The following is a 69,644-nucleotide window of genomic DNA, read 5'->3' on the forward strand; positions in this document are numbered from 1 at the left end:
CAGGAGGGCCACATGGCCGGGTGGGGGTGGGGGCTGTTTAGAGGAGATCATTAGCTTGTCAGTTGGGGTGCCCATTAAAATGTAATATCTCCTGTGTGGCCTCTATTCCAGGATGGATACTTTGTTCTGAAATACCTTGAAGAATCAGAGAGAAAAAAAAAAAAAAAAGTCTCATTGGCCTGGTGCTCATTACTTGGGATTTTAATTCAACTGTCAGTGAAACCACTTTTTTTGTCTGTTTGTTTGCTTCACTTTCCAGAGGTGTTCTAAGCCATTTTGTTCAACCAAGAGGGGCTGGGAGGTGGGGCTCTTGAGCACTTATATTTTACAAAATGTTATAAAAGCAAGAAAACCAAGATATGATAAGAAGCTTACATTATTGGCCACCCATGAGAAAAATGATCACTGTATGTTAGCAGGTGCAGCAAACAGGACACCAGTAAGTCCCAGCGTTTTAAAAAGCCACAAGGGAAGACGGCGTGATAGGACAGTGGCTGTTCTGTCTGTTACGTGGTGGGCTCGTGGTTTTTTTTTTTTTTTTTTTTTCCTGAAGCTTTCAAATGTGTAATAATGAACAGCAAGGCTTTCTAATCATAAAAAGTCAAAAAGTACTTTGTAAGGATTATGCATTGCAATGCAGAGTGCATCCTCTACAATTCGCAAACTCTTGCCTTTGAAAGATGGCAGGTACACAAACCTGATGACAATGTCTTCCCCAAACACTTGGGATTCATCGCTGTGGCCTCTCCTGCATTGTTTACATTGCTTAGCACACATTTGAGGCTTAATTGCACAAAAATAATTTCAGTGCCTTTTCCCATATTGGGAAGATTTTTTAAAAATTGGATTTATTTATAAGTCAGAATTACAAAGAGAAAGGGGAGAGAGAGAGAGAGAGAGAGAAAGAGAGGATTTTTCCATCTGCTGGTTCACTCCCCAAATGGCAGCAATGGCAGGGGCTGTGCCAGGCCGAAACCGGAAGCCAGGAGCTCCACGTGGGTGCAGGAGCCTAAGCACTTGAGCCATCTCTCACTGCTTTCCCAGGCTCATTAGCAAGGAGCTGGATTGGAAGTGGAGCAGCGGGGACTCAAAGCCACACCCATATGGGATGCCAGCACTGCAGATGGCAGCTTAATCCGCTGTGTCACACCTCCGGTTCCTGGAAGATGGTATTTTTAACCCTACACAGGACAGTCTGGGTTAGGACAATAAAGATGAATTAGATTGGAACATTGAAGATGGGATTAGCTTTTCTTAAATGGCTTCTCTTGACACCTATGATAAGCCTGAGGGTGGGTTACAGATGCCCCACCCTAAAACACCACAAAGTCCCCGGCAGGTGCTTCTTGGCTTAATCGGCTTAATGGTTCATTTATCTTTGTACTGGTACTTTTCAGTTAGATGCCTATGTGTGTTTTTAAAAAGGACAAAAATAAGTTTTTGGGAAAAAAACATTTTAATTGCTTTCAAATGTTCCAATAAATTCAAACCCATATACTCTTGCTCGAGAAAGTCCCTGCCAGATTCTTGCATCCTGGTTTGCCAAATCTCTCTGGCTTTCTCCTGCTTCCTTAATCTTAGAAACTACAGAAGATATTAAGTGTTGCTAGCTGGTCAGAAAATGTGTTTTCCAAAGACTTCAGCGTTCAAATGTTATTAGGAAAGACTAAAAAAAAATCATTTCTCTGCTCTTAAAAACAGCTAAAATTTCAGAATCAGAAAATAGCAAAAGCCAGCCCAAGCCCTCAAAAAGAAAGCGCATCTATACTTTTATGATTTAAAAAAAAAAAAAACTCTTTGTAAAGTTTTATTTTGTCCTAGAAGCATATATTTTTCCCACTCCTGTCTAAATAACCACTTGTTATCTTCAAATATTGTTCCGACTGAGAACATCCGAGCAAACGGCCAGCCCATGACTAAGGGAAGGCTCCAACTAGGGATGCAGTGATAGGCAGGGAAATATCAACGCGGCCAGGAGGCCTCAACGTCGCTATCTAACAGCCCTGGCAACAGCCGCAGGCCCAGTGAGATGGCAAAGGAGCTGAGCCCGAACCACTACACGGGGCTAGGACGCTTCCCACGCCCTGAGTGCCAGGCAGGCCAGATGAGCGCATTCGCACTGGCTTACGCAGGAGCAGGGCACCAGGGCACACCTGAAGCTCTGATAGCACCGGTTCAAATGTTACTGTTTCTCCTCGGACACCCCGAGCCGCAGAAAAGCCTTCACAACAGGGAATAAAAGGAAGGCAGAAATATCTTTGTAACGTACAGGAGTGGAAGGAGACAAACTTGAGAGTGAATTCAAATATCACTTTTTTTTTTTTTGTCAAAAGCCTAACTCCCCCTACTTGGGAGATATGAATAATATCCTCCCAGTATTAATAAGAATGATTTCATTTCAACCTTGATGTGTTTGACTTTGAAAGAAGACTTAGCTGCTTGGGTTAAGGATCATTTTCCACAACAGATTTTTTTTGTAAACTTTCTTATTTTTAAAGATTTTACTTATATATTTGAAAGGCAGAGTTATGGGGCAGGGTCGGGGAATGTGGGGAGAGAGAGTGAGAGAAAAAGATCTGTTCACTGGTTCACTGGTTCACTACCTAAATGGCTGGAATGCCTGCCAGCACCAGGCCAAGGCTGGGAGCCAGGAGTTTCTTCTGAGTCTCCCATGTGGGTGGCAGAGCCCCAAACTCGTGGGCCGCCTTCTACTGCTTTCCTGGGTGCGTTAGCAGAGAGCTGGATCAAAAGTGGAGCAGCTGGGACTTGAACAGGTGCCCTTATGGGATGCCGGTGCTGCAGATGGCAGCTTAATCCATCACGCCACAGTGTCAGCCCCTGCAAACTTCATTTTTGAGAAGAACAACAATCCATGACATATTATGTCTCCACTAAGATGACATCATCATCACTGTCATAGTGTCTTGGAATTTCAGGAGCGTGAAGGTAAACCGAGTCAGGGATAGACTCAAACTATGGCTTTTTTTTTTTTTAGATTGACTTTATTTAAAAGGCAGAGTTACAGAGGAGAGAGAGAGAGAGAGAATCTTTCACCTACTGCTTCACCCCGAAATGGGTGCAAGAGCCAGTTCAAGCCCCGTCTCCGCTCGCTGCTGAGACTCATCCTGGGAGGCGGAGATGGCTCAAGTATTTGGACCCCTGCCACCCATGTGGGAGACCCACATTGATTCTGGGCTCCTGACTTGGGCCTGGCTCAGCCCTGGCTGATGCACATTTGGGGAGTGAACCACGGGATGAATGCGCTCTCTCTCCATCTCTGAGCCTTTCAAATAAAGTGAAAATAAATAATTTCTTCAAAAAAGAAAAGGGAGAAATGAAACCATGCACAGGAGAACAGATTCAGGATCCCTCAAAGGACGAAAATCTTCCAAAGAGTTAAAACTATTGTCTGTCAGATCTGTCAATTGTCAGTTTAGCATTATTTCATTTCTTCAAAACCTCTGACGTTCCAAGTAAGTAACTGTGACAACAGCGAAATCCAATGTTTACAACGAGAAAACGTTTCCCGAGAATTTGACATTTCAATTGAGGTTGTAATCCTGCTGCCACGGCCTTTTCGAATATGATCAAATCTATCCCATTGGAAAACCGTGTAATTTTGTTTGGAATCTTTCCTCAGGGAAAACTGCCAGGGAATTTAATACAAATCACAGATTTCATTTAAGTGAGTTTTACTAAAAAAGAAACTTCTTGACTACACCCAAGAAAGCTGTTTTCAAGTTGGTCAAGTGTTCATCCAGTCTGCCTCCAACTGTGACCCCTCCTACGTACAGCGTCTCCTTGGAAACAAGGAAATACATACAAAGGGTCATCTTCAACCTGCAGAAGTTGGAGTGCAGCAGTTTAAAGCCGACCAGCCTGAGACAGAGTACAAGAAAGCAAAGCAAAAGGAAACACGCGAAGCAGCACTATCTGCCTCCCCAGAGTTTTGAAAATCCCCTGCATGAACTCTGGGCTGTGCGGAGCCAGCTGAGTAGCTGGCTGGCCGGGAGCCTGCTGCCGGAAGTGGAGCTTTTCTGATGCTGCTAATTAAGGAATGTGGAGCCTTCCTTCTGAGCCGGCCGGCGTGCTGAGCTCTGCCTGGCTGGCTGCTCGCAGGGCCATCGCATGGGACGGCAGAATTAAAAAGCAGAGAATCTCGCCACTTCACGTTTGAGAGGCAAGAGGTGGGGTGTGTGTGTGTGTGTGTGTGTGTGGTGTTTAAATGGCTCCTAATCTTTAAAATGGTTCCTTGCAGCTGGCCTTTTTATCAGCTGATCATGCTCGTATTTACAGCGGAGCCTGCTACCCTCCCCAAAGAGGATTTAGACCATTTATGGGCTCACAGTGGAAGGAACACAGGCTTATGGTAGCGTTCTGGGGATTCACTAGAATTACACAGCAATGCAACAGCTCCGTGGCACTGGGAAGCTCTTCGTTTTTAGAAACTTCTTTTTGGTAAAATGAATGCTCATTTGTTTGAGTTCATAGGTAATCCAGGCATATGATGAGAAATGGAGAAAAACAGGAAGTGGAAAACAGGTCGTGTATGGACCACTATTGAAAACAACCATTTAGAACTTTTTTTCTTAATAAAAGTCTTGAAGTGGATACAAAAATAGAGAATAGAAAAAGTAGTAACTTTTCTAGTCACTTGTGGGGCTTCAGCCCAGACTTTGTCACCGGGAGCCCATTAGGACGTGGAACACCCAGTTCTACAAGGGCAAGAAGTTAACCTCATTTGCTTCACTTCTCCCATTTTTTTCTTTGCTAAAGTATTGTAAATTCCTATATATCCTATTCTTCTCCCATCTGCTTCAGAGAGGTCTGTGAAAATACCCACATCCAATTCCCCTAGTAATCCATAATGCCATTAGCACAGCTGGTGAAATGAGCCGTTGTTTGGTATCCCATAATATTCAGTCCGCATTAGAATGTCCTTGGTAAGAAGAAACAGTTTTAATATTTGCATTGTTCTGGGTGCTTACAGCCTACCTTTATGCTCACTAATAAAAAGATTTATAGTTTGTTAAAAATCCGCTTTCGCCTCTTGGGTTTTTCCATTTGCTACTTTACCCATTTCCCCAAAGTTTCTGATTGCAAAGTGGCTGAGTGGCAGCCTGGTGCCACCTTGGGTGATGACTCATGCCTGTATTTGTGCGTCTCCCCACAAATCAGAGTGTGTGTGTGTGTGTGTGTGTGTGTGTGTCTTGTTCCCCTGAATCTCTCTGTCCCTGAACACTTTGCTTCCCCTGGACTGTTGGATTCCGGGGGCCACTTCTGCCTCCAACATCTGTGAGGCCCCTGCCGGTCTCCTGAGCTGTTTACAAAAGGACTGTACCCATTTCCACTTCCACTTCCCAGGGCGTGAGAGAGCTGCTATTAAAGGTTTAGAGCCAGGGCCTTTCAGGGCTCCAAGAGGCTGACTCGCTTACTGTGTCCCAGGGCCCCGGTCCCCGGAAATAAATAAGTGCATACACTGTCTACAGCTGTGGGAGCGCGCAGACGGCCCGACGGCCCCGGGCCGGGCTGAGCCAGGAGGAGCCGGGTGAACCTGCTGCGAGGCCCGTGTGCGAGCCCGCCGGGAAGCCGGAGGAGGGGGGGCGCCCAAAGCCCAGGGGCACCGGTGCAGAGCCCAGCGCTGCACCCCGGCTTGGCCTCTGGGGGGCAGGGGCTTCCTGGCTCGCCGCCCCCCCCCGGGGGGGGGCTGGGTGGCAGGGCCCGGGCAGCGCCAGCGTCCACTGCGTCCCCTTGGGGACGCGCTGCTTCTGTATTTGCGGACTTTGAGCACAGCTTCTTCAGACACCGCTTCTGTCTGCTCAGGGCGCTTCAGTGTTCTGGGAGGGAGAAATCTTATCGGTTACAAATCGGTGTGAAAAAAAAAAGGCAACATCAGAACATTTCAAACCCTATTGGTCTAGAGACGGTTTGGTGACTGATTTTTTGTTTGTTTCTGAGGCAGGGAGACAGAACAAGGCTGGCTGTTGTGTGGATGGGGCAAGGGGGGGGTGCAGAAGAAAATGCAGGAGATCACAACTTAGCACGGGGGTCCAGAGAAACCCAGACACTGAGGTTTTTATCCCTTTGGGTTTAAGTTTCCGGGACTGTGGTCCTGTGCGCCCTGGTGGCTTCTGGGGGTTTCCATGCCTTCCCCCGGCTCCAAGTGTTGCCTCCATCCAGTGGGACCCAAACATCATCCCTTTAAAATATTTTAAGAGGCCATGCCCACTTGAGCTTCCTGAAAATATGTCAACAAGATGTGCTAACCACAAATTTTTAAAAACACAGCTGTCAGAGGGGCCCAAAGGATTTGTGAAACTGAAGGGCTGGGGTGGACAGGGGAGGTGTCCAGAGAGAGCCAGACCACTGTCCCTCTTGGCCTCAGAGGGGTCACAGGTGCAGGTCCATCTGGGGCTCCTGTGAGGGGCTCAGGTCCCCCCAGCACCGCCCTGCCTAGTCCGCTTTCTTTGACCCCTTTTACATGTGAGACAGTGAGGGAGGCCGAGGGTTCTAATGGCTGCTTTGCCCATCTGGGACAACCTGCACCTTCTGTTGGGAGCTGTGGGATGAAGGGGTGTGGCCGTGGGTCACTTGTGGGACTACTAAACACATCACCGGGAGCCCATCAGGGCGTGCCGCCCCCTCTCCCCTCAGCCTTCCCCCAGGGCCATACCTGCTGGTAGGGAGGGGACGCTTCCGTCACCTTGGCTCTGCCCCCTTCTCAGGCCTCCGGGACCTGCAGTGTGGAGGAGAAGCCCCAGGGACACAGAGCCGCCTGCCACCAGCCTCCAGGATTGCCCAGATCCAGGTAGGGGCTTCCAAGACTTGCTTTGTCTAACGGTGGGCGGTTAGCTGGTGATGCAGCTGTTGGGATTCTAGGGTGGACAAACCAGGCTCCCTTACCTGCCAGAAGGACCTTTGCTTTCCTGTTCCGGCCCATGGCTGGTGAGCACCCTGCCTGGGTTACGAACATGTCTGTGGGTGTCCCACCTTGGTTTGTTGTGTCTTACTTGAGTGCTTGCTGTGTGCCCCATCTTCCTAACGTGTATTAGGAGTGAGGACCGACTTATTCCTCCCAAATACACTTGTTAGTGCACTGTGTTACCTCCATCTGTTGCAAATGGGAAAACAGAGGCAAAGACGGTTCAGGCCGGCTGGCAAAGGAGACAGCTGGGTGACGGAGGCTTGGTTTGAGCCCAGAAAGGAGCTGGTCTCAAGTGCTCAGCCTCTGAACCCCTGCAATTTCGGGGCTCTGAGAGGTGCTTTCTAAGGGGGGAGGCACGGATGCTGACTTGCCTGGGCACCCCAAGGAGGGCGTCTGGAGCTTGGCCTGGAGGAAGTTCTCCATCCGTGACCCCTACGGTTATCGCGTTGCCTTTGAGGCCAAGGGCAACCACTTAGGACAAAGAGAATGGTGAGAGGCAGCTTTGGGATCAGATGGCGCTAAGAGTCCACTCCGTTCTGGTTGTAGAAGCTCAAGAGAGGGCAGCAAGGCAGAAAGTTAGCTTCTGACAGCCTCCGTCTCCTCATCTGTAGCTGGTTCTAAATAAATGAAGAATTTCAGGTTTGTAGGAAAATGGATAGAGGACTTCTTTTTTGCTACAAAATAATTTTTTTAGAGTTCCGGGTTCTTTTTAAAAGATTTATCTATTTATTTATTTGAGAGTTACAGACAGACATACAGAGACACAGAGACAAAGCTCTTTTTTTTTTAAGATTTATTTTATTTATTTGAAAGACAGAGTTACAGAGAGGTAGAGACAGATCTTCCATCTGCTGATTCACTCCCCAGATGGTGGCAATGGCCGGAGCTGTGCCGATCTGAAACCAGGAGCCAGGAGCTTCTTCCAGGTCTCCCATGCGGGTGCAGGGCCCAAGGACTTTGGCCATCTTCTACTGCTTTCTCAGGCCATAGCAGAGAGCTGGATTGGAAGAGGAGCAACTGGGACTAGAACCGGCGCCAATATGGGATGCCGGTGCTTCAGGCCAGGGTGTTAACCCACCACACCACAGCTAGGGTGTTAACCAGCTGCGCCACAGTGCTGGCCCCAGACAAAGCTCTTTAATCTGCTGGTTCACTCCCCACATGGTTGCAAGGGCCAGAGCTGAGCTGATCTGATCTGATCCAAAGCCAGGAGCCAGGAGCTTCTTCCTGGTCTCCCAAGTGGTTGCAGGAGCCCAAGCTCTTGGGCCATCTTCCATTGCTTTCCCAGGCCATAACAGAGAGCTGGATTGGAAAAGGAACAGCTGGGACATGAACCTGCACCCATATGGGATGCTAATGCCACAGTCAGAGCCTTAGCCTATTATGCCACAGCACCAGCCCCTCCCCCCCTTTTAAGAATTATTTTTATTTACTTGAAAAACAGAGTTACAGAGAAAGAGAGAGAGATTGATCTTCCATCTACTGGCTCACTCCCCAAATGGCTGCATTGGCCCCAGGCTGGGCCAGGCCAAAGCCAGAAGCCAGAAGCTTCTTCCCGGTCTCCACGTGGGTGCAGGGGCCTGAGCACTTGGGCCATCCTCTGCTGCTTTCCCAGGTGCATTAGCAGGGAGCTGGATGGGAAGTGGAGCAGCTGGGACTCAGAACTGGGGTCCACGTGGGATGCCGGCTCTGCAGGCGGCAGCCTTACCCATTCAGTCACAACGTGCTGAGTACAAAATAATTTTGAAACCCATGGATATGAGAGTTCTTCAAAAAGTTCACGAAAATGCATGTTGTGAAAACGACACAAGTATTTCAAATGTTTTTGTACCAATATAAACGTCTCCATGAATTCTGTTTTCTGTAAACTTTGGGAAGTGCCCGCGTAGCAGGTTCCAGGGGAGTAGCTAACAGGATGGATAAACAGACCCCAAGCTGGCCCTCCAGCACGTGCGGGGCCCCCGTAAGTCGCCTTCTTTCTCCCCTTGTCGTTCCTCTTCTTACCATGACTACTGTTGCCGCTGTTGTCAAAGCGACCTGGAAGTGTGCGTTCGCCGCGGTACCTGCGTGGTTTCGGGGAAGGACACTGCTTCCGTGACGTGACTGTTGTAGGAGTACTCTTGGTTATATCATGGTTTCATAAGCTGCTCAGTCGCAGAGCCAGGTTGTCATTTTGCTCATTTTACTATTCAGTGTCAGGTTCGTTCAGAATAAAATCCAAAGGCTCAGTGCTCTGGTCTCCCATGTGGTCACAGTGTTCGTCACCTACCAGCTCACCTGCTCCCAGGTTTTCACCTGCCTCCCCAGCCTGCAATGCTCTCACTCCAGAACACCTCGTGGCTCCCCGTTACCCTTTTAGAACTTGGCTGAGGTCTCCATGGTGAAACCTCTGCAAGACCAGGTTTTTTGCTTTTAAGATTTAAGTCAGAGTTAGAGAGAGAGAGATCTTCTGTCCACTGGTTCACTCCCCAGATGGCCACAGCAGCTTGACCCAGTCCTGGCCAAAACTAGGAGCCAGACAGCCCTCTGCTGTGGCCAGGGAGTGCAGTGGAGGATGGCCCAGGTGCTTGGGCCCTGCACCCCATGGGAGACCAGGAAAAAGCACCTGGCTCCTGGCTCCTGCCATCGGATCAGCGCGCTGCGCCGGCCGCAGCGCTCCGGCCGCGGCGGCCATTGGAGGGTGAACCAACGGCAAAGGAAGACCTTTCTCTCTGTCTCTCTCTCTCACTGTCCACTCTGCCTGTCAAAATAAAAAAACAAAAAAAACAAAAAAAAAACAACAAAAAAAAACTAGGAGCCAGAAGCTTCATCTGAGTCTCGTGTGGGTGGCAGGGGCCAACGTACTTGGGCTATTTTCTGCTGCTTTCTCTGGCCTTTAGCAGGGAGCTGGATCGGAAGTGGAGCACTGGAGTGCAAACTGGTGCCCATATGGGATGGCGGCATGGCCATCCCCCACCTGCTGGACCAGGCTATTTAACATCACTCCTAGCACCAACCCCGCCACACTTCCTGGCCCTTCTTTTTCTTTCTTCATAGCACTTATCCTCTAACCCACCATGCGGCCTCCCTAGCCCCTACAGCAGTGCCTGGCACACAGCAGGTGCGTCACACCTATGTGCTGAGTGAGTGAGAGAGGAAGGGAGTGAGTGACTGTGGGACTCCAGGGGCACGTTTAGCTAAGGAGATGGATCACGCCGGAGTACTTCCTGCGAGCTGGGCACCTTTCCAGCAGAGAGAGGAGTCGGCAGTGCTGACAAGCGAGACAAATGCCCACATACAGAGCCAGGCGCGGTCCAGCCCGTGTCCCATAAAGGAGCACTGGACAGCGGAGAGAGGGGTTGAAGGAGGTGGCCGCCAGGTGCTGGGGGTTACAGACTGAGCTTTGCTTGAGTTTGCGCTTTGGGGAGCCAGGGCGGGGCAGAAGCCAGAACAGCCAGGAGAGAGTTAGGTCTAGAATTATGGAAACATGAACAATTTTCCACATTTCTTGTTCCCCAGACCCTTTAACACTGTGAAATGGTAGGTGTTTTTTTTTTTAATTTACTTTCATTGACAAATAATAATTATATACATTGTAGGGTACAGTGTGGTTTAATAGGGGTATACATTGTGGAGGGATTACATCGAGCTAATTAATATATCCGCCATCTGATATATTTTCCTTGTGTGTGGTTAAGAATATTTAAAATCTCGCCTAGCAGTCTTCAAGTCGACAAGGCGCTGTGAGGAAGTGCGCTCGCGCTGTGTGACGGAGCTGCAGGACTTACTGCTGCTAAGGGCTCACCTCTCCCCACGGTGCCCCCAGCCCCTGAGCCCGCCTCAGCTCCTCCCCGCCGGGAGCCCTCTGTTTTCCGATTCCATGGATAAATGAGATCAGAAATATTTCTCTTTCTGTGCCCGGCTTGTTTCATGTAATTATATGTTTATAGGCAACGGATCTTTAATTCTATGGGTTGCATATAAAAATCTGAATGTTTTACATATAAAAAGAGCAAGCATTTAGCATCCAACAAGTGTCCTTGTCCATATTAGAGAATTTATAACTTTTGGTGTGAGCCTCCCCAGCTTTTGTTGATGTATTTACACAGCAATTTCTGGTCTCGCTCTGTGTATATGTACAATAGATAGGGATTCCTTTAGATAATATTTGTGTGTATTTTAAAACAAGAATGTGCTACCTTTTTGTAGCTTGATTTTTTTTTCCTTTTGATGATCTGTTTGCATGAATAAATGCAGCACAGCTTTTTTTACAACTGGTGTTTGTGTCCCAAAATGTGGCTATAGTATGGTTTCTTTTCTTTTTGGTGGACGTGTAGGCTGTTTCTCATTTTTTCATGTTTATAAACAGTGCTACAGTGAACATCCTTGTGTATGCTTCTTTGTGCATATAAGTGATGATTTCTCTAGGGTAGGTACTGTACTTACATGTTTGTTTATGTGTGTTTAAATTTGATTAATGTCTTTCTCTTGTTAAAATAGAAGCTATACGAGGGCAGGAATTCCATTTGTTTTGTGCCTCTTTCTAATTACTACCTAGACACATGCTTACAAGAAAGAATAGTCAATACATATTTATTGAATGAATCAGGCTGAAAGGTTGGCTGGAGTCAGGGTGTGGTTTTGCCTTGTAAGAAGGAACCGGAACAAAGACTGATTTTGGTAAAACAGGAGATTTTCACATAAGAAAGTAAGCAGGGTGATTATTAGTGGGTTGGGGAACAGAATTTTGCGCTCTGGAGAAGACAGAGGAGAATGGGCTATGAGATCATGGCACGGGTTAGGATTCAGGGATAGTGGGTGTGGAGGGAGAGGGTGCCTTTGGGAGATCCTGGAGTGACAGGATCTGTAAGACCCACTGCTGAGCCAGGAGCAAGGGAAGTATCCTGTGGAACGAGACTGCTACAATGTCCAGGACATTTTAACTTTACAAACATTTATTGGCAGCTAGCTCTGGGCACAAAGCGCTCTGCTAATTGCTAGGACATACATCTGTGGCCTCTCTTCTCCACTTTCTAAGGAGATTCCGCAGTGTATGGGAGAAGAGGCCCAGGGACACGGAGACACCAAGAACTGTGGGAGTGACTGGGAGGTGGGAGGAGACTGGCCCCAGGGCAAGCCCAGGGAATTGGAGTAGTTCCAGCTGCCGGGAGGGGAGGTAGGTGAGGGAGGAGGGTTGAGCCTGGCCCCTGAGGACGCACAGCTGAGTGCTGAGTGTTCAGGAAACAGATAGGTGCCAGTGCTGATTTTTAGACCTAAGGAACTTCTGGTTGGTGACAGAGCTGGGGTCAGATGAGAGGCAGGAAAATGAAGCTAGCTGTGTGATCTCAGGCAGCTACTTGGCCATCCTGAGGTCCAGCTTACTCTTTTTCAGGAAGGGGCAATACTAAAGGGATAGAGATTGACGAGATTAGGGGTGGGGGCGCCGGGCAGGTGGATCAGCAGGAGTTTGACTTCTGGGATTGTCCTGTTGGGACAGAGAGAGGAAAATGCCAGCTTGCAGTAAAAGGACTGTGACACCTTCAGGTCCATCATCCGAGGAAGAGAGCCGGTCCTGAAGTTCAATGCTGCTTTCACTTTTTACTTGCATTCCTCTCACTGGCTTGTTCTTGGAAAACAATCCAGAGTTTTAGCAGGGCCTGCGTGAACATGCCAGCCATGTTATCAGGATTTTGTTTTTATTCTGAGACATGCCGTTGGGGGAGGGGCGGTTAGGCAGGGCCGTGACATAATCAGGCCTGACTTTTGACGAGATCAGTGTGTGGCTTGCTCAGAGAAGTGGCCCTGTATATGTCTGCCGGAAGAACAGCACGGAGATAGGACCTTGGACTTGGCAGATGCAGTCAGCAGTTGGAAATGTGTTTTGGGAATGGAGGGGGCAGTTTTGCTGGGCATGACTGTAATTAACAGCAGGAAATTCCCCGAACAGAAAAGAGGTGCCAGCCGTGGGACCTGGGGCACTTACGTCAACATTTGGGGGCCCAAGAGAGGAGAAAGAACCAGCAGGTGAGGATGGGGATAAATCAGGAGGACGCTCCCACGTACCAAGTCCTGCACTTGGCCACCGTTTGCCTCCATTCCTTACTCCCCCTGTTCATGAGACTGGCTGCCTTCCAGGTCTTTCCTCCTCAGGCCTTCTCCTTGTGGGTCCCCTCTGAAAGGGACATGTGCTGGCTCCCAGCATAGAATATGCTACCTGATTCCTGGGGGCCCAATCTAACACAGCAAGTGTCCTCCCCAGTGTCTCAGGCCTGCAAATAAACTGTCTCCCTCCTGGTAGATTTCAGTTACTTTGCTTCCTGTTCCAACTCCCAGGTCTTCAGCAGGACCAGGTACCCAAAACTCTATGAGTTTTGTACAGTGAGTCTCCTTGAATTCTGCAAAGTCCCATAGAGATATAAACATTTTATGATTTATGTAAGTAATACAGTTATACTTAACTTCATCATGTTTAGCACCCTCATTTATAGATAAGGAAAGTGAAACCCAAGAGAGATTGAATAATCTAGGATTAGGCAGCTCTCAAGAGGTAGAATTAGGTTATTTTGAAAATATTTATTTATACTATTTTAATTGTAGATGTCTATATCTGAGGTACAGATATTCAATGTGTAATGACCCAGTGGACTATTAGAGCCCCATACTTTTTATTTATTTATTTATTTATTATTTATTTTAGGAAAGGCAGGAAAGCTGCTTCCCTGGAGAGAATACGGAGGTGGTAGGCCAAGGGAGGCACGGGGCTGAGGGCGCCAGGTCAGGCCCGAGCTCAAGGTCAGGGCGCCAAGTGTGTGCCAAGAGTGTGCCAAGACTCGCAGCTGGAGAGTGAGGCAGGGGCTGTGGTCACCAGGTTGATGAGATAAACTGTGGAGTTTGTTCTGTTTCCCTCCAGGCAATAGGAAGGCATTAAGTAGGGCGGTGACGGTGACGGGATTTGATATCCTCCTTAAAAGGCCTCTTGGGTTATGGGCGGAGAAGACATTAAGGCAAACCTAGAAAGGAAGAAGCTGGGAGAAATCTGGGCACACTTTGCTCTCTGCTCGTCTGGAGGAAGACGGTGGTCACGCCTTGTGGCAGGCTTGCGTTATGATGAAGGTAAGTGGAGGACTAGGCTCTGTTGTTGACATAGGCTAAGAGAGGGACTTCAGGGCTTGCTGAATTGTGTGTGTGGGGGGAGGGAGATGACGAGGGACTATCATAATTTGACTTAGAGTGTTTGGCTTACGTGCGTGGAAGGAAGATGGTTCCATGTATTGAGAGGATGGTGGCACAGGTGAAGACCCCTCCCAAATGCTCAGGACCAGGACTGTTTCCAATCTCAGACCTTTTATTTTGGAATATTGCATCTACAGAATAAGATATTTTGGGGATAGGACCCACAAGTAAACAGGAAATCCATTTATATTCCAAAGGCTTTATACAAATGGCCTTTTATATATATATATATACACATATAAATATATATTACTGTGCCCAGGTTTTTTCACTGTGGTCACGGGAGGTCAGGTGTGGGATTCTCAGCTTGTTATCTCTCATGTTGAAGCTCAAAACTTTTCACATTTTGTGGCATTGTGGGTTTCAGATGATCAACTCCTAACGGGATTTCAGTAAATGGTGGTTTCTTTGCCCGTCCTTCTCTCCTCCCAAAGCTCCCTGTTTGGAATATCTCGGGGGTGCTGAGAGCTTTCCAGAGGTGCTCCTCGTTCCATGCGCCCCTTGGGATTTCTAAGATAGTTTACAGTGACATGTTGGAAACTTGGAGAACCATCTAGAATATTAGAAGACATAAGTGTAAGCTGTGTTTGCGGGGATGGGGGAAGGGCACTGCATCAAAAGTATCATCGGGACTGATCCAGCAAAAATGAAAGATTCCCACTGATTGATCCAATCTAGCCGGGGTTGTACCAGAACCTCTATTTGATAGGAGCCTCCCTCTTGGCCCCACCCTTTTTAGTTTGCTTGTAAAAACCAACAGTCACATCTCTCCAGTATTGTTCCTAGCCAGGTGGTCTGGTGGCTACCTGGAGAGGGAGTTTCCAGCTGTAGACACCGCTTTTACTTCTGAAAGGTAACTTCTGCATATTTGTTTTTAATCGGACATCATTGTGATATTTTATAGAGTCTGGGCACTCAGAGGTGACTCGTGTGGGTTCTTGTGCCTGAATGTAGAGGAGACAAGATTGGTGTTTGTGATCCCTTCTTAATTGAGTGCATTGGGTCTTGTGAACAGGGCTCCCCCTGCGTCCTTCTCGAATGTCCTTTGTACTTTGCAAAGACTGGCAGGTTTGCCTTTCTCCTCTTTTCCTGCTAACTCCTCACTGTAGTTTTTCAGGTTTCCTGCTCCGAACACTGAATTCTTTTACGCCCAGTATCTTTGTTGGCACTCGTTCAGCTCCAGGGGTTTACACAATTTCCAAATTGTTTTTGTCTAGTAGTGATCCGCGGGAAAAATGATGATCATACCGCATTCCGTTCTAATTAAGGCTGAGGCTCAAGCGATGATTCCAATAAATATTAACTACAGCGAATAGGAAAGGTTGTCTTTTGCCGCCGTCCTGGTTGCTAAGATGGGGGAATCTTGGGACAGGCAGGATCCGGATAGAAAACAGGATGGGGACTAAGTGCAGGATCAAACCAGAGCTAATGGCGTGACTTTCAGCACGTCTCAGGGAGGGCTGTGACAGATGAAGTGTGGCTGATAGGCCAGGGGGTGCTTTTCTGCCCTCTCTGGGGGTCCCAAGTGCAGGGGCTCCGGTTCGCCTTGGAGGAGGTTGCTCCTGGGTCCGTTCTTTGTGTCAGTGGCTCCCGACTCCCTGGGGGCAGTCGGGCCCGGTGGGTGCCCGCCGAGCCGGCTTCTGCGTGGGCGGAGCCAGGGGTGATGCAGAACAAGGTTCCCTTGCCAGTGTGCGTGTCCTGGGGTCGTAGCAGGCGTTCTCGGCGTGGACCACGAAACCTAGCGTTCCCGGTGTACTCAGAGTTGCCATTTTTTTTTTCAAACGTGGTTGTGAACGACACCTGCCTTCCAAGTGAACCTGGGGTAGGGGGCGGGTCGCCCCCTCGGTGGCTCAGCGGCCAGGCACCCGCAGGATTTCGCAACGATTTCCCAGTTTGGTTGGCGAGTCTCCAGGATTGCTCCTGGTTCTTTGTGATTCCTTTTGCTCCACCGTTAGGGCTCGCATATAAAAACTGGGCGGGCAGATCAGCCAATACAACTCCTTCGGATTGAAAGGCGAGCACTTCCTGGGCCGTCCCCTCCCCAGGGCGGGTCAGGGCCGTCCCCAGCCGGGGTGATGCTATCTCGCACACAAAATGGTAGCTCTGGGACGGCGCTGCGGGGGCGGCCGGGGTCTCCGGACCCCGCAGCCCCATTGTTCTCGGTTTGTCAAAATATTTGATCATTCCCCCTTTCCCGCCGCCGAGTCTGGACCGCTCCTCTGGGCTCAGTTTTGGGTTTTTCAGGCCTCCGCGGTTTCGGAGTTCAAAGGTTATGCATTAACAAGTGGAGCGAGGCTGGCGGGCGCGGCCCGGCTCCCGGGCTCCAGGTTGCGCGGCCCACGGCCACTCGTGCTCACGGCGTGGGGTGAGCGAAGGCCGTGTTTGCAAGGTGGCTTCCGGGCACCAGCTCCCCGGAGAAAACCAGCCCTGCCGCTAAAGGGATCAATAATATCCCAGGGCTTGAGTGAAACAGAAAATCAGTGCGGCCTAAGAGCCCACTTCTGGCGCTGCTCATTAATTAAGTGTGAGCGAGTAATCGATTCACTTCCTTTTGACAAAAGACTAACCAGGCCATATGTGGGCTGAGTGGGTCTGTGCGAAATGCCGGTGCACCCCCGCCCCGCGAGGCCGGCGCCTCGATTCCCTGTCCCCGCAGAGCTCATCACTTCCGGCTCTTTTTTTTGTCTTTTGCTCTAGGAAATAGATGTTCCCAAAGCCTTTCTGGTTGTTTTAAATTTCTCCAGCAGGGATCGACCGAAGGGCAGTTTAAAAAATACAGCACCAAGACCTTGGCTGTTTTCTCTAGCGGGCGTCCCATGCACATTTGCAGGATCTGCATCCTGACGTGGAGAAGTGTGGGCGCGTCGCGCGGGCTGTGGAACCCTGGACCCGCGTCCCTCGTCCGCCCTCGCTTCTCCGAGGACGGGACGGCCGGGAAGCCCTGGGGGCGCCCAGGGGCCGGGAGAGGCTACTGGGTTGGGTTTTATTTTTTGGTCCCCACTGCAAGCCCGGCTTCATCCAAGTGGATTCTTGGAACCTGGGCCAACTCAGAAATCCGAGTTGTAATAGCAGCGCCAGCCTTCCAGGCGAGGAAACAAAATCAAAACAATTACAGGACACCAATTTGAGGGAAAATCTTAAGGATCTCGTTTCAGCCAGCCTCCTCCACATTTGAAGAAAATCAGACAAAGTGCTTATTTATTTATTATTTATTTTTTCCGTGCACAGCTGTGTGCTGCCCAAGGCGGGGTAAAGGTTTTTTTTGTCTGAGAGCCTGGGCGACCCAGGAGCTCAGGCCGCCGGCCCCTCCCTTCGCGGGGCGCACCTTGCGAGGGAGGGGGAGGCGGCGAGAGGGCCGGGCCCACGCCTGCGCACTGCGCTCGCCGCCCCCTCCCCGGCTACCTGTCAGTGGAACGGCCGCGGCGCGAGCCGGCCACGTTAAGCCGGATGGCGGGAGGCAGGCGGCGGGGGCGGGGGCGGGGGCGAGGCGCGCGCATGCGCGGCGGCCGCCGGGCGCGCGCCCGCGCTCCGGGGCGGAGCCTGCGGCGGTGGGCGGGGCAGGGGCGCGCCGGCGCGCGTCACGTGGGCCTCGGGGGGGCGGGCCCGGGGCGGCCCCGAGCGGCCGGTGGCGGCTGGAGGCGGGGCGTTCCCGAGCGGCGGGGCCGAGGGAGGGCGCAACAGCTGCTCCCTGAACACTTTCTGACCCAACAGTCCCCCTGCGCCGGACGCGCCGCGACCCGGCGGCTCTAGGGACCCCCCTCGCCTGCACTGTCCGCGCGCGGACGAGTAGGGGGCGCCCGCGCCTCTGCCCCCCGTGCGCACCCCCGCCCCGCTCACCTTAGCCCCGCGCCCGAGGTGAGCCCGGCCCCCAACCCTCCGGGCGGGGGTGGCGTGGGGGTGGGGGGGCTCGCTCCTCGGGGGAGGGTCCCCGAGGCGCCCCCCGGGGCATGGCGCGGCCCGCCGCCCGGAGCGGGGCCCCCGTGTGTTTCGGGGGGCCGGGTGCGGGCGCGGAGGCCGGGAGGTGTCCGCACAAAAGGCCGAGCGAAACTCGGCCGCCTCCCCTCCCGCCGGCCTCCCCGCCCCCTCCCCTCGCCCTCCTCATTCAAACCTCGGCGCCCGGCGGTGTCAGTTCACCCCGGCCGCCGCCGAGCGAGGATGGCCGAGGAGCCGGCGCCGCAGGTAAAGGGGCGCGCCCGGCCCGGCCCTCGCGGGCGCCCCCTCCCCGGCCGGCCGGCCCGGCGACCCCCGCCGCCCGCCGCCCGTGCGCCACGTCCAGCGCGGCGCGGGCGGGGGTCGGCGCCTCGGCGGGCGCGGGAGCCCGGGGGGCTGAGGGGCGGGGGCGCTGTCCGCCGAAGTTGGGTGGCCCCGCGCGGGGGCCGCCCGGGCCTGGGGAGGGGGCGGCCGCGGGGGTCCCCCGCGAGGGGCCGGGGCGAGTTGGGAACGGCCAAAACAATGCGTCCTCCCGGGCGTCCCCCGCGAACAATGGCCGGGCGGAGGGCGCGTCCGCGGGGGCCGCGGGAGGGGCCGGGCCTCGCCGCCGACCCCGCGCCCACCCCCCCTTGGCCCGGACGCCCCCCAAACGCGTCCCCGGGAGCCCCGGGGCGCCTGCCCATCCCCGGAGGCGGCTGCGCACGGGGCTGCGATTCCTGGAGGTGTGTGATAAGGTGGATTTTCCCTTTATTTTTACATTTTCTACTCTAATTTTAAAAAAAGATTTAAAAGGCCAAAAGAAAAAAAAAAAAAACCAACAACTTCGGATGCCCCCAGCGGCTCCCACGGGGCGGCTTCCCGGGGCTGGGGGCGGCGGGGCGGGCAGGATGGAAATGTTAGCCGAAAAGTGTTTCTTTCTTTCCTTTCTTCCTTTTTTTTTTTTTTTTTTTTCAAAAAAAAAAAAAAAGGGAAGTTTCTGGTAGGAGGCGCCGAGCGGAGGAGCCGTCCGCGCGCGGGCCCGGGCCCCCGGGGTGCGCGGGCCGGGAGGGCGCTGCTGGGGGTCCCGGGCGGGGGTCGCGGGCCCGAGCCCCCCTCGGAGCGGGTGGGGGTGGGCGAGTTCGGGACCCCCGTGGCCTGGCCACGCCCGGGGCAGTGAGCGGTGCATCGGGGAGGGGAGTGTTTCCGCGCCCCTCCCCCCGCCGCGGCGGGTGGGGGCGGGGTGGCCCTGCAGCCGCGGCCCGGGGGGCTCGGGGCGCGTGCCGGCCGGCTCCCCTCCGGTCCGCGGGGTCTGGGGGCCCCCAGGCCGTCAGGTTCGGAAGCGCGGGTCTTGATGCCGCTCAGGTTGGTTCAATTAACGTCTTCATCGCTTTGGAGGCGGCTGAGTGACTGACACGAGATGACGCCCCCACCCGAGGGGCCGGGGTCCCGGGCCCCGCACCTGGGTCGGGGCGCCCCCGCTCCGCTGAGCGCCCCGCCCCCGCCCCCACCCCCACCCCCGCCCCCACCCCCACCCCCACCCCCACCCCCACCCGAGTGCGTGGCCCGCGGAAGTCCCGAGGACGCGAAGTTTCACGGCGCTCGGGCGCGTGGGTGCGGGGCTGTCGTGGAGTGACGCGCGCGGGGGCTCCGAGGTGTCCGCGCCGCCCGGTGCGTGCGTCTCCTCAGGCGGGCGTCTCCTCGGCCCGGAGGGGGCCGGAGCCGGGGTGCCCGGCCGGCGGTGTGGACGGGGCCGGCGAGATTCGGGGTGAGGAGGAAGTGGGGAGAGGGACGGGCCTCTCCCTGGACGAGGGCGCGGAACTTGGGCGCCCGGCGTGTTCCGAGCCTTTTATCTTCGCGACCCTTTCCCGTTTGACCTTTGCTGGTTTTTAGTAACTCGTGAGGTCGGAGTTTAGCAGTTATCTTGTCTTGGGTTCGCTTGCTTCCCTTTCACTTCTTAACTCAAAAAAAAAAGGAACTAGTGCAAACTTGGCAAAAACTTGTGGAAACCCCTCCCCCCAGTTTTCCCCTTCACCCTGAGGAGTCTTTCGATTTCGTTAATGGCACAGGATTTTTTTTTTTCCTCCTTTTTTCCAGGTACCGGGCGGTGGGGGGAGGCAGTGGCTCCTTCTAGGTGGGGGCGGATTTGCATTCTCTTTGTGCGCCTCCATTTTTGGCCCTGGAACGCCGGGGGAGGAGGAGCGGGAGCCCCCATCCCTTCCCTGGGCTGTTTTAGAGGTCGCCCTGTGAACTGATGAAATAATCAAGGAGCGCAGTGGCTGGCGGTGGCGAGGGCGCTCCTCCCTGGGCAGCATTTCTAACGAAACCGTCTGTCCGTGCCGCAGCGGGGTTGCCGTTCCCCAGCCCTGGAGCGCTCTGAACTCCAGGATGCTGGGTGAGAGCCTCAGGGGTCCCAGAAGACGGGCTGTTTTCCCACTTGGTGAGGCAGCGCTCTCGGCTCACAGCGGGCCCAGGCGCGGTCGTGGTCGGTAAGAACTTCAGAGTAGCTTTAGTGACTCTTGACTGCCTAAGACGTAATGCCTTCAGGAAGCACCTTGTAGCTGGCTTTCTTCTGAAAGTGAGTGAGTGGGCCTTTGTGATGTTTTATGTGAGGCTGTATTTCTGCCCCCCCCCCCATACAGTTCAGAGTGCTCCACCTCGAGTATGCTAATATGGCCTATAATGGAGTTGGTTTTTTTTTTAATGGTTCACTCCTGACTTCCTACTGTTTGAGTTTAATCCCTGTGACTGGGAAAGGTGACGCCACAGCATTGAGGTTATTACACAGTAGGAATGAAAAACAAGAGACAGTTGTATAGACTGACGAGTTCTTCAGTGGCCCAGAGTGTGCGTAAGGAGGCTCTCGTGCATATGGCAGATTCCCGAGGTACTGAGGAGAAAGGGGCCTTGCAAGAGCCACCGCAATGGAATCCCAGTGATAGTACAAGAATCCCAGGGATGCGGGGTGCCGGACTCCGGGGAAGGGTTAACAGCACCGGGTTTAGTAGCCACAGCATGCAAATGAAACTTGGGACAATGGGGAGGCTTGATTTGCACACCTCATCTCCAGATTTGGGGGGAGGGGCGATAGCTGGTTTGAAATGCACGTGGAAGGAAGAATATTGCACAAAGACAGCAGGAAAGGGTGCGAGCAGCCCGAGCGGGTGCAACGTGACGGCCTCATCTGGGGGCAGCGTGGAAACTTTCCCCAAAACGGCCTGCTTCTTGATGGTGGTGACCTGGGTTGTCCCCTGCCCCCGCCCCCCACACCAATAACACGGTCAGATACTTCGGCAGTGGTATGTGGGGCAAAGGCTTTTGAATTGCGACCACGAGGGGAGATAGAAATCTGACTTCAAGGAAGTGGCAGAACCGGGACCTCGCTTTCCTAAAATCCACAGCTCCTGCGAGTGAGCTCAGTTCTGGTACACACACCGCTTCCAGATAAGCTGGGGGAGCCCCTGGGAGCCAGTACGCTGTTGCATTCACGTTGGAATGCTCGTTAAAGAACTTTACATTCGAGAATCTGACTGTTCCAAACATCCCCAGTACTTCCTGCTCCGGGTAGCGACTGAGTTACTGGAAGTTTGGGGCCAGTTTGGTAATTTTATGATAAAGTTGAGAAATAAAATTACCAAACCTGAAAAGACAGCTGAGTAAGTTGTGTGAGAGAATTAGTTTAATTCCACAGCCTTTGTTTCTAAGCTTTCCCCGGGCTGTTGGGACCGACGGCACCCCTGCTTCCTGGCTAAGAACCGCCCTGGAGTCGTGTAATGGTGTGTAATGGGTTCTTAGTGTTGTGTTGCTGTGGGCCTCCTGCTTTTGTACAGACCTTTGGAATGTAAAATGTAGTTGGGTAGACAGGCCCTGTAGACTACAGATCAACTCTGCTCGTGAGTCAGCGCTAGGAGAAATGATTTTTTTACTTGTCCTACCTGTTTCAAAATAACTTAAGGCGATTTGGTTACCTCCGAAGGAGGTTTTTTTTTTTTTTTTTTTTTTTTAAATCAGTGGATTAGAAGTTTTTTCAATTTCCCATATAAATCGTCTGAATAATGATTATATTATTAGCTGAGACTCCCCCCCCCCAATTTTGAAAATAAACATCTGAAAGAGCCAGATCTGCAACCTTAGTTATCTTTTCAGCAAAATATAGGGAGGAGAATATTTAAATTAAAGGCAGATCACATGCCTTGGACAGGCAGTGCCTTCTGAGCTCCTTTTTAACTTAGAGTGGCAGAGTGCTGGGCCTGAGTGGAATGCGTGTTATCTGTATACGGTTATGTGTGTGTGTGTGTGTGTGTATGTATGTATGTATGTATGTATTATGTACCCACATGTGAACACACATGTAGAGTTAAAGCAGTAAGACAGAATAGTTTATTTTTTAAGTTTGCTGAAATTGTATGTGTGTGATAGTTATGTCAAATCTTTTAAAAATATTTAAGGTTATCCTGGTTAAGTAGCAGTAATAGTAGAAACTCAACTACTAGGAGTGCTTCGTCTTGCTTAATTAAACATTTAAACAAATCTTCTTCAGATCAAGATGGAGATTGTGAAAGCCCGGTTGCAGATCACAGTGTCTGCTCATATTGATAATATTGAAACTAAAACTAACGTGCCGTGTCTTAAGTTCCTATTAAGATCCCTTAACAGACGCTCACTGCTGAGGGAGGAATGCTGAGGTATGCTAATGCGATTATATTTTTATAGTATTTTGGCCTCTGATCCTTCGTAGGGCTGAACAGTTAAATACAGTCTCAAGAAAATGAGGTGATTTCCTACAGGGTCCTCCCAGGTTTTGCCTTTGAGCAGCCCTTGTTGTCTGACTGCCTTTGGGCAGTGGCACTGAACATCTGAACACGGACGGACGGGGCGTGTTCTCACCTTTTCCTTTCTCCTTGCTGCCCGCCCGCCCGGTGTAGGGAAATGACCCATTAGCTCATGGGTGTGACTTTGGTGTTGTCTGAAGCAGCGATGAAGGATTTAAAGTTGCAGGTTTTGGCTGCCCCTGTAACCTCTATGTAGAGTTTTCTCCACTTGTTAGATTAAGAAGCGATTAGCATGTGTAAAATACAGAGGGAAAACCAAGTTTTCAGATCAGATCTCGGAGATACTTTTGAGGTTTTGAGGACACAGATGAGTCAATGGAGTGGCGGTGTTAAGTTGAATGCTTTACTAACATTTTAGTATTTATTAGCATTTTAGTAGCTTGAGGAAAAAGTGGGTTTGTAGGAATACTGCACATTACCTGTCTAAATACAAGTTTATGTGTTTTTGGCAGTTTTTGATAACTTTGAATGCCTTTTGCTGCATACTGTAGTAAGAATATTCCATATCAAGACTCTAAGATAGGGGGCTGGCACAAGGGGTTAATTCTCTGCTTGAGATGCCAGAATCCTGTAGCTGCTTGGTTTCAAGTCCTGGCTGCTCCTAGCGGATCCAGCTTCCTGCTAATGGACCTGGGAATGTAGCTGAGGGTGGCCCAAGTGCCCACGTGGTCCCTGGCCCACCCATGTGGGAGACTCAGAGTTCCTGGCTCTTGGCCCCAGCCTGGAACAGTCTTGGCTGTTGTGACCATTTGGGGAGCGCATCAGTGGATGGGAGGGTCTGTGTCTTTGTTTCTCCTGTCTTTGCCTCTCTGCCTTTCAAACAAATAAATAATAAACCTTAAAAAAAAAAAAAAGAATGTAAGATAACCTGTTGAGCTCAAACAAAGGCGTGCGGCATCTTTGCAGGCTGGCAGTGTTCACTGCTCTGTGTGAAGAGCAGGGCCCCAGGTGCTAGCCCTTGTTGGCAGGGGGGCAGCTGCTGCCACCTTGTAAAGTGTGGAGCAGTGTGCATAACGTGCCAGTGGCAGCATCTGCAGGTAGTGCTGGAATTCCCAGTGGCCTTTGTCACAAGGCAGAGCCTGAGTAGTGACCCCTGGAAAGCATCAGACAGGCCTTACAGGCAGTTCTAGCAGGATGATTCTTACTGGATTTCAGATAGCGATGCTGAATTACAGACGAAATATAAGGAATCAGTGTAAATTAAATCTAGCGTTCTTGGAATACGAAGTTACGTTGCATAATGGCTTGCCACAGTGCCTTGGAATGGTGGCTGCAGGTTAAGTGCTGTCACCAAGTGAAGATTTAAAAATGTTTCAACTGTTTAGAATCGTCTTCCGAAGCATCCCTGGACGTGCGGGGCAAGAGCGTTCAGGTTGTTGGAGTGCGGTGTGCTGCTTTCCCTGCCCGTCTCTGCACAGCCTCTGCGCGCTGCCTGGAGACCTGGGGTGCTGGCTTGTCAGTAACTCTCCTGGGGCTCCATCCTGACCAGTTCTGTTATTCCAGTCTTTATTATTACAGCCGCTTAAAGAGTTTTGCTCTGCAAATTGGTTGAAGTGGTGTAGAGCTCATTGAAGCTATTAATCACCGCTTTAGAGTTTAAGGAAGAGCATGTCTGCCTGTGCTGTAGACGTCAGGTCAGGCACTCAGATGCCCGGGCATGGACAGCGCCACTTGTCCTCGGTCATAGAAGACGGGGTGCAAGTCCGAGTGATGCAGAGTTTCCTTGGGCTGGTCAGCTGGCGGTGTGGTTACTAGGATTTTTCTCCATCAGAGGCTTAAAGCTGCAGAGGATGCTAGTTAGGTGGCAGCCACGGAAGCCCTATGGAAGCTGTTGTTGCCACTGTCGTATTTAAAGGTAGAATGGCAGAGAAGGGGAGACAGAGATCTTCATCTGCTGTGTCACTTCCCAGAGGCCTGCCACAGGTGGGGCTGGACTGACGACAGGAGCCAGGAACTCTGGTGGGTCTCACACGAGAGTGTTTGAGCTGTCCTCTGTCGCCTCCCGGGCTCCTGAGCAGGAAGCTGGATGAGAAGTGCAGAGTGGGCAGCAGGTGAACCGGGCACTACATGTGGGGAAGGCGGGGTCCCAAGCAGTGGTTTACCCCCTGTGCCACAAGTGGCAGTTCTGATGACCCTTGGAGTTAAAATCGATAGCAGATCAGTTCTGGTTGGCGTGCCACCTGCCCCAGGTTTGGGCTGTCTTTTCACCAGGTGATCCTGGAGGGCCGATCCTGTTCCGCCACTGGCACAGCGCCAACAAACTCCGCTCCTGTCTGCAGGAGCTTCCTTTCGAGAGCAGCAGGTGGGGGAGAGATACAGAGAGATGAGTGCAGGCGGCCAGGACGACAGCAGTGTGCAGAGGCCGGCAGTCATGGCCAGGCTGTGATAGAGGAGGGAGAGTGGTGCTGCGTGGGTGCTGGGAGGTGGGGGAGGCCGCATGTGAGGTGCGTGTCCACAGCTCAGGACGCAGGGTGCAGCCCTGGAGATGAGAATGTGTCCCCGAGGCTCTCTGGAGGAGAGCGGTCTGCAGTGTTGCTGGCAGGGCCGCCTTTCCCACCTCACCATCCACGCAGACCCCCTGGGCCGGGACACCCTGTGGCCCAATCTGCCGATCTCCCACCTGCTCATCTCCCTAGCCAGCACTGGCTCTGCCTCCCCCCCCCCTTCCTCCTTCCTCCTTCCCTCCCTCCCTTCCTTTTTTAATTAAAAGTATTTGTTTATTTGAAAGGCAGAGATACAGAGTGAGCTTCCATCTACTGGTTCATTCCTGAAAATGGCTACAACAGCTGGGGCTGGGTCAGGAGCCAGGAGCCAGGAGCTTCTTCCGGGTCTCCCACATGGGTGCAGGGGCCCAAGCACTTGGGCCATCTTCTGCTTTCCCAGGCCATTAGCACGGAGCTGGATTGGAAGTGGAGCAGCTGGGCCTGGAACCAGCATGCACGTGGGATGCCCATGTCACAGGCAGCAGCTGGCCCCTGCTCTTTTTCTAAGATGGTTTCTCATTGCTTCCTTGGCTCCCTTTCCTCAGCCAGAGAAGTAGAGAATGATGGTGACTGGCTTAACCTAGGAGTTCGAAAATTTCACAGCTGAAAATTGAAACTAAATCAATCTTAGTTAAGATACAGACTTATTACTAAATTGTGCTATTACCTGAGCCAGGAGGACTCCTGGCAGGGATACCGCAACGTCGTATTTCTAATCCAGAGGATGGATGTAGGATTGGTGTAGTTGTTCTGGAAAACAAACAAGTCTGCAGAAAAGTGGAATTTCCAAAATTTTGGAGCTTCTACAGATAAGTCAGATTTCTAAGAATAATGTTGAAGCCTGATATGGAAACTTTGATTTTGCCAAATAAGGACATAAACAAGAAAACCCTTCACTGTTTGCTGTTATCACTATGTCATTTAAAAAATTATTTGAAAGAGTTGGAGGGAGAGAGAGATCTTCCATCTCCTTGTTCACTCCCCAGATGGCCACAATGGCCAGGGCTGGGCCAGAGCTTCATCTGGTCTCCCACGAGGATGGCAGGTGCTCGGGCCATCGTCTACTGCTTTTCCCAGGTGCATTAGCAGGGAGCTGGGTCTGAAGTGGAGCAGCTGAGACACCCACGTGGGATATCAGCATTGCAGGTGGTGACTTTATATGCTACGCCACGACGCTGGGCCCATTTTAAAAAATTTTTTAAGAAATATTTATTTATTTGAAAGAGAGAAGGAGAGACAGATCTTCCATCCACTGGTTCACTCCCCAAATGGCTGCAGTGGCCGGGGCTGGGCCAGGCTGAAGCCAGGATCCAGGAACTTTGTCCAGGTCTCCCATGTGGGTGCAGGGACCCCAGCACTTGGGCCATCCTTGGCTGCTTCCCCGGGTGCATTAGCAGGGAGCTGGTTCGGAACTGGAGCAGCTGAGGCTCAAACTGGTGCCCATATGGGATGTGGGCACTGCAGGCAGTGGCTTAGCCTGTTACACCACGTGTCTAGCCTCCATCTATCTTTCTCTCTCTCTCTCTCTCTCTCTCTCTCTCTCTCTCTCTCTTTCTTTCTCTCTTTCTCTTTCTTTTTCTCTTTCTTTCTCATTCTCTCTCTCACTCTCTTTCTTCTCTTCTCTTCTCTTCTCTTCTCTTCTCTTCTCTTCTCTTCTCTTCTCTTCCTCCCCTCCCCTCCCCTCCCCTCCCCTCCCCTCCCCTCCCCTCCCCTCCCCTCCTCTCCTCTCCTCTCCTCTCCTGGCAGAGTGGACAGTGAGAGAGACAGACAGAAACGTCTTCCTTTTCCGTTGGTTCACTCCCCAATGGCTGCTGCGGCCGGTGCACTGCGCTGATCCGAAGCCAGGAGCCAGGTGCTTCTCCTGGTCTCCCATGCGGGTACAGGCCCTAAGGACTTGGGCCATCCTCCACTGCCCTCCCGGGCCACAGCAGAGAGCTGGACAGGAAGAGGAGTGACTGGGACAGAATCCGGCGCCCCGACTGGGACTAGAACCCGGGGTGCCAGCGTCACAGACGGAGGATTAGCCTGTTGAGCCATGGTGCCGGCCCTCCATCTTTCTTAAAGGGTATTTTAACACTTGGAAGGACATCATAAGTGGCAGTTCTTAATCAACTTGAGATTAGTCTATGTGGCTTTGTGCAAAATTGATGGACTGGTTTCCATGTCTCATTTTGCTGTTGGCCAGTGAAATCAGAGGTGTCCATTTGATTAGTGTATGCTGTTAGTTCTTCAGTTAAAACACTGCCTGGGATATTGGCACGCAGTAAATACTTGTTGAATGAGTAAATGACTGTAGGGCACCCAAATGATCAGTCTCAGATCCAAATGCCACCTAGTGCCCTGATGAGCAGAGCTGTTGAAAGTGTCTCGCTCTGTTCTCAAACCTTAGAGTTTGAGAGTGTAAGGGCCTGGAGTCCAAGCAGCTGCGTGGAGTCGCCGTAGGAAGATGGGGCTGTGACTTAGCCAGACTAGAACCCAGGTGTCTGGAATGTTCTATGAGCTCACACAAGCTGGTGTTTGTCTTCCATTGTGATTGCAACAAAGAAAAGAGAGAAATTAAGATAAAACATTCACTCCCTAATCTCTGCTCTGTAGTCTCCTTTAGAAAAGCTCAGCTAAAGATCTAGTTTATTCAGAACTGAAGATAACAAGAGAGTATGAGAATTTTTGTTTTATTTTTTTGGAATCTCAAGGAAGGGGAAGAGCGATTTCCCCCTCTGGCCTGAGCCCACAGGCCTTGCTCTTGGAGGAAGTGCACGGAAGCAGCAGGTGTGGTTTTGTCAGGGGCTGTGGTGAGGGTGGTGTGCGTGTCTGTTTCCTTGGGTGGACTTTGCTGACTTAGGACTTCTAAGAAAACCTTCCTATGTGTGCCATAAAGAGGCAGGGTGTTGGCTGGAGGGCTACTTCTTCTCCAGGAGTGAAACTTAGCTTCTAGGTCAGAGCCTGCAGAGTGGAATCAAGTAATCCCTGTCCCACCTGGCCCTCCCCCGCTGGTGCCGTTTTCTAGTGAAGGACTAGGCCATGTTGAGGATTTTACCATCAGTGTGTGCGCTCCCCAGGCAGCTGTGTGTGTGCACGCTTCGTTCCTTATCCGTGTTGGTGCTGGTGGGAGGCAGTCTGGGGCTGGGGGCGTGGATGGAGGTGCAGGTGCCCCGAGGACCAGGACAGTGCGGGTTCCCATGGCCGCTCCTTCCGAGGAGCCTGCGTTTCCTGGATGGGGAGTGCAGTGTTGTAGACCTGTGAGTGTGGTCTTCGGGCTTGTTTCGGGGTACTTGTGTCTGTTGTAGGTGAGTTGGTTTGTGTGTGAAACAATTCCAGGCTCTGGCTTTTAAAAATTTTACCTGAAGTAGTTTTATTGTCATTTCCTGTAATTCTTGTGGTCATTAAATTTGCAGAGGCTGTTTGTAGGGTATTCATGTGTGTGTTAGTGGCATTTCAGATTTGTTTAGCTGAATTCAAGAGTTGCATTCTAAAAGTTGCATATTTTAGAGGGAGATCGGTAGAACGCCACGTCTTGACGTTTTCTTTCTTTCTTTCTTTTTTTTTTTGACAGGCAGAGTGGACAGTGAGAGAGAGAGACAGAGAGAAAGGTCTTCCTTTGCCGTTGGTTCACCCTCCAATGGCTGCCGCGGCCGGCGCACCGCGCTGATCCGGTGGCAGGAGCCAGGTGCTTTTCCTGGTCTCCCATGGGGTGCAGGGCCCAAGCACCTGGGCCATCCTCCACTGCACTCCCTGGCCTCAGCAGAGGGCTGGCCTGGAAGAGGGGCAACCGGGACAGAATCCGGCGCCCCGACCGGGACTAGAACCCGGTGTACCGGCGCCGCTAGGCGGAGGATTAGCCTAGTGAGCCGCGGCGCCGGCCGACGTTTTCTTAACTAGATGAAATTCTGCTGATGCAGTAAGTGTGCCAGCTTGAATGAGATGGTCGTGGTTCAGTTAACCACTTGTTGACCAAGAGGCATTATTGCGTGTGTTAGAGGTGAAGCACCTGAGCTGGGTCCCTTCTCTGACCCGGCAGGGACCACGTGAGTCACCCCCGTGCCTCTCTGCTCTGAGCATAGCTGACCACTTCTGCTTCTCCCTAGGTTTTGGAAACCCCGTCTCCGGGTCGCTGGGATTGACTTGCTGCTCAGTTGAATCACCTGCTCAATGGAGACGAGAACTAGGGCTTTGTGCTGACTCATACTTGAATCAAAACCCTGGGGAGTCTGCATGCCTTGTCTGTGGACAGGACCAGTGCCAGTCTCCATCACGAGCCTCCGGAAACTTCCACGGTCTCCCTGCGCTGTCGTCCTGGTCGCTCGCTCTGGCGTTGCAACCCGGGGCTGCTGGAGGTGGCAGTGACGAGTCTTGTTACAAGTGGCCTTATTCCAACTCCAGAAGTCCCCCCAGAGGAAGCTCGCGACTCTTACCTTGTGCCCAGCCCTGAGGCAACAGGAAACATGCCCACCCAGTCCCTCCTCGTGTACATGGATGGGCCGGAGGTCATTGGCAGCCCCCTGGGCACCCAGGTGGAGATGGACGACGCCGTGGCGCTCCGAGGGGCCGCCGCCGTGCCCTTCAGAGCCCCGACGGAGAGGAGCGTCATCCAGATGGAAGGCTGCATGCCCTTGGACTGCATGTTCTGCTGCCAGTCCTTCGGCCACGCCGACGACCTCAACAAGCACGTCCTGACGCAGCATCGGCCCACCCTCTGCGAGCCCGCAGTGCTGCGGGTGGAAGCAGAGTACCTGAGCCCGCTGGACAAGAGTCAGGTGCGCGCCGAGCCCCCGAAGGACAAGAGCTGCAAGGAGAACGAGGAGTTCAGCTGCGAGGTGTGCGGGCAGGCGTTTCGGGTGGCCTTCGACGTCGAGGCCCACATGAAGAAACACAAGGACTCCTTCACTTACGGGTGCAGCTTGTGTGGGAGACGATTCAAGGAGCCGTGGTTCCTGAAGAACCACATGCGGACACACAACGGCAAGTCGGGGGCCAGGAACAAGGCGCAGCAGGGCCTGGAGAGCCCGGTGACCATCAACGAGGTGGTCCAGGCGCACGCGGCCGGGAGCATCTCGTCGCCTTACAAGATCTGCATGGTCTGTGGATTCCTGTTTCCAAACAAAGAGAGTCTAATAGAGCATAGCAAAGTGCACACCAAAGACACTACGTCCTGCCCCAGCAGTGCACAGGCAGCCTCCCAGCCCGAGGGCGCGCCATCTCCCAGGGAAGAGTTCTTGCAGTGTTTGGACTTGAGACCCAAAGCGCACCCGGAGCGCGTGCAGAAGCAGGTGCAGTGCATCCCTCAGCTCGACCCCTTCACCACCTACCAGGCCTGGCAGTTGGCCACCAAGGGCAAGGTCGCCGTGGCCCAGGAAGAAGTGAAGGAGTCGGGGCAGGAAGGAAGCACCGACAACGACGACTCGTGCTCAGAGAAAGAAGAGCTGGGAGAAATCTGGAGCGGCGGCAAGTCCGAAGGCTCTGGGAAGTCCAGAGCGAAAGGCGGCTGCGCGGGGCTCTCGCAGGAGAAGGAGAAGCCCAGGCACTCGAGCGGCGACGGGGCCCCTGGGGACGTGGACGCCAAGCTGTCGGCCAGCAAAGAGAAGCCCACGCACTGCTCCGAGTGCGGCAAGGCCTTCCGCACCTACCACCAGCTGGTCCTGCACTCGCGGGTGCACAGGAAGGAGAGGAGGGCCGAGGCGGGCTCGCCGACCTCGGCCCTGGACGGGAGGCAGCCGGGCACGTGCTCGCCCGAGCTCGCCAGCAGCCTGGACGAGGGCGGAGCCGTAGACCGAGGCGAAGGCGGCTCCGAGGATGGCTCTGAGGATGGCCTTCCCGAGGGTCTCCATCTGGGTGAGCTGATCCCCGGGGTCCCGGGCACACAGGGGCTGCAGGGTGGACCCTGGCTGTGGAGGTGTCTGTCTCCCTGTTGGTGACAGTTCTGTGGTCTGTTTGCTCAGGGGACACAGGTGTTTCACAGTTGGGTGATGGTGCCCTCTGTTGACGTTTGGTGATGTGTAGTGACATTCTTGGTGGTCAGAGCTCTGTGTGTGGTATTGTGCGTGCCCATACATGCTGGCACCCGCAGGGCAGAGGCCAGGGCATGGTGCGCAGGGCTTCTGGCACCCCACCCGGTGTTTTGTGATGGCCGAGAGACCCCATCCCTGCCCTGAGCTCCTGTGGCTCCCTCTGTGTCTGTTGGGGCTGGCTTCCCACGTGTGGATCCCAGGGGGGTTCCGAGGCCACAGGAGTTACTGGGCATGAGCGAGAACAGGAAGCGTTAGGCAGGGGCAGCCCGTCCTTTCTGTCCTGGAGGCTGGTGCCCTCTGACCAGGAGCTCTGACGATTTGCCTGTTAGACACAGGAAATGGGAACGCACCAGGCTGTTTGGAAGAAATTCCGTTTGCTTGGTGAAGTCTGACGTGGCCGATCCCTGGGGCCGGCTGAGCTTCCAGCCACAGGACATGGTGTGAAGAAAGGATTCTGCTGCTTAAGAGCAGTTACAAAAAGCCCTCACCTGTGGGCACAGTCAGCAGGTGCATGATGAGAGCATGGGGTGGTCTCCGGGACATGGTCGCTCACACAAGGGGCTGTCAGTTGGGACGGATGCCCTGTCCTCTCTCAGCCTCACTCACTGAAGTCCTCCAGGGACTGTGTGTGTGTGTGGGCCCTGGTGAACCTGACCACAGCACCTTGAACTCTGCACCTGCATGGAAGCTGGTGCCCAGGTCTTCTTTCTGATCATGGTTTGACATGTTTGATGTGAGGGCAGTAGTTTTTCTTTCATATTTATAATTTTTTTTAAAGATTTATTTATTTATTTGAAAGTCAGTTACATAGAGAGGAGAGGCAGAGAGAGAGAGAAAGGTCTTCCATCCAATGGTTCACTCCCCAATTGGCCGCAACAGCTGGAGCTGTGCCAATCCGAAGCCAGGAGCTTCTTCCGGGTCTCCCACATGGGTGCAGGGGCCCAAGGACTTGGGCCATCCTCCACTGCTTTCTCAGGCCATAGCAGAGAGCTGGATTGGCAGAGGAGCAGCCAGGACTCAACCGGCGTCCATATGGGATGCCGGCGCTTCAGGCCAGGGTGTTAACCCACTGCACTACAGTGCCGGCCCCTATAATGTTTTGTGTTCCTTGGGGTACAGGAAACCTAGCTCTGAGCACACTGCAAATCCTCAGTTTTCAGGAATTTAGGAAAACTTAACGGTGGCTCGATGACATAAAGCAGGCTTTAACTTAACCACTGAGCTTGTTGTCCGAGTGATGCCCTCTGTCCAGGGGCATGTGAGGCAGGAAGTGGCTGGTCATTTGCAGGTGGGGTGGAACAGCTGGGCGTGGTAGGGTGCCCTGCTCTCCGTCCCGGCGCTGTGCTGTGGTGCTCTGGCTCACCACGTGTTGCTCAGCCCATCTTTGCTCCAGTTTCCTTGTTTGCAAGATGGCTTCCTTGACCCTCCTTCCACCTGCCAGGGAGCGTTTCAGCAGGCTGGAGGTGAAAAGCTCCCAGCCCATTACAGTACAGAGCCGCCTGGACCAGGCAGCTGTGCGGGTTCCATGTCCTTGCTGTCCCAAAGTTAGGCGATGCCTTTATCTTGCATGATGCGGCATGGTGAAATCCGGACGCATAGTTGGAAGTGGGAAGCTGTGACAAGGTGCAAAGGCAAAGCCTTCTGGCTGGGCGTGAGCGTGAGGAAGCAAGCTTGGGCATTCGCTACTCAGGAAATTGGTTTTCCAGAGTTTGTCTAGACTTATCTTCTGTACGATCAGCCTGGCTTTCTTCAGACTTTCAGGAAGATCAAAAGCAGATGACACCTTAAAGGTGTCAGCTCTTAGGTCTTTCCTGTCTTAGATGTGGGTGCTTTTTCCCTGCATAGGAATTGTGGTGCAGTGCAGACGGTGCAGTCCTGCCCTAATGTAAAACCTGAAGGCTCACCAAGGCCTGCTTCTAAGCTGCTTTTTATTTTTTTTTAATATTTATTATTTATTTGAAAGGCATAATTACAGAGAGGCAGAGAGTGAGAACTTCCATCCACTCTTTCACTCCCCAAAATGGCCGGAATGGCCAGAGCTGCCCCAGTCAGGAGCCAGGAGCCAGGAGCTTCTTCTGGGTTTCCCACATGGATGCAGGGCCCCAAGGACCTGGGCCATCTTCTGCTACTTTCCCAGGCCATAGCAGAGAGCTGGATTGGAAGTGGAGCAGCCAGGACTTGAATCAGCTCCTAAGCTGCTTTTTAAAATGAGTGATCTGTGAGCAGTCTGAGATGTGCAATGTGGAGGGAGGGTCAGGGAACAGGCCAATTAATCGGACATAACAAGTTTTGCAAGACAAAACGACCAGTTCAATTAATTATGCTGAATCCTTTTTTTTTGAAAGAGAGGGAGAGAGAGATGATTGTCCATCTACTCCCCACAGCTAGGGCTGGGCCGAGCCGAGCTGAAGCCAGGAACCAGGAGCTTCATCAGGGTTTCCTGTGTGGGTGACCAGCCCAGGCACTTGCCGTCTTCCGCTGTTTTCCAGGGTACATGAGCAGGGAGCTGGATCTGAGGTGCAGCAGCTGGCACGTGAACGCGCCCACACGGGGTGCTGGGGTCGCAGGTGGCTGCTTTGCCTGCTGTGCCACGAGGCTGCCCTCCGTTGTGCTGAGCCTTGCTGACCTGAGGGAGGGTGCTGAAGTCAGAGGGCCCCTCCACAGTGCCGTGGAAGAGGTGATGTCTTCCGGAAATATCTTCATGTCCTTTGAGGGGTGTTTCAGCTGAGGCCCTGGGACACGTCCAGTTGTGTTGGCCGGGCCAGCGTCCCCAGTGGGCTCTCGCACCCTGCATTGATCATCCTGCACTCAGAGGTCGGCGTCTGGGGGACAGGTTGTGACTTGTCAGACTTTGTACTTCCCAAAACCTGGCTAAAATTTGACAAACTTTCCTAGGTGTTTGCCCAATGCCTTGCTTGCGCTCCTGTCGCAGATTAGGTTGTGCTTGCTGCCCTCTAGTGGTGGCATGTTTAATCTCAAGTTGAAAAGCTGAGTTTCCCGCCGGAGGTGGGGTTGGTTTGCGGTTTGTGTCGGTGCAGTTTTCTGTCTTTCTGAAGAAGCTGGCTGTGCGTGGCGTCGGAGTGCCTGTGTGCGGGCCCTGCGGGTCCACTGTGCCGAGGCCTCTCCTGGGATGAGGGCAGACGGTGTGCTTGCTGTCCGCGGGGCGGCAGAGGGTTCTCAGGCTTTCTGGAGCCGATCCCAGGCGGGAGGTGTAAGCATGCCTTAATCCACGTGCTTCGGCCGTCTCCTTACGTAAATGTTTTTTTTTCTGCTTTAAGATAAAAATGATGACGGAGGAAAAATAAAGCATCTCACGTCCTCGAGAGAGTGTAGTTATTGTGGAAAGTTTTTCCGTTCAAATTATTACCTCAATATTCATCTCAGAACGCATACAGGTAAAGACTTTGATTTTTTTTTTTAACGCATGTACTGGTTCAGAGTCGCGGTGTAGCTGTGCGCCGCGCCTTTGCTCCAGCCCGACCAGCGCTGGTCCAGCCCCTCTGCCAGCCCGCTGCTCGCTCACTTTATCCCGACGCTCACCATCAGTAAACCACTCCTTCTCACTTGAGTATTTTTAATAATTTATCGACGTAAGAGAGAGCGCGCTCATCTGCTGGTCGGCTTCCCAGGTGCCTGCAGTGGCTGTGGGATCTCGGCCCAGGGCTCCCACGTGGTGGCAGGGACCCAGGCACCGGAGCCGTCACCGCCACCGCCGCCTCCCGGGTCTGCCTCTGTGGGAAGCTGGGTCAGGGCCTGAACAAACCCGGAACTCGGGGGGGTGTGGGGAACCGGACAGGTCTGCCCCAGACCTCTGTCACGCTGTGTGGCCACGTATTTTTAATATTTTGATAATTTGTAGTTTCATGAGAATATATGGCCTAATAATCTGTTCTTTAAGTAGTAGAAGCAGCTAGAATATTAACAGTTTAGGAGGATGTGTGGATTCGAATTTCATCAGACTGTTAGCTGACCAGTTAATTAACCATTTTTAAAAACTTTTATTTTTAAAAAATTATTTTCATATTTCAAAGGCGGACAGGCAGGAAGGGACAATTTTAAACACTGGTTCGCTCCCCAAATGCCCGCAACAGCCAGGGCTCTGCCATGGTGAATCCAGGAGCCCAGCACTCAATCCAGGTCTCCATGTTGGTGGCAGGGACCGAATTCCTGGAGCCATTATCCCCCACCTTCCAGGCAGCCGGCACGGGAGCAGAGGAGCGGCACCGCCAGGGAGGCGCTCCGAGAAGCAGCGTGGGTGTTGCACTCGGTCGTTTAACCATTGCACCAAGTGGCCAGCCCTTGAAGCCTTTCTGTGTGCCAGTTTTCTGAGCTCTGAGAGTGACATAATGATACCCCCTTTTCTGTGCTGTGTTTGTTTGAAGACTCACTTACTTGAAAGGCAGAGGAAGAGACCGCACGTGCACGCTTCCACCTGCTGCTTCATTCCCAGATGGCCCCGGCAGCCGGGCTGGGCCAGGCTTGAAGCCCGCAGGCAGGAGCCCCATCACGTCTCCCACAGTGGGACGTCCTCCCCTGCTTTCCCAGGCGCATAGGCAGGGAGCTGGATGGGGAGCGGAGTGCCATGACTTGAACTGGAGCCCATAGGGGTGCTGGCTTAACCTGCTGTGCCACAGCGCCGGCCCCTAGACTGCTCCGTCCCCCAGGGCTCTTATGGAGATGAAGGAAGTTAAAAGTGTGACTGTTGCACAGCCGTATTTCAGATATCCAGTATTTATGTAGGTGAGAAGTGAGCAGCTCGGGAGAAGCCCACACAGAGGCGGGGGGAGCGTGCTCGCTGTGGTGTCTGGAACGGGTCTTTCTGGTGCCCGGAGGTCTGTGCTGGAACTTTACGTTCACTTCTGTAATGTAGCGACATTTCTTGTTGTAGGTGAAAAACCGTACAAATGTGAATTCTGTGACTATGCTGCAGCCCAGAAGACGTCTCTGCGGTACCACTTGGAGAGGCACCACAAGGACAAGCAGGCGGACGGTGCCGCCGAGGGCAAGAGCGACGGCAAGAACCAGGAGGCGGAAGATGCGCTCGTGGCCGCTGACGGTGCACAAACCAAAAATTTGAAAAGATTTTTTGATGGTGCCAAAGATGTTAAAGGCAGTCCACCTGCAAAGCAGCTTAAGGAGATGCCTTCTGTCTTTCCGAATGTTCTGGGCAGTCCTGTCCAGACACCAGCACACAAAGATACTCAGGATTTCAGTAAGCACGCAGCCAGTGGCAGTGCTGAGACAGTGGACAGAGCGCCCACCCCTGTGTTCGTGGATCTGCTGAAAAAGAGGTCGGCAGGGGAAGCTCAGGCAGACGACCCTGTCGGCAGAGCGGAAGTGGGGGTGCCTCCCGCAGACAGCAGCGCCCCGCGGTGCGCCGATGGCGGCCACCCAGAGACGAAAATGGATACCACAGGGGCTGGCAGGTGCCAGACTGGCCTGGAGTGTCAGGAGAAGCCTCTGAACCTGTCCCTCAGTGCTCTGCACAGCTGCCCGGCCATTGCTTTGAGTAAAAATCTAATCCCAAGTATCACCTGCCCGTTTTGTACCTTCAGGACATTTTACCCCGAGGTTTTAATGATGCACCAGAGACTGGAGCACAAGTACAATCCCGATATTCACAAAAACTGTAGGAACAAGGCTTTGCTTAGAAGTAGACGGACTGGGTGCCCGCCAGCCCTGCTGGGGAAAGACGTGCCTCCCTTGTCTGGTTTCCACAAGCCCAGGCCCAGGTCAGCTTTCCCAGCGCAGCCCAAGCCCCTGCCTCCAGAGAAAACGAAGCAGAGCCCCTCGGGGCCGGCCAAAGCCCCTCCAACGTCAGGGACAGACTCCAGCACTTTAGCCCCAAGTAACCTGAAGTCGCACAGGCCGCCGCAGAGCGCTGCCGCCCCCCGGCCGCAGCAGCCCGAGGGCTTTTCCAAAACCAGTGTTGGTCCTGCACTGGAGAAAACGAGACGACCCGAGGCGAAGCTGAAGCCTCTGCCCGTGGCCCCAGCTCAGCCCGCCCACGGCAGCGGTAGCAGCAGCGGCGGCAATGGCTCCAGCGGCTCCGGCGGCTCCAGCGGCTCCAGCGAGTGTGCGCCCAAGAGCGATGGCCCCTGGGCCCCTCAGGGAAGAGACTACTTTTGTAACCGGAATGCAAGCAGCACCACAACCGCGGAATTCAGCGAGCCGCTCCCGAAAAGGCTGAAGTCTGGCGTGGTCACACTTGACGTTGACCTGCCCGGGCCCAATTACAGGAGGGGCTACGAGCTGCCCAAGTACCACGTGGTCCGGGGCATCACGTCCCTGCTGCCCCAGGAGTACATGTGCCCGCCGTTGCCGGTGTTGCCCCCCAAGCCCAGATTCCTGGGCTCTGCTGAGGGGGAGTCTCCAAGTGTGCTGGCTGTGCAGAAGCCCTACAGCGGCGCTGGCCCGCTCTACTCGTGCGCACCTGCCAGCGGCCCGGCCTCCAGCGCGGCTCTAGAAGGTATTGCATCGGGCGCAGTGTTGGAGTTGCACTGGCCGCCCAAGACCCACACCCTGGGGGGACACTTAGCACAGTGGTTGGTGGGCCCGCAGAGCTTAGCTGGTCAGGGCTTGGCTCAGTCTTACCCGCAGCTGAGCCTGTGATCTCTCTCTCTGCTGTGGGAGCGATCATGGGGAAAGTGGTTGAGTGCCTGTGGTGTGATCCCTTCTTTCCCTTCTGGCTTTGTTGTTGGAATCCCAGGGCCCACGGAGTGCCCCCCGCTCCCCTCATCCTAGCTTCTCTGTCGTCTGCACATGCGCGGTGTGCAGCACGCGTCCCTGGGTTCTTCCAGTGTCCTGTCACCCCCTCCCCTCCACGCCATCAGTGGCTGAAACCGTGTGTCGTATGACTGAGTCACATGCAGCCCTGGGCTGGGCAGTGTTTGAGGGGTGCTCCGTGGATGCCGTGTGGGCGTCCCTGGCCCCTCTGTGGCTTTGAGGAGCAGTGAGCCCGGGGGCTGCGGAACGGTCTTAGTGCTCCGACCTGGGGTTGAGCTGCTCTTGGCCTCTGAAGCAGCCCGTGGATTCCATCTCTGGGAGAGGGCGCACGTGGGCCGCCAGTCTTGGGACTGCTGTGGGGTCCTGTGGATTCCATCTCTGGGAGAGGGCGCACGTGGGCCGCCAGTCCTGGGGCTGCTGTGGGGTCCCGTGGATTCCATCTCTGGGAGAGGGTGCACGTGGGCCGCCAGTCCTGGGGCTGCTGTGGGGTCCCGTGGATTCCATCTCTGGGAAGAGGGTGTGTGTGGGCTGCCAGTCCTGGGGCTGCTGTGGGAGGGTTTCCTGGCAGTGGCGTCGTGTGGCAGCTCACCTGGGAGTGCCCGGGGACTCCAGTAGCCGCAGTGCCTGCTCCAAGAGGCAAATCCGCCTCAGCCCTTGGCTTCTGTGCTGTTTTCTTGTCGTGACGTCGGTCGGCCTGATGCCCTTGGTCTGCCAGGAATAGCTCGTGGTGGAAGAACGGCTTCCATGTACTGCAGATCCAGGGCCTGTGAGAAAGGAGTAGGGCCTGCTGTCTTGATCACAGTGCGCCTCCCACCCTGCCAGGGTGCGTAGAGCAGACAGGAGTCGGAGCGCGGGCCGGGAGCGGAGGCTGCGCTGCAGTGGAATCTTCTGTCGTGGTGTCGCTCCTCTTCACAGTTCGGGTTTATGCTGTGTGTGTGTTTAAAGTATTCCAGGCGGGGTGGGTGTTGTGGCACAGGTGCTGCATGGGGTGCCTGCCTCCTGTGTCCGGGTGCCCGGTTTCAAGTTCTGGCTCCGCTCCCAATCCCAGCTTCCTGCGAGACCGCAGGTGATGACAGCAGGGAGGCTCATGCTGGGTCCCTGCCTCTCCTTGGGGAAGCCTGGATGGAGCTCCTGGCTCCTGGCTCTGGCCTGGGAAGTGAACCAGCACATGGAGCGCTCTGTCTGTCTCTGTCTCTCTGCCCTTCAAATGAATGAAAATATTTAAAAAAAAATTTATGCTGCCATGTTCTTCTAGCTTCTTAAATCTTTATTAGTGAGACCTGGGAACTTAAGGAAACTGTGCTAATAGATGTTCTCATACAAACAGTTCTATAAGTGTGCAGACGTCCGTGTGACGTGTGTGTTGTGGTTGCACCCTGCGGTAGGAAGTTTGAAAATCATCCTCTGAGTCTGTGCGCGCGTCGTCCCTGTGGCCTCACGGTAACTCTAAGCGATCTCTCTCTCTCTCTCCAATCAGGGAAGAGGCCTGTGTCGTATCAGCACCTGTCCAGCAGTATGCTGCAGAAGAGGAACTATGAGAATTTTATTGGGAACGCACATTACCGACCAAATGACAAAAAAACTTGATTTCCTATTTTTTGGGGGGAAAGGTAAGCATATGTTTCAATTAAATATGTACTGTACAGGTTTTCCTCATTTGAAAATAAACATCTAGCTTGTCCACTGTAACACAAAATAAAAGTGCCTGTAACTACAATATTTTCCGGGCATCTTAGCATTTATGTTGGAGCGCTCAGGGTCTTTGGCTGTCAGTGATGATGCGAACAGTAAACATCCCGGCAGTCCCAGCGACTGAACCGACTCAGCATTTACTGGGGGCCCTCCCACTGCCTTCCCTCCCCACTTGTGCACGTGTTCCCTGTGGTGGCTTTGAGGTTGCTGTGGTGGCATGGGCCGTGCCTGCGTGGGGCAGGAGCCTGGGCCCAGAGCAAGCAAGAGGCTCACTTGGACCCGCTGGTTCCTGTCCTGTCGTATGATCAGAACGGTCCCCGAGAGCAGGCTGTGTCTGCCGAGTTGACTCAGAGTTGGAGCAGCGAGTCACAGAACCTGCTCATTTTCCCCTCACGGCCGGCCTCGCGGACAGCTCTGTCCCTAAAACTCTTGCCACAGAGACCCTGAGCACCTGCTGGCCGGCTCGTGGTCAGGGCAGGGTTTCTGCTGTGGGACCCGCGGGGCCCCGAGTGCTGTTCCCAGGGGCTGGGGCTCTGACAGTCACTCCCGGGTCCCAGAAGCAGAGTGGGTGGGTGGCGTTGGCACGCGCTGCCCCAAGGAACTGCTGGTGGATTCTCGCAGCAGACAGCGGCAGCAGATGACAGATGACGGCCGTGTGCCAGCCCCAACCTCTGTCTCTTGTCTGTCTGTCTGTCTGTCTCTCTGTCTCTCAGCTCTGGGCTTCTCTCCCTCCATCTCTGCCTGACCACCTCTCTCTGCTCCAGAGCTGCTCCCCACCTGCATTCTGTCACCTGCTGTGAGCTTTGTCGCAGCCCAGCACTTTACATGAGTGTTCTCGTCCACCACTGGCCGAGCCCGAGGGTGGACACCTTGTGGACACCTGGCCTGTTTGGGTGACAGAAGTTACTTGTGGTCACGTTTGCCTCGTTGACTGGCCCGACCGATTCCTTCCTTCCTGTGTAAGCGTTCAGTTTCCGGTGGTAGCCGTGCCTTCTGACCCGCCGGGTAGTGGCGTTTGTACTTCAGCCCAGTCCTGACTTGGTCAAGGCTGGGCTTACACGCACCCTTGGCCTTGCTGAGAGCCCTGGACTTCTCTGTGCTTCTAGAGCCTCTTCCTAAGCTTCGCTGCCCGCTGCCTTTTCGTCTCACTCATCGTCCACACCTTTCTCCTCGCAGGTCTCGATGGGTGGAGGCGCGTGCGCCGTGAGGTCGGATTTGAGTCCATCCTTTGGGAAAGCGAATGGTGAAAGCTACTGAAATAAGCTGTGACCGCACTGTACATACAACACGCAAGGAACATAAAAGGAACACTACAGTTTTGTAAAGTTGTTCTGTTAACTTTTGTACCAAATAGCAATAAAAACTAGTTGGAGCAGTTGGGACCAGAGATCTCTATTTTGTCCCTGAATAATATTTTTTTTAACAATTGACCAAATAAGTGGAGTTTTTGTATACTTGAGCGCTGCTGAAAAGAAATCATTTGGGGTGGGGGTGGGGCGGGGGGGAGAGTCTATGACGCTTGCACCTCAGGTAAACTGTAAATATCTCCGTTGTTAGCCTGCTCGTTTCAGTGCTGTGTGTATCCCCTTCTCGTGTAGCTCGTCGCTTCGAGCAGTTTCTGCCATTTGTGCTTTCATTTAAATGTATTTTTTAAACAATTCCCAATGATCTGTATTATGTGGAATCGTCCACAGTCCCTTGTTGTCTTAACAAAATTGTCAACGAAAGCCTCGTCCCTCGCGGCTGCTGCGTGCGCCCAGGCCGTCCTGGTCCCGGCCTCCCCGTGGCCCTTGGCGGCGTGGGGGCTGTGGGCCGGGGCCGTGGCACCTCTGCAGAGCAGCCTCGCGCCAGGGGCCACACCCAACTGCGCTTGCAGTTTCTTAAGTTTGTTTTCTATCAAATTGATCATTTCTGTTGGAAAATTCACTTTGGTGGGGGGAGGGGTGTTTGGCTAAGTAAACATAGGCGAGTGTAAGTGCTAAAATATACAATGTGAATTACAGACGTTGAGAAGGAAGCAGTTTTAAAGGGAATGGAAGATTTTTTTGTTTGGGCAAACTTTAGGTTTGTATTTGGAAATCTTGGCGTGTCTGGCCACACTGATTCTGAGGGCGGAGCGGAGGGGCCCAGCTCCGAGACCCCAGCTGGGCCCACTGTCACCTCTGGTCAGCCCAGCTGTGGCTGTTGGAAACTCTGTCCGTGGCTGAGTGTGCTCAGCCCGTGGTTTGAGTAAGCCACAAGATATTTTATTAAGAAACTGTTCTGAAAAGTAAATTTGCACTGTTGATTTCCCCTGCCCTGCGCTTCTCCATGGAGCATGGGGAGAGGCCTCAAAGAATCCGAATTCTGTTTCATTATGCAACGTGGGGCGTCCTGGATGGAAGTCTCCGCTCCCGTGTTACTGGGAGGTGTGTGAGCTGAGTCTGCTGGCATTGCAGTGAAGTGCTTTGTATCAGGAACCTGTACACTATGCCTGTTTTCCTGTTCACAAGCTGAGCCATATGTACATAACCTAGATTTTGTGTTCATAGTTTTGCACTTTTATAGCCTATTTTTGAGGATTAACACATTTTGCAAGATGATCGACTCACTCTTTGCCTAATCTGACGAGTGTTCCAGAGAGCTTGCTGTGACTATAAATGTAAATCTTAAAAGAGGGGTATAAATAGAGGGCTGAAATTTAAACCTGTATTTTAAAAAAAATCACCAAATCTATTTGAAAACAAGTCCATTTGTGTTACGCTGAAATTTTGGGGGCTTTTACATGTTTCCTTTGTAGCCACATTCTGAATACATAAAAATATCAGTTTTTTAAATTTTCCACAGCCCTTTGTACTGTCCATCAGTATTAACTATCGGGATACTACTGGTTTTGTATGTTTTTATTTCGTTGAGACAGCAGTCCATATAATAGAGGTACAATTCGTTGGATTTTTGTTTATGTATTTATTTCATTCCAGTTTGATTTATTTTAATTGTTGATACTTAAGTTGTCAAACAGTAGACATTTACTTGTTTTATTTATGATATATTTCAGCTTAAAGTTATGTTATTATATGTGGATGTAAATATAGATTTGGTGTTTTGCAGTCTTGAGTTTTGGTCTTTCTTGTGGTCCCGGTTGCTTGATTTGTTTCACTGTTTATAAAGACAGCTTTGGGGCTGGGTTCACTGTTTATAAAGACAGCTTTGGGGCCGGGTTCACTGTTTATAAAGACAGCTTTGGGGCCGGGGGCTGTGCGTAGCGAGTGGAGGCATCGGCATAGTGGCAGCGACATCCCACATGGGCGCAGGTCGAGTCCCGGCTACTCCACTTCCAGTCCAGCTCCCTGCTGATGCTCATGGGAAGGCAACGGAGGATGGCCCAAGTGCTGGGTCCCTGCACCCACATGGGAGACCTGGAAGAAGCTCCTGGCTGCGGCCTGGCCCAGCCCCGGCTGTTGGCAGCCAGTTCAGAGTGAACCAGTGGTTGGGAGATCTCTCTGCCTCTCTCTCTAACCCTGCCTTTCAAATAAATACATCTTAAAAAACAACCACTTGGGCAGGGAATCTGGTGTATTGGTCAGATGCCCCTTGGGATACCCACAACCATACTGGAATGCCTGGTTCAAGTCTAGACACTGGTTCTAGCCTCCTGCTCACACACACACGTGCTGGGAAGCAGGTGATGGCCAATGGACTTGGGTTCCTGGCACCCACGTGGGAGACCCAGATGGAGTTCCTGGCCCTGCTCTGGCTGTTGCAGCCCTTTGGGGAGTGGCCCAGGGGACAGAAGACCTCTGTCCCTCTCAGTCCATGTCAGAGTACCTGGGTTCCTGTCCTCGTGCTGCCCTCCACGCCATCTTCCTGCTGATGCACACCTTGGGAGGCAGCAGGTTAAGGAGTTGAGTCCCTGTCACCATAAGGGGGACCAGGATTGAGCTGCACGTTTCTGGCTTTGGCCTGCTTATTTGGGGACTGAGCCAGCGGACAAGAGGTCTCTGCCTTTCAAATAAATAAAATACATGAAACAAAATCTCTCCAGTGAATTACACTGCTGTGTTCCAATTCCAGTTTTGAGAGGTCTGATCGTTTGATGACGTTAACAGTGACTCCCCACCTGTATCTGGCATGCAGGACCCTTCACAAGGTTGACAGAAAATGGACAGATTCCCTCTCCTGATGAGCTTTTTGAAGCCTCCCTCTTATTTAACGTCACAGTCTGGGGTTACTAAACGACACGCTCGGGTTTCTCTCAGTGGTGGCCCCTGGTGAGATGGGCAGAAAGGCAGCTTGTCAGGCTCCCCCAGACCTGCTGAGGGCCCGGGGGAGCGGCCCTGGTGCTGCCTCCCCAGCCTGCTGGAGCCGGGCATCTCTGGGGCCGGCCAGCAGCTCTGTGTGCGCCCGAGATGCGGGACCTTCCATCTGGAGCCACTGCCAAGTGCCTTGTTCCTCCTCTTCATGTCGTTTCATTCCCGGGTAAATGAATGTGCATGTGGCTCCGTAGTGAAGGCCAGGCATTGTCCACGAGGTCCAGCTTCTCACCCTCTCCCTGCCTTCTGTGTGCAGAGTGAGTTTGGTTTTGAGTCACAGGCATCTCCAAGGGCATTTCTGTTCCCCGCTGTTGGATGGGAAGGAGCAGGGTGGGGGGGGGCACCCACAGGGCTGCTGGCTTTGTAGGAAGGCACACGCTGTCCCCCTCACATCACAGGACTGGGAAGGACCCTAACTTAGAGATGGGAGCCTGGCGGGGGTGGGGGCCTCTGCTGGCTTTTACCCTCCCTGGGACTTTCTGCTGAGCTTTTCCTAAGCGCTGCCGCCGTGGGCTTCGTGCTGGGTGCCTGGGGCGTGCATCCCACCGGCGAGCGTTGCACGTTGCAGGTTGCAGTCGTGCTGGCCAGGAAGCCAGCGGGGACTGGGGTTGAGCGGGGCAGGCCCGGCTCTGTCAGTCACAGACCTCTACGAGACAGAAGTGGCAGTGGAGCAAAGAGCCTTGGCTGAAACCTTGTCCAGCGAGGCTGCCTTGACTCGAAGGCCTGGACAGAGAGCAGAGGCCTTGCCCTCAGCACTGTTAACCTTTAGGACCAGATAATTCTCGGGGTGGGGTGGGGTGAGGGGGGCTGTCCCATGCACTGCTGAGCGTTCAGCAGTACCAGATGCCAGGTGCCCCTCTCCCTCAACTGTGATGCCCCAAGTGTCCCCGGGACCGCAGAGGCCCCTGGGCTGGGTCTGTAGGCCTGGGTGAGAGCCCAGTGTGGACTCTGAGGGGTCAGGTGTCCTCTTGCTGGGGCAGCCTTGGGGAGGGTGACGTTCAGGTTGGAGGATGACTGGGTATGGTGGGGAGGTCGACCAGAGGGGCAGAGTGGATCTACGTGTCACAGGTTTGAGTCCCGGGTGCTCCACTTCTGATCCAGCTCCCTGCTGGACCTGGGAAGTCCACAGAAGATGAACCAAGTGCTTGTGCTTTGCCGTGTGGGAGACCTGGCCGGAGCTCCCTGCCCCTGGCTTTATCCTGGACCATCATAGGCTGTTGCGGCCATCTGGGGAGTGAGCCAGTGGATGGAGGATTCGCTCCCCTGCCCCCTCCATGTCCTCTCTCTCCCTCTATCATTCTTTGCCTTTAAAATGAATTTTTTAAACAACACAACTCCTAAGAAGTTAGGATCTATCCAGATATTTCTCTACACCCTAATATTACTGTTTACCATTATGAGCAACACAAACGGGTTTGTCCTGTAGCTTTTTTGAAAATTATCCCTTTTTCTCCCAACTTTATATAAAAGCGTGCTGCTTTTATCTGCCAGAGGTGGCCTGCGATTTCCATGCGTTATCTCATGGTTCTCCCCATTTACAAAGACACTGAGGCCCAGAGAAGTAAGTTGCCTTGACTCCTCCAGGGATGAGCTCGGTCTCTGCTCTCGACACGGGGCAATGCCGGTAGCTGGCTGCCACGGTTTCATGGGTGAGATAGCATTGTAGCAGGTGTTTCTGTGAGTTTAGCTGAAGCACTACTGAGGATTTGATTGCATGGGTGAGGTGTGAGGTGCACAACGCGCCTCTGCCTGCTGTGTCAGAGGGTTCCTTCTTGAAGGGACAAGGGAACGCCTGAAATTGTTTTCCCCGTGGAGCTGACCAAGCTGCCATTTTACTGAGCTCTGTGCAGAGTCACCACCAGGTGGCGCTAGTGTCAAGAAATGTCCTGTTGGTGTTCCACTTTGGGACAAATTTTCCAAGATGAACATTTGTGTTATTTGAAATGCTGCAGGAAATATGACAGTTGATACAATTTTATTGGAATATCTAACATTGTTCATAAATCAAAAGTTCCACGAAGTAGCCTTTATGATCCTAACCTAGGGCCAGGACCTTGTACTTGAGTAAGGCAGCCCCACTGCTTGGAGTTTATGGGCACTTCTGGTAATGCCACAAACCCAGCTTAATAAAAAAAAAAAAAAAAAAAAAAAAAAAAAGGAGGAGGAGGACTGGGGCTGCCAGGACCTTCTCCACTAGCCTGCAGCGGGGCTGTGGGGCAGGCAGGTGCAAGTTAAAATGAAATATCCCGGGAAGGAGGGGTCGAGCCCTGGAGGAAGCAGGAGTGGGGGCTTGTCTTGCGGGCAGGGAGTCTCTCCCTTGTTCTCTACCTCCCCCTGCTTTCCTGTCTCCCACCTCCATTCCTCCACCCCCTACCCCACTCCAAAATCACTCCATTGAGACCTGCTGGGAGAGGTTGGGGCTTAGTGTGGCTTGTGGGACCTGAAGATGATGAACTCGAATCAATGGGGAGCTCACCCCTACCCCAAACGGGATGACTGTGATCCAGAGACTTTTTAAAAAAATTTTTGGGGAGTTAATTTATTTTACTTGAAAGACTGAGAAGGATCTTCCATCTGATTCACTCCCCAAATACCCACAACAGCCAGGACTGGGCCAAGTTGAAGCCAGGAACTCCATCCGGGTCTCCCACGCGGGTGGCAGGGGTCCAAGTCATTGGGCCATCATCAGCTGCGTCTCAGGGGCGTTTGCAGGGAGCTGGGTCAGAAGCTCAGAGTGGCTGAGACTTAACTGGCACTCTGCTGGGGGATCCCAGGTGGCTGGCGGCTTAACCCCCACCCCCACCCCCACCCCCACCCCCCCGCCACGCCTGCCCCAAGCTTCTGTTAAGGTGCAAGTTCAACACCGCAGCCACGCCCTTGTGTGTGCTACACGATGAAGATGATGATTCTGGTTCCAGATTTTCTAAAGTAGAGAAATGATGGTGATACATGCGTAACAGTACTGCTCGGTGGGTTCTTTAAAACGGCCTGAAAGCCTGCTAAGAACAGAACGGAGAAGGAAACTGTGGGACTTGCTCACAGCCATGTGCTCGGCAGCCCTGGCACTAGCAGCCCACAAAGAAGCACAGTAACAGGGAGAGGCCTTGCTGGCACAAGGCTGAGTTCTGCGTGATTCGGTCGCACCAAAGGCACCAGCAGGCGCAACCCACCTGTGCGTTGGAGAGACGTCTTCCATCCCTCCATTCACTCGCCAAATGCCCGCAACACCTGGGGCTGGGCCAGGTCAAAGCCTGGAGCCCAGAACTCGATCCTAGTTGCCCATGTGGGTGCAGGGGCCCAACATCCCCCACTGCCTCCCCAGGCATGTTGGCAGGGAGCTGGTTCAGAAGCAGGGCAATCAGAACTTAAACTGGCACTCCGATTCAGGATGAAAAGCCGTGGCTTAAACCACAGTGCTGGTCCCTACACTTTAAAAAGCATCTTTTTTTGCTCCTTTTCATTTATTTGAAAGGTAGAGAGACAGAGACAGAAATTTTCCATCTGTCGGTTTACTCCCCAAGTGGCTTCGATGGCCAGGGCCGGGCCAGGCCAAAGTCAGTTACTTGAACCATCACCTGCACGCTAGCAGGAAGCTGGATTTGCCAACAGGGCTGGGACAAAACCCAGGCACTCTGATATGGGATGTGAGTGTCCCGAGCGACATCTGACCTGCTGCAGCAAGCGCCCAGCCCTCTGCTACACCTTACAACCAGCGTGGTCAGTGTGTAAGCACCGCCCCTGAGGCCCAGACCACCCAGTATTGCAGCTGTGGGCACAGGTTGACCCGGGCAGGGCCAGGACTCAGACCCACGCGTGGTTGGCCACGGAGCCTTGATGCAGCCCCACATAGCAAGCTCCCGCAGATTGTTGGGCCAACGCGAGATGCCCGCTCGTGGAGCCTGCCAAAGACGGGTTCTCTTTTGCCAGGACTGTGAGCTCCATGAGAACAGGGCCTGCTCGTCAGCGCCCGAGGACCCATTGTATGAAAAGCCCAAAGTCCTCGGCCCTAGGGAGCAGTCGGTGAGGGTATCTGGCTGCAGGCCACAGATGATGGGAACTGTGTAGACGCTACAGGCTGGGGTGTGTGTGTGTGTGTGTGTGTGTGTGATTTCCAGCAAAAGTCCTCGCTGAAAAGATGACATCTGGGGAAAGTTTGGGGTGGGGGGTGCTGAAGCACATAGGGGAGGAGTGTCCCAGGCAGAGGGGACAGCAGGTGCAAAGGCCCTGCTGGGCTCTGGAGCAGTGAGAAGGCCTGGGGGCTGTCGAGGGGTCCCCGTCGGCCGCTGGAAGGACTGTTGGGGGCTGAGCCGAGGGTGAATGTGATCGCACTCCTGGCTCCTGGCGTGGGTCTGACCCCGGGGTCACTGGGTCACTGAGGTCCCCTCCAGATGAGGTTGGGCAGTCCTGTGGCAGAGACACCCACAGGGCTGGTTCCTCCCACCGCGGGGGACCTGATTCCTGCTTGTGGAAGACCTCACCTGACCCTCACATGGAGAGTCGGGAGGGCTTCCTGGAAGAAGAGCCTCCCCATCTGAGGCCTGCACCAGGACCCGAGATGGGGTGCACCTGCAGTTCCTGCTGAACTCAGGCTGCAGGCAGCCAGGCCCACACGGGGGGCCACCGGCAGGGGACTTCCTGATAGAGCTTCCTGCCGGGGAAGAGTTGGAGGGGGCTGGGGAGCTGCGGGACAGCAGGTTAGGGAGGTTGGGCCTTGTCTTGAGACCAACAGGACGACACGGAAGCGTGTCGGGCTGCGGAATAGCAAGCGTCCGTTGGGTTTCAAAGGTGAGCAGGCAGGTGGAGCGAATCGGAAAATGCAGCCCCCTCACGGCTCTTCCTTACTGCTTTTTGCTGATTCTTGACATAAAATAAACAATCATAAACCACGGCCAGTCCCACAGCCTCATCTCATTTACGATCCAGATAACACCAGGAACGAGACTTGGGGACGAGACGTGGGGACTCCCAGAAGTCGCGTGAGCCTGTTTGGACCCCTGCTAACGCAGCGAGGTCTTGTTTTATGCAAATTTGAATTCTGCAGATCTAAAACTGTGCTAGCCATAGTTCCAGTGTATGGACCAACTCTGCAGTGGCGCCTCGACAGCCTTAGGACTTCTCCAAGAACCTTCTTCTTTCAGAGTGGACGGAAGCTCCAGCTCGCATCCCGGCCACTTGGTGGCACCCGTCGCCAGGTAAACGGAAACTGGGGCCCTCCGTGCAGAGCAGCCAGGAACCATGTGGCTGCCAGCATTCTGGTTCTGAGCTCTCTTCCCTGGAAAGCCTGCAGCTGCTCTGGAGTCCCCAACTGGGTCTGTCCCGGAAGCCAAGAGTGATTTCGCAAGAGCGAGCGTCTGGACGTCCAAGCAAACAAAGCACCGAGACCGTGTGTGCCCTGAGAACCTTTGTTGTCTTTCTCAGACCATGGAAGCTGCCGCGTAGGTAGAGGGTCACAGAATCCTTGTTTTTTTTTTTTTTTTTTTTTTTTTTTTTTTTTACAAGATTTGTTTATTTATTTGAAAGGCAGACTTACAGAGAGGGAGAGACACGGAGAGAGATCTTCCATCAGCTGGTTCACTCCCCAGATGGCCGCAATGGCCAAGGCTGGCTAGGTCTCCGTCATGGGTGCAGGGGCCCAGGCACTTGGGCCACCTTCTGCTGCTTTCTCAGGCCATTAGCAGGGAGCTGGATCAGAGGTAGAGCAGCTGGGACACAAACTTGCACTCATATGGGATGTTGGCGTCACAGGCGGGGGCTTTACCCGCTATGCCACAGCGGCGGCCCCTAGAATCCTATCTTGAAACGGCCAAATTGTGCTTAGAAGGGCAAAGGAGAGTCTTGCATTCTTGCGTGGCCCCAGGCTTGCTGTCCTGGCCCTGCTGGGCTCACGTGCTCTGTGGCCAGCTTGCGCCTCTCCAGTCCTGCCTGCTGCCGCAACCCCCAGCTCACCCATGGCTGAGGTTTTCCATGGGGGCGCTACTGGCATTTGGGGCGAGGGAGTTTTTGTTGTGCGGGGCTGCCTGTCTGCTGGGAGATGGAACCTGAGCCTTCCTGCCTCTCACGCCCACGCAGGGTGAGTGGGGGAGGATGTTCCCCAGTGGCCTCGGAGTCAGACCCACGATCCTCTGCTTGCCTTTGTGGCTGAGTGGGGGTGTCTCACCCCCCTGAACCCTGTCCTGGCCTCTCCTTGCTGTCTGATAGTGAGAGTGGGGTCCCCACCCTGCTTTTATCCATTGCACACGTGGATGGTGGGGCGATGTGGTGCACCTGCTTCTTCACTCTGCCCTGTTCCACTTCTCAGTGCCTCTCATCTGTGCATCTCCATGTCTGGCAACACGGGGTTTAGGTTCTGGAAACTTCAGAACACGGTCCACACTTACTAATTATGGCACAGCAGGTGAAGCCATTGCTCGTGACGTCAGCATCCCATATCGGAGCACCGGTTCTAGTCCTGAGTGCTCCACTTCCAATCCAGCTTCCTGCTAATGTGCCTTGGAAGGCAGCAGATGATAGCTCAAAGTCTTGGGCCCCTGCCACCCATGTGGGAGACCGGGATGGAGTTCCTGCTCCCTGGCTTCAGTCTTGTCCAGTCCAGGTCATTTGGAGAGTGAACCAGATGTCTCTCGCCCTCTCTCTCTGTAACTCTACCTTTCAAATCAATCCATCAATCTTTTAAAAATTGGTTTATTCTAAAAGTTGAAAAGTTAGTAGTTATGAAGTCGGACAGCTACTGAGCAGTCCTGCGTATGCTATGATCGGTTCTTTTCCCCGGCTTTTAGTTTTTGGCTTTTGGGCATTTTCGTGTCCACGCCTGCCCACAAGACTGGGCTCTGTGAGTGCGGAGCGTGCTCTGTTAGCCTTGGTGGCCCCAGGTCCTGGTGCCTGGCCCTGCCCTTCCGAGATGCTGGGAGGGAGGCAGAGCTGGGGCTGCTTGGAAAAGAGGTGGATGGGGGCCACATCATGTTTGGGCCCCAGGCACTTATTCGCTGTTCTGAGCCCATCCAGCCTCTACAACACCTCCACCCTCTACAACACCTCCTCCCTCTACAACACCTCCATGTGTGCTTTTAGAATCTGCCTAAGTTAATACACACAGGCCATGCTCAAGTTTCCAAACCCAAATCTGGGGTCACCAGCCGCGAGGATGACAGGCGACAGAGGCTGGAAAGTGAAATAGAGGTGAGGTGTCACTGCGTTCCGCCCCCAGAGGGAGGGAGGGACGGAGAAGCAGAGGGGACATCTTTTACCACGTTGTTGATATAAAGATGCATAGAATCCAGATTGGATTCATTATCACATATTCTTCATTATTTAGGTTCATTTTTAATTTTTTATTTTTTTAAAGATTTATTTATTTGAAAGAGTTACACAGAGAGAAGGAGAGGCAGAGAGAGAGAGAGAGAGAGAGAGAGAGAGAGATCTTCCATCTGCTGGTTCACTCCCCAGATGGCTGCAATGGCCAGAGCTATGCCGATCCAAAGCCAGGAGCCAGGAGCTTCTTCCAGGTCTCCCACGTGGGTGCAGGGCCCAAGGACTTGGGCCATCTTCTACTGCTATCCCAGACCACAGCAGAGAGCTGGATGGGAAGTGGAGCATATATGGGATGGTGCCCATATAGGAAGCCGGCACTACAGGCCAGGGTGTTAACCCGCTGTGCCACAGTGCCGGCCCCCTAGGTTTATTTTTTATTTTAGAGAGTTTATTTTATTTCTTTATTTGAAAGGCAGAGTTAGAGAGAGAGAGAGAAGGAGGGACAGATAGACAGAGAGAGCTTCCACCTACTGGTTCACTCCCTAAATGGCTGCAACAGCCGGAGCTGGGCTGAGCTGAGGCCAGGAGCCAGCAGCTTCCTCCAGCTCTCCCACGTGGGTGCGGGGGCTCAAGGACTTGGACTTTTTGCTGCTTTCCCAGGCGTGTTCACAGGGAGCTGGATGGGAAGTGGAGCAGCCAGCCCTTGAACCGGCATCCACGTGGGATGCCAGCCCTGCATTCGACGGCTTAACTTGCTGTGCCACATTGCTGGGCACTATTCTGTGATTTTTAAAGAAGATTTATTTTTATTTATTTCAAAGGTAGTGTGGCACAGAGAGATGGAGTGACAGAAAGTGAGAGCGAGCGAGCGAGAGAGATTTTCCACCTGTTGGTTCACTTTCCAAATGGCCACAACTGGAGCTCAGGTCAGGCTGACACCAGGAGCCTTGGAGCTCAATCTGAGTGTGCCACAGGGGTGGCAAGGGCCCAGGTATTTGGGTCACCATCTGCTCTCCCGTGTGACTTAGCAGGAAGCTGGATCAGAAGAAGAACAGCCAGGACTTGAACCTGGACTCTGATATGTGATGCAGGCATCGTAGGTGGCAGCTTAACCTGCTGCACCACAATGCTGGCCCCCCTCCCAGCGCTTTCTCAGATGGGACATCGGCGTTGGCTTACCTACTATGAAGACAACTACATTTCATAATCAGTAGTCAAGATTGTGCTTTTCGGCTGGCACCGTGGCTCACTTGGCTAATCTTCCGCCTGCGGCGCCGGCACCCTGGGTTCTAATCCCGGTTGGTGCACCGGATTCTGTCCTGGTTGCTCCTTTTCCAGTCCAGCTCTCTGCTGTGGCCCGGGAGTGCAGTGGAGGATGGCCCAAGTGCTTGGGCCCTGCACCCGCATGGGAGACCAGGAGGAAGCACCTCGCTCCTGGCTTCAGATCCGCGCAGCGCGCCGGCCATAGCGGCCATTGGGGGGTGAACCAACGGAAGGAAGGAAGACCTTTTTTTTTTTTTTTTTGACAGGCAGAGTGGACAGTGAGAGAGAGAGAGACAGAGAGAATGCTCTTCCTTTTCCATTGGTTCACCCTCCAATGGCCGCCGCGGCCAGGTGCTTCTCCTGGTCTCCCATGGGGTGCAGGGCCCAAGGACTTGGGCCATCCTCCACTGCCCTCCCGGGCCACAGCAGAGACCTGGCCTGGAAGAGGGGCAACCGGGACAGAATCCGGAGCCCCGACCGGGACTAGAACCTGGTGTGCTGGTGCCGCAGGTGGAGGATTAGCCTAGTGAGCCGCGGCGCTGGCCTGGAAGGAAGACCTTTCTCTCTGTCTCTCTCTCTCACTGTCTAACTCTGCCTGTCAAAAAAAAAAAAAAAAAAAAAAAAAAAGATTGTGCTTTTTCTGTTAAAGCTGTTAAAGTATTCATTTTTTAAATAAAAAAAATCTGTTAAAAACATTATTGGTGAATTTGGTGAAATGATCAAATATCAAATAGTAGCTCGAAGCTCTGCACCCTGGGCTGCCTTGGGGCGAGGCGGGGAGGCGGGGAGGCGGGCAGAGGTTGGAGGTCACACAGGGGCCAGGAGACCCCTGGGAGGGCACCTCCATAGCATTTTGCGGCTCACAGAAGGGTTTTCCACTTAAAGAGAAAGCTTTCCAAGTCAACCTCACAGAAGCTGAGAGTCAGATGGTGGTTCCTCGCAGCTGGGGAGCCTGCGGGCAGGGCGGGAAAAGCTGCTTAGCGGGCAGTGAGTTACATCCGGCAGGTGTTACGAGTTCTGCTGTTCTGTGCAGCAGGTAGCTGTCTACCAGAGTGGATTTTGGAGTTTTTTTTTTTTTTTTTTTTTTTTTAAGATATTATTTATTTGAAAGGCAGAGTTACAGACAGGGAGGGGGAGAGAGAGCAAGCAAAAGATCTTCCATCCACTGGCTCACTCCCCAAATGGCCGCAACGGCTAGGGCTGGGCCAGACTGAAGGAGCCAGGAGTCTCTTCCGGTCTCTCATGTGGGTGCAGGGGCCCCAGCACGTGGGCCATCTTCGGCTGCTTGCCCAGGTGCATTAGCAGGGAGCTGGATCAGAAGTGGAGCAGCAGGGACTGAAATCACGCTCCTCTGGTATGGGATGCTGGTATCTCAGGCCATGGCTTAATCGGCCACGCCAGAATGCTGGTCCCTGTATTGTGTATTTTTATAAAGCTATATGAAATGATTTTTTAAAATTTAATTTTTTTATTTGAAAAGCAGAGTGACACAGACACACACACACAGAGAGAGAGAGAGAGAGAGAGAGAGAGAATCTTCCATCTGTTGGCTCACTCTACAAGTGGCTGCAACAGCCTGGGTTGGGTGATGTTGAAGTCGGGAGCCAAAACTCCATTAGGGTCTCCCACGTGTGCGCAGGGGCCCCAGCACGTGGGCCATCTTCGGCTGCTTGCCCAGGTGCGTCGGCAGGAAGCTGCGTCAGGAACAAGGCAGCCGGGACGGAAGCAGCGCTCCCGGGGGTTGCCAGGGCCACATATCTGAGTAAACGGACGACAGGCGCTGAGGCAGCCCTTAATGACAAAAGCCACCAGGACGCCTTTTCTCTCCAGGCTCTGCTGCCTGGGCATCTACGTCCAAGAACGGAATGACCAAGGGTGCCCAGCGAACACCTTTTTTATGCCTGGGGGGAGTAGTCTGTGTTTTGCTTTTAATTTTTCCATCCCAATGTCACAACCGGCGTCCATTTTACTGATCCAGAAACTGAGGCCAAGGGGGCTCCCTCTGGGCTTTGGGGTGCAGATTCACGCTCCAGCGCCAGGGCAGCTCACTGGCTTACCTTCCCTCTGCAGAGCGCTGCGAACCACACGCAGGTGGCCGGAGTCGTACTCTCACTTTAATCAAGAAGCCGCCCTTAGAGTCCTTCAAGGGAGGCTCCGAGGCCAGGTCCCCGACGCGGGCAGCTAACGCAGCCTCTGTCCACCGGGAGGCAGTGTTAGCTAAGAATAGCCGGGCCTGGGGCGGGCACAGCCTGCAGGGCCCAGAGGAGGAGCCGGGCTGGGCCTGCTCAGCCCTTCGGGGTCTCAGCCCTGCGGGGCTGGGGGTCAGCAGATGCGCACGCGACCCTGCGCCAGCTTAGACCCCCGCGGGTGCCGGGCGGGGAGGCTCGCGGGCGCAGCCGCGCCGGGGTGCTGGGGATGACCCCGCGCTCAGCGCCGGACCTGCGCACCTGTTCTCTGGGGGCCGCAGCTATGCAGACGGAGGCCAGCGGCCAGGGACAACCTTTACTTCGGGGGGGGGGGGGGGAGGGCGGTGACTTGCAGATTTTAGAGGATTTGTGAACCGGGATCCTTTTAGAAACCAGGGCCGTCAGAGGCAAGGGCGAATTCTACCTCTTGCAGCTGACGAAGCCCATCCTTTCCCAAGATGGGGGGCGAGACGGAGAAACGAGTGCAACGACAGGGCGGTCTTTTACGGAAGAAGAAAAAAGCAGCTTTCAAAGAGCACCAATCAGTGAAGGCTTCATTATTCTAAAGGTCTACAGCCTCCGGTTTGAGAGGAACCGTGTAAGGGCGTTAAGATAACAGGCACTTCTCTCCCTCTCCCTCTCTCTGGAACTCTGCCTCTCAAAGAAACACCATAAGTGTTTTTATTTTATTTATTTGAGAGGCAGAGTTCCAGAGAGAGAAAGAGACAGAGAGAGAGGTCTTCCATGTGCTGGTTCACTCCCCAAATGGCGGCAAGGGCAGGAGCTGGGCCCATCCGAAGCCAGGGCCCAGGAGTTCTTCCTGCTCTCTCACTGGGGCCCAAGGGCCCAGGCACTTGGGCCATCTTGTACTGCTTTCCTAGACCACCGCGGAGAGCTGGATCGGAAGTAAAGCAGCCGGGACATGAACAGGTGCCCGTGTGGAATGCCGGTGTCGCAGGCAGGGGCTTAGCCCACTAGGCCACTGCCCCGGGCCCCAATAAAATAAATCTTAAAACACACACACACACACAAAAGACAACAGGCATTGTGGGGTGGTAAGCTAAGCTCCCCATCTGAGCCCTGTTGGAGTCCCAGCCGCTCTACTTCTGGCCCAGCTCCTTGATACCCCACAGGGGGAAGGCGCAAGTGCCTGGCCCCTGTCATCCATGTGGGAGGCCCCGATGGAGCTCTGGCCTCCTGGCTGCTGCCAGGACCTGCCTTGGCTGTTGCAGAGTGAACCAGCAGATGGAAGATTTCTCTCTTCCTTTCTGATTAATAAACAAATCCGGAAAGAGAGAGAGAGAAGAGAGAGAGAGACAGAGAGAGAGCGAGCGTGCTAAGAAAGGCCAGGCCTGGGCACTGTGGTACACCCACCACTTGGGATGCCCACATCCCAAATCAGAGCACAAGTTCCAGTCCCAGCTCCTCTTCTTCCAATCCAGCTTCCTGGTCATGCACCTGGGAAGGCATCAGAGGATAGATCTTTTTTTTTTTTTTTTTTTTTAATTTTATTGTATTTGAAAGGCAGAGTTACAGAGAAAGAGGGAGAGAGAGAGAGAGAGAGAGAGAGAGAGAGAGAGCTATTTTCTATCCTCTGGTTCACTCCCCCAAATGACCACAATGGCCATGGTGGGCCAGACCAAAGCCAGGAGCCAGGAGCTTCTTCTGGGTCTCCCATGTGAGTGATGGGGCCATCTTCTGCTGCTTTCCCAGGAGCACGTGCAGGGAGCTGGATCAGAAGTGGAGCAGCCAGGACTCGAACTGGTGCTCATATGGGATGTTGGCATTCCAGGTTGTGGCTTTACCCACTATACCACAATGCCAGCCCCTGGATGATAGATCTTTGATCCACTGGTTCACTCCCTGTATGTCCACAACATCTTTGGCCAGTCCAGGCAGAAGCCAGAAGCTGGGAACTCCATTCCAGTCTCCCATAGACACCTAACTATTTGGGTCATCACCTGCTGCCTCCAGGGTGTGCCTTAGCAGGAAGCTGGATCTGAAGCGGAGGCAGACCTGCATCCAGGCACTCTGATGTGGGATGTGGGCATCACAGAAGCTTCCTCACTGCTTTCCAAACACAGGCTCGTCCCAGGACCAGGTCTGTACACGTCCATGTACAAGATTACTTTGAGGCAATCCCCATGAAAGAGCTGTGCCCATGCCTCCAGACTCACCAGCAGCGCTCCTCAAAGGTTTTGTCCTCGGGAAGATCCGGCAGTATCTGGAGACATCGTGGGTTGGCCCTGTCGGGGCGGGGGTGCTCCTGGCTTGCCGGGGGTGCCTTCGGTGCCTGCCGTGGCCCCCATAAGAAAGAAGCTGCAGTGTGGGCGGTGCTGTGCCGGGGACGCCCTATACTGGAGCCTGGAGTCGTGTTTCCCAAGCTTTGTTCCTTGGTGCATTGATGTTCCAGAATCAAACGCGAGTGATGACTCTTACTCCAAGAATATTCTTAAATCTGGGGAGAGTGAGTCTGTTCATCTCTGCAAAATGCTCGGCACAGTTCCTGCTCCAGGGTCATCCCCGAATGACCTTAGCTACTGCTATATTATTGTTATTATTATTATTAGCAGTAGGATAATGAGGAACCTCTAAGTAATAGGTCTGTCTCGGAGAGTCAGTGTGCGTACTAACCCAGCAAACGTTCTAAAGAATTATGGAGGATGGAAATTTACTACTTTTAGAATTGCTTTGAATTTATTTGACCCAGGGGCTGGCATGATGCTGCAAAAGGTTAAGCCACTACCTGCCATGCTGGCATCCTATGTTGGAGTGCAGATTCGAGTCGTGGTGGCTCTGCTCCCTGCTAATGCACCTGAGAAAGCTTAGAATGATGGTCCAGGGGCCAGCGCTGTGGCTCAATAGGCTAAACCTCCACCTGCGGCGCCGGCATCCCATATGGGCACTGGGTTCTAGTCCCGGTTGCTCCTCTTGAGGTCCAGCTCTCTGATGTGGCCCAGGAGTGCAGTGGAGGATGGCCCAGGTGCCTGGGCCTTGCACTCGCATGGAAGACCAGGAGGAAGCACCTCGCTCCTGGCTTCGGATCCGCGCAGCGCCAGCCGTAGCGGCCATTTGGGGGGTGAACCAATGGAAGGAAGACCTTTCTCTCTGTCTCTCTCACTGTCTATAACGCTACCTGTCCAAAAAAATAAATAAATAAAGAATGATGGCCCAAATACTTGGACCCCTGCCACCCCCATGGGAGACCCAGATGGAGCTCCTGGCTCCTGGCTTCAGCCTGGCCCCACCCTGGCTCTTGTGGCCATCTGGGGAGTGAGCCAGAGGATGGGAGATCTCTCTCTCTGTCTCTCCCTTGCTCTTTCAAGCAAATACACAAGCAGGTGCATCTTAATTTGTCTGACCGAGGATCGCCTCCCTTTCCTGTTGTGCACAGCCACCCGTGACAGCCCAGGGAAGGGTTTTGTCCCAGGATGTGTGCACACTGGTGCGCAGAGCAGGCTTGACCAGGTCGGCCTGGGGACCAGAGCCAGCCTGCTGGCAGCTTCAGTACGGCCACGAGCTAAGTGGTTTTCACGTTTTTAAATAATTGGGGAAAAATAATAGTACTGCATGACACGTGAATATTCTATGAAATTCAAGCTTCAGTTCCTGAGTACCGTTTGATGAAATCCCAGCCCCTCGGTTTGTGCACCTGTTGTCCACGGCCACTGCAGTGGCACAAAGGCGGAGTTAAGTGGTGACGATGGGCCAGATGTCCAGCAGGTATAATGTGTTTACTCTGGCCTGCGCTGAAACAGTCTGCTGCCCTCTGACCCAACACCCCCTCCCGAGAACACCATGACCTCTGACCCAACACCCCCTCCCTAGAACACCATGACCTCTGACCTAACACCTCCTCTAGGACACCTGTGACCTCCCTAGAACATCTCTGACCCCCTTTAGAATACCCGTGACCTCTGACCCAACACCCCCTCCCTAGAACACCATGACCTCTGACCTAACACCCCCTCCCTAGAACACCTGTGACCTCTGACCCAACACCCCCTCCCTAGAACACCATGACCTCTGCCCTAACACCTCCTCTAGAACACCTGTGACCTCTGACCCAACACCCCCTCCCTAGAACACCATGACCTCTGACCCAACACCTCCTCTAGGACACCTGTGACCTCTGACCCAACACCCCCTCCCTAGAACACCATGAGCTCTGACCTAACACCTCCTCCCTAGAACACCATGTGACCCCCTCTAGAACACCATGTGACCTCCCTAGAACATCTCTGACCCCCTTTAGATACCTGTGACCTCTGACCCAACACCCCCTCCCTAGAACACCATGACCTCTGACCTAACACCTCCATAGAACACCCGAGTCGCCCTGAAAATGCAGTTCTCAAAGAAACTTTCTGCTATCCCAGTGATGAAGTACTGTCTCCGCTAAATAGTGATTTCCATAAAACATGTCCCAACTTCTACTTTAACTCTTCTGTGAAATGAGGCAGAACATAAACTAAAACATGTCACAATCAAAGGCTGTGTGACTCAGCCTGGTGTTCACACAAATGCCATGTGTGGTTTTCTTGTGAAGGAAGAGGTGTCTCTCTCTTTGTTCGGTCATTTCTGAGCCAAAGGCTAATCAAAGACATTTATTTTATTTTTCATTTCTTTTTTTTAATTTTTATTTATTTTATTTTTTTATTTTTTGACAGGCAGAGTGGACAGTGAGAGAGAGAGAGAGAGAGAGAGAGAGGAAGGTCTTCCTTTGCTGTTGGTTCACCCTCCAATGGCCACCGCGGCTGGCACGCTGCGGCCGGCGCACCGCGCTGATACAAAGCCAGGAGCCAGGTGCTTCTCCTGGTCTCCCATGTGGGTGCAGGGCCCAAGCACTTGGGCCATCCTCCACTGCACTCCCGGGCCACAGCAGAGAGCAGGACTGGAAGAGGGGCAACCGGGACAGAATCCAGCGCCCCGACCGGGACTAGAACCCAGGGTGCCGGTGCCACAGGCGGAGGATTAGCCTATTGAGCCGGGGCGCCGGCTTTATTTTTTATTTCTACATTTTTATATTGGAGGGGCACTGCGGAGGAGGTAGGAGGGCAAGAAGCAGTCCCTAGTCCTGGACCCTCTTCATGGCGGCTTCTCATTCCACAGGGCTAAGGAAGACTTTGGGGGAATGAAAGTTTCAGGAGTATTAGGTGTCGTTGCTTTGCGCGCTGTGATGGGTGGCGTGGATGGAGTGGGGCGTGACGGCCCCGCACGCCCTCCGTCTAGCCTCAGACTGCGGCCTGGAGCCCCAGGGGCGGGGAAAGCGCCACTGTCAGTCCTGCTACTTGGGATTGCTGACCACCACGCAATGGACAGAGAATGAAAGGAAGCAGGCAGGCACACCCACACGGGGCCGAGGGGAGAGCTGCACGCCCCATCATCCCGACCCTCCCGCCTCGGACCCTACACCGTCTCTGCACGAGACAGAGGCAGGAGACCTGGCCCAAGTCATTTTTTTTTAAAAGATGTATTTTTTTTATTTATTTGAAAGAGTTATAGAGAGAGGTAGAAACAGAGAGAGAGAGAGAGAGAGAGAGAGAGAGAGGTGTCTTCTGACTGCTGAGAGAGAGAGAGAGAGAGAGAGGTGTCTTCTGTCTGCTGATTCACTCCCCAAATGGCCACAATGGCTGGAACTGTGCTGATCCAAAGCCAGGAACCAGGAGCTTCTTCTGGGTCTCCCACAGGGGTGCAGGGGCCCGAGGGCCTGGGCCATCTTCTACTGCTTTCCCAGGCCATTAACAGGGAGCTGCATAGGCAGTGGAGCAGCCAGGTCTTGAACCAGCACCCATATGGGATGCCGGCAGGCCAGGGCTCTAACCCACTGTGCCACAGCGCTGACCCCTAATCAAAAACATTTTAAAATTTACATTTTATTTCTTGGGGGGAAAAATCTAAGTGTAGAGTGAAGGGAGCATATTTCTCTGGATCCCAGCATTCCAAGGCCGGGATCATTGTTTGGTCTTTTTTTTTTTTTTTTGGCAGGCAGAGTGGACAGTGAGAGAGAGAGACAGAGAGACAGAGAGAAAGGTCTTCCTTTTCCATTCGTTCACCCCACAATGGCCACTGCGGCCGGCGCATCACGCTGATCCGAAGCTAGGAGCCAGGTGCTTCTCCTGGTCTCCCATGGGGTGCAGGGCCCAAGCACTTGGACCATCCTCCACTGCACTCTCAGGCCACAGCAGAGAGCTGGACTGGAAGGGGAGCAACCAGGACAGAATCCAGCGCCCCGACTGGGACTAGAACCCGGTGTGCCGGCGCCGCAGGTGGAGATTTAGCCTATTGAGCCACAGCGCTGGCCCGGTCTTTTTTTCAAATGATGTTTTCTCTGTCATCTACACCGTGCTGACTTGGAGTGCATTGCTCTTTGCTTCCCACCTATTTTGTATCAGAAACATTTTAGTAATGAACTTGCTGAGTCCTGAACCCCACCAGTGGGCTGGGCGAGGCTGGGAGGTCCCCAAAGCAGAGGAAAAGGAACACAAGGACCCTGGGAGGTGGGAGAAGAAGGGACTAAACGGCGCTGGGAGGTGGGCGGGAGAAGACGTAGAGGCACTGGGGCCAGCCCCTGCCCAGGTCTCACGGAGATCCTCTCTCCCCCGCACAGGGGCTGTTGCATACTGCGCGGCCACCGCACCCTGGGCCCCGGCTTCCCTGTCGTCATCCCGCCCACGGCGGCTCCGTGCGGAAGAGCAGGTGTCCGGCTCCGTGTGCCTGCACCAGCTTGCTCGGGGGAAGGGTGTCAGCCTTCACTGAAAGAACCATTGAACGCCTGTTCTCCCGGATGCCCAGGTGACAGAGGCTCCTGACCCACGAGGGACCGCCCTTCTTCCCACGTGTCCCCAGGGAGTCCCTGCTGGCCCAGAAGCAAAGCTGGCAAGCCCCTCCCATTGGGCACTCAGCCCTGCCTTCTCCAGTGAGCCCGAGGAGAGGAGCCGTCCACAGAAGGCTCTGCCTTTTTCTTTTAAGGTTTATTTCCACCTACTGGAAAGGCTGCAAGGGAAGGGGTGGGGGGAGAGGGAGAGAGCGAGCTTCCGTTCACTGGTTCACTCCCCACATGCCTGCAACTGTCAGGGCTGGGCCAGGCTAACGCCAGCAGCCTGAAATGCCAACCTTGTCTCCCACGGGGGTGGCAGGGACTTGGGCCATCATCTGCTGCCTCCGGGTGCATCAGCAGGAAGCTGGGTCACGAGCAGAATGGGCACTCTGATATGAGATGCGATGTCCCAAGTGGTGGCTCCATCCGGTGTGGCACAGTGGCCACCCCAGCTTCTGCCTCTTCAAACGTCCACGTCCTAAGAAAATAAAGTCCAAGACCTGAGGGACCAGAGAGAGCAGGATCCCCCTGGAAGCTCAAGAAGGCGCCTCTCCCCATTTCATTGCCACCTGTGGTCCCCAGGCTCCTGATTCTACATTTATTTAAAATTTGGGAATTTTATTCATTGTAGTATTTTTGGTAGTGATTTTCAAAAAATATTATTATTATTATTATTTTTAAAGGTTTATTTTATTTATCTGAAAGACAGAGTTACAGAGAGAGGTAGAGACAGAGAGAGATCTTCCATCTGCTGTTTCACTCTCCAGATGGCTGCAACAGCCGGAGCTGAGCCGATCCAAAGCCAGCAGCAGGAGCTTCTTCCGGGTCTCCCATGTGGGTGCAGGGGCCCAAGTCTTTGGGCCATCTTCTACTGCTTTCCCAGGCCATAACAGAGAGCTGGATCGGAAGAGGAGCAGCCGGGACTAGAACCGGTGCCCATATGGGATGCCAGTGCTTTAGACCAGGGCTGTAACCTGCTGTGTCACAGCAGTGGCTCCCCAAAAATATTATTTTCAAAATTTTTTTAAAGATTTAATTTACTTATTTGAAAGTCAGAGTTACACAGAGAGAGGAGAGGCAGAGACAGAGAGAGGTCTTCCGTCTGCTGGTTCAACCCCCAGAGGGCCTCAACGGCCAGAGCTAGGCTGATCTGAAGTCAGGAGCCAGGAGCTTCTTCTGGGTCTCCCACATGGGTGCAGGGGCCCAAGGACTTGGGCCATCTTCTACTGCTTTCCCAGGCCACAGCAGAGAGCTGGATTGGAAGTGGAGTAGCCAGGTCTCAAACTGGCGCCCATATGGGATGCCTCTGCCTCAGGCCAGGGTGTTAACCCGCTGTGCCACAGCGCCGGCCCCCACATATTTTTCTTTCTTTTCTTCCCTAAAAGGATTTATTTATTGACTTGAAAGGCAAACTTAAAGCGAGAGGGAGGAAGATCTTCCATCTGCTGGCCTACGCCCCGAATGATTGCAACAGCCGGGGCTAGGCTGGTCCGGTCCAAAGCCAGGATCCCTGAACTCCATCTAGGTCTCCCTCATGGGAGGCAGGGGCCCGAGCACTTGGGTCATCTTCCACTGTCGCTCCAGGCTCATTAGCAGGGAGCTGGGTGGGAAGTGGAGCAGCCGGGACTTGAACCAGCGCTCCAACATGTGATGCTGGTATTGCAGATGGCAATTTAGCTCACTGCACCACAATGCTGGCCCCTCAAATGCGTTTCTTAATGACTGAATTTCAGCCTCATTTGTCTCGTTCTGGCCAGTTCCGCCAAGCCTCACTGCCTGTGCTTTGAGTCTTCTAGAAGTTTTTTTGTGAACCGGCTCCTTGGCTTTCTGTCACCTCTTTCAAACCCAGCCTGGAGGGTGAATGCCTGGACCCCCTTTCCTATGGCCCCCTTCCTTTCCAGCTCACTTCCTGGGTGGGGCACCCATCTACCCCAAGCAAACACACACACACACACACACACGCACACACACACACGAGTCCCACCAACAAGGCCCAGGCCTCCTCCATCCAAAATCAAGGGCTTTTGGGTCCGCTGACGCCTGCGCAGAGCCGCCTGCTCCGGGGCTTGTCGAGGTCTGCATTGGCCGGAAGCTGGAGTGAGGGGCGGGAGCTGGGCATCGCACCCACCCTGGTGTGGGACGCAGGCGGCCTAGCTGCTGGGCCCCACTCTGGCTTTTTTCTTTTTTGAAGACAAGGCACCTCATCTTCAGCACAGCTGTACACTGTGAGGACAGGACCTGACTCTGGAGGGTGGCTACTGTCCCTATGGAACAACACGAGGCTGTCACACCTGGTCACGGCTTAAGGCTCCCTGAAGAACATTTGCTAGCAGAAATCCGACCTCCAAGGGTTTGGGTGGAATTTTAGACTCTGAATAGTACAGAGTTTTACTCATTTTTGTGGCCCTTGGGCTAAATCCAAGCTGGCAGGGCTTTGTTATCAGCTTGTTGAAAAGGTAGGGAAGAGGGCCAGCAATGTGACACAGCAGGTTAAGCTGCCTCCTGCGGCACCGGCATCCCACAAGAGTGCTGGTTCGAGTCCCGGCAGCTCCACTTCTGATCCAGCTCCCTGCTATTGTGCCTGGGAATTTCCAGAAGATGGCCCAAGTGCTTGGGCCCCTGACAGCCATGTGGGAGACCTGGATGGAGCTCCTGGCTTCAGCCTGGTTCAGCCATAGCTGTTCTGCAGCCATCTGGAGAGTGAACCAGTGGATGGAATCTCTCCCCCCTTCACTCCCCCTCCCCTGTAACTCTGCCTTTCAAATAAATAAAACAAATGTAAAGAAAGAGCAAACAGAGAAGCAGAAGAGCTTCTTTTTTTTTTTTCTTTTAAGGGAATTGGTCTGGAAGTGGAGCAGCTGGGACTTGAGTTGGCACTCATGTGGGATATTGATTGCAGGTAGTGGCTAAACCCACTGCATTACAACACCAGCCTCAACAAAGCAGCTTTTTTTTTTTTTTTTAAGATTTATTTATTTATTTGAGCAGCAGAGTTACAGACAGAGAGAGGGAGAGACACAGAGAGATCTTCCATCTGCTGCTTCACTCCCCAAATAGTCACAATGGCTGGAGCTGGGCCAATCCAAAGCCAGGAGCCAGGAGCTTCTTCTGGGTCTCCCACATGGTGGCAGGGGCCCAAGCACTTGGGCCATCCTCTGCTGCTTTTCTAGGCCATAGCAGAGAGCTGGGTTGGACGTGGAGCAGCCCAGACTCGAATCAGAGCCAATATGGGATGCCGGCACTGCAGGCTGTGTCTTAACCCGCTACGCCATAGCACTGGCCCCAACAAAGGAGTTTTGAGGGGGAGTGACAAGCAGGACAGCTTCTACCTTGATCCTAACGGGAGTAGCAACTCAAGTGCCCTGTGCTGTGGAGGTGCTGGGGCCCAGGTGCACATCCTGACACTGATCCTTACTGACTGTGTCGCCTGGGTCATGTTACTTCCCTTCCCGGAACCTCGTGTCCCCGTCTTTCGAGATGGGACCAGTGATGGTACTAACCGCCCCCTGTTGGGAAGACATCCTGGCTTAATTTACTCCAGTGGAGAGTGCCTGGTGCATAGCAAACACTCAGTGAAGGTAAAACCCTTATCATTTAAAAGTTTTTGTCATTCATCCAGGTGGAAAAGCATGAGGGGCTGACTCCAGGTTTTGCAGATGGTTCATTAATGGTGAAGTCAGGTACTCCCCCTCTCTGGATTAATGATGTTCTTTCCGGAAGTTTCTGGAAAGTGCATTGCTTTCCCCAGCTCCCACAGCTGCCTTCCTTTCTTGCTGCTGGTCTGACAGGCTGGCTCCCGGGGCGTAGCCGGGAAGCCTGAGGATCTGGCTTGTATACAGAGGGATGGGGACGGGTAGCAGGCTGAAGACTTCCAAGTGTAACTGTAGATCCCCCTTAGGCTCACACAGAGTGATAACGCCGCAAAGGGTTGATTGCAATCAGATCAGCCACGCAGGGTAGTCAAACACAGCCAAACCGCAAAGGAAGACAGGAAGACGCGCGGTGCTCGTCACGAGTAACATCACCTTGATGAAAATTGCTGCAGCCGAACGTGAGTCGTCTTTACTTTTTTTTTTTTTTTTAATTTGAGAAGCAGAAGAGATAGAGCACGCATGCGTCTCTCCACCGGTTCATTCCCCGGATGCCTGCCTGCCGTGGCTGGAGCTGAAGCTGGGAGCGGGGAACCCAATTCGGGTCTCCCAGGTGGGTGGCGGGGACGCAATCATCTGAGCTGTCGAAGCTGCCTCCCAGGGTCTGCATTAGCAGGAAGCTGGAGCCAGGAGCCAGGAGCCAGGGCAGGGTGTGGAAGCCAGGGACTCGGATGTGGGACGCAGACATCATAACTATTGTCTAAGTACGTGCTCCTGAGACTCCTCAAAGTCCCCAGCTTTTCTGTCTCCAGACACACATTTCCCATGTCTTGCCACCAGGCTTAGAACACCTGAGATGCAAAGGGCTGGTGGTGGGTACATTTGGTTTTGTGGGCGAGCTGGTCTCTGTTGCAACTACTCAACTCTGCTGCTGCTATGGGGAGTGCAGGCTTTGCATGGGCGAGGGATCAGGGAGCCGTGAAATCAGTGGATGGACAATCTCTCTCTCTCTCTCTCTCTCTCACCTTCTCTCGAGCACTCTGCCTTCCAAATAAATAAAATATATTTTTTTAAAAAAGAGAGCCATTCCTTTACATCCTCCCAGTGGGGGTTCTGAAAGTCCCAGGTAAGAATCTCATTGGCTCATTTTGGGTCACAGTACCCAGGGAGATGCTGGGCTCTGATTGGTCGGGCTGGACTGACCGCTCATCTTTGCCGCTGGGTGGAGAAGTCAGTGACACCCAAGCCATCTCCACGGAGAATGGGCACAGTGGTCTCCTAGAGGAAACCAGGAAGCTGCTAACCCAAGAAAAGGATAAACGTGGGGCTACCACAGACACCAAATCTCCTTGTCCTTTTCCTGTCCTCCCCTTTTTACCATGGAGCACTGGTTTGCCAACTGTCCAACATCTTCTCTCTGGTTAATGAGAACTTAGCTACGCTCTTGCAGCTAAATGTCATTTCTCACCCCTAAAAGATAAGCAATGTGACTTGGGAAGGGGCAGTGCTGACGGGCTACCGGGCAACACAGGGAATGAGAAGTTGGCAAGTGCTGACGGGCGGAAGTCAGAACCCACCATAGATCCTTCAAACCACACCATGGAGATGGAGCCCCCATGGGCACTTATTGTTAATGGGCCATTAATTTCGGGCTTTGATTGCACAGCAAAAGGAAGAGATGATGGGTGCAGTTCTCATCATCACTGAAGCCTAGCATCCTTGAGATGCAAAAGCAAGGATTGTTTTCATGATGCGGGGCGTGAGCGCCTTTCTAAACCGAGACTGGCCCAAACACCCGGAGCTGTGTGGGAGACTGCAGTGGGATTCTGAAACAGTGATGTCTCCAGAATGCTTTTGGATTGTGGAGGTGATGACATTCTTAGGCTTGTAGGTGCATTTTGTTTATTGATTGACTTGAAAGGCAGTGAGATGGGTGACGGGGTGGAGCGCGGGAGGGCCCTCCCGTTCTTTGGCTCACTCTCCGATGTGCTTGCAACGGCCGGGGCTGGGTCAGGCTGAGCCAGAATCTGGAAATGCGATCTGGATCTCCCATGCGGGTGGCAGGAACCCAATTACTTGAACCATCTCTGCTGCCGCTCAGGTCTGCAGTATCATGAAGCTGGAGTCAGGTCACGAAGCCAGGACTCGGACCCAAGTCCTCCAATGTGGGATGTGGGTTTCTGTGGGGAGCAACTTGGACTAGATTGTTACTGGAATTAAGACTTATTCTATGCATCTGCTCTCCCACAATATGGCGCTGAGAAGGGAGTAACAACTTCTACGGAGCTGCCTCTCGCTAACTTGAGTGATGACCTGCAGGAGCTGATCCTGCTCCTGATTGGAGGAGAGCAGCGTACTCGGCGTGTGGGTAGCAGAGTTGGGATTGGTGGAAGAGGACTATAAAGGAGGAGAGAGACAACATGCACCAGGAACATCTATCTGAAGGAACACCTGAGCAGCCCCCGAAAGAGCCGGCCGGCGGTGTGCCGCTCCCCCGCGGAAGTGGGGAAAGTGGCAGGGGGAACCGCCCTTCCACGGAGGTGGAAGGGACGGTAGCCAACCCGGGAAGAACCAGCAGCAAACCCGGGGAGGGCCGAGCAGACAAAAGAACAGCGCAGGGTCCTGTGTCGTTCCTCCACGAAGAGGGGGAGCGACAGGTTTCCACCGCTGTGCCCAGATCCTGCCCTGTGTGGAAGCGGTGGACCTGCAAGTCTGCCCTCTGGCTTCCTGCGAAATCTGGGGACAACTGGCTGCCGGAAGGAGTCTCTCAAGCTCAGCGCCTTTGCCCGCGCTGCTTCTCCGCCTCGCTCAGCCCCTCATTCTGCGTTCTTGGCTCTGAGTCAGCTCTCCCGGGGAGAGTTCCCCTGCTCTCCAGTCTTGGTTACAATCACTCATGGCTACTATATGAGGATTTGGTGATTCTGGGATGGCTGGGCTCACGGCGTGGTTCTCGCTCAGGGGCTCCCCACACGGCATGCAGTTCCTAGCATCATGGTGGCTGGATTCTAAGGGTAAGTGATGGGAGGGAGGGAGAGAGAGGAAGAGAGAGAAAGCGAGAAAGAGGGGACTTTCTTGTCTTTCATGTCTGGTCTTGAAATAGGCAATGCAGCACTTCTGCTGTATCTTACTGATTAGCAATGAGTCCAGCCCATGTTCAAGTGCACAGGTTTAGAAGGGAACTGTATTAGAAAGAATTAGAGGGGCCGGCGTTGTGGCATAGCAGGTAAAGCCGCCTCCCTCAGAGCCAGCATCCCATTTGGGCACTGGTTCGAGACCTGGCTTCTCCACTTTCGATCCAGCTCTCTACTATGGCCTGGGAAAGCAGTAGAAGATGGCCAAAGTCCTTGGGGCCTTGCACCCTCATGGGAGACCCGGAAGAAGCTCCTGGCTCCTGGCTTCAGATCAGCACAGCTCTGGCCATTGCGGCCGATTGGGGAGTGAACCAGTGGATGGAAGACTCTCTCTGCCTCTTCTTCTCTCTGTGTGTAACTCTGACTTTCAAATAAATAAAAGAGAAAGAATTAGAAGGGAAATAGATTCTACCTTTTGATGAGAAAAATGTGAAAAATTTTCAGGCGTGAGTTAACACCCCACTCTGGTTCCTGACTCCAGCTTTCCACCAATTGCAGACCTGGAAGGTGGTGGTGAGGGCTCAAGGAATTGGGTTCCTGCCACTCATGTGGGAGGGCCGGATTGTGTTTCCTGCCCCTGACTTTGGCTCCAGCCTAGCGCCGCTGTTGTGACCATCAGGTAAGTGAACCAGTGGATGGGAGCATCTGTCTCTCTGCCTTTCTAATAAATAGATAAAAATTAAAAAAGAAAAGAATTATGCATGGGTTTCAAAATTTTAGAAACATATTTTGCAAGGCATAGTTTAAAGCCTCTGCAGTGCACACCGGTGCTTTACTTCCTGCTCTCAGCCCTAACTCACGCTGTGTGGACACCTACCTGCCTTAGCGGGGGTTATTCAGCTGGGGGTTCTAGCTCTAGGGGTTCTAGGCCACCAGAACTGTGGGAGAGTCATTTCTGTGGCTTTTAGCCATGTGATTTGGGTTATTTGTTGTAGCCACCTGAGGAGAATGATCCAAACAAAACAAAACAAAACAAAAAGAAAAACAAAAGCTCTGATAAGGAATAAAACCAAAGCCATGCTTCCCTCCCTCCCTCTGTTTGTGGATGGAGACCCAGGGCTGCTGGAACTGTGACGGGACCAGCACACAGGTCAGTGCACAACAGCCACTGTATCTGAATCCTAAGCGTCCTTCATACAGGCTCACGTGCAAAAAACACACACACACACATGCACACACATGTGTACACAGGGACAGGCAGATGTGTCCCCGCATGGAAGGGCCTCTCTTCCTCTCTCCCTCTTGCTTGTTAGGGGCCCAGGGGGCCAGGGACCTTGGCCTTGTGCAGTGTGGCTTGAGAGGCTGCTGTGCATCCCAGTGCAGGGCCAGGGTC

At 53.4% G+C, this 69,644-nt stretch overlaps 1 protein-coding gene across 12 annotated transcripts; it reads left to right on the forward strand.

Moving 5' to 3' along the window:
* Positions 1-3,836: 3,836 nt before the first annotated feature.
* ZNF217 (zinc finger protein 217) lies at positions 3,837-42,870 on the forward strand. 12 transcript variants are annotated; one of them, XM_008274158.4, is made up of 7 exons: positions 3,837-4,187; positions 6,726-6,808; positions 29,444-31,187; positions 34,642-34,758; positions 36,252-37,832; positions 39,567-39,699; positions 40,958-42,870. In XM_008274158.4, exons 3-6 carry the CDS (start codon positions 29,801-29,803, stop codon positions 39,674-39,676), a joined length of 3,195 nt encoding a protein of 1,064 aa, XP_008272380.1. In that variant the 5' UTR covers positions 3,837-4,187; positions 6,726-6,808; positions 29,444-29,800; the 3' UTR covers positions 39,677-39,699; positions 40,958-42,870. The 12 variants fall into 12 exon arrangements, with proteins under 12 accessions (XP_008272380.1, XP_017205951.1, XP_069907503.1 ...); XM_017350462.3 differs by lacking the exon at positions 6,726-6,808 and having other exon boundaries at positions 3,852-4,187; XM_070051402.1 differs by lacking the exons at positions 3,837-4,187; positions 6,726-6,808 and adding an exon at positions 13,798-14,017.
* Positions 42,871-69,644: the final 26,774 nt, after the last annotated feature.

Source organism: Oryctolagus cuniculus, chromosome 11 (assembly GCF_964237555.1).
Source record: "Oryctolagus cuniculus chromosome 11, mOryCun1.1, whole genome shotgun sequence".
Classification (NCBI taxonomy): domain Eukaryota; kingdom Metazoa; phylum Chordata; class Mammalia; order Lagomorpha; family Leporidae; genus Oryctolagus; species Oryctolagus cuniculus.

Bases quoted from the DNA above. Each gene is read 5' to 3' on its own strand.
- ZNF217 (XM_008274158.4), top strand. From the start codon at position 29,801: ATGCCCACCCAGTCCCTCCTCGTGTACATGGATGGGCCGGAGGTCATT. The intron at 34,759-36,251 runs GTAAAGACTTTG...TTCTTGTTGTAG, and splicing joins TCATCTCAGAACGCATACAG to GTGAAAAACCGTACAAATGT. The intron at 37,833-39,566 runs GTATTGCATCGG...CTCTCCAATCAG, and splicing joins CTCCAGCGCGGCTCTAGAAG to GGAAGAGGCCTGTGTCGTAT.